The sequence below is a fragment of the Castanea sativa genome, chromosome 4 (assembly GCF_040712315.1).
Source record: "Castanea sativa cultivar Marrone di Chiusa Pesio chromosome 4, ASM4071231v1".
In the NCBI taxonomy this organism is placed as follows: Eukaryota; Viridiplantae; Streptophyta; class Magnoliopsida; order Fagales; family Fagaceae; genus Castanea; species Castanea sativa.
The window spans coordinates 3,156,231-3,228,319 of record NC_134016.1 but is presented as its reverse complement, the minus strand read 5'-3'; the positions used below and the strand labels follow the sequence as shown (position 1 = coordinate 3,228,319).

The following is a 72,089-nucleotide window of genomic DNA, read 5'->3' as shown; positions in this document are numbered from 1 at the left end:
AAATGCCCATGTTCTGAAACTATTTAGTCATGTGCCCTTGTTTTTCAATGAAAAACTCGATTTTTAGAAAATCGAGTTATAGGCAAAAACTTTTTAAAAGAATATTTACATCGAATTTAAGTTCCATGTAAATTTTTGCAAGTAACTCAATTTTTAAAAAATCGAATTTCAAAACAGGGACATATGGCTAAATAGTTTGAGAATAGGAGCATTTTATTACTTGTTCTTGCTGAAAGGGGCAAAAGCCCATTTTCTCCCACGTATTCTTATTGGAAGCCCTACAAGCTACTGAAAGACACTTTTGAAAGTAGAAGAAAGCAAGTCACTAGATAAGTGACCACACACTGCATTGAAATTTGAAATAAATTAGCAAGAGACGAGTTTCTTTGGGCTGAAAGAGTACGTTCAACTTCAAATTCCACAGTAGGCATGGATAGGAACTATTCTTTTCCTTCAGCAATTGATGCCGTGTGTGCATGGGCATAATCATTAAGATTTAAGGGTTTGTATAATAAAGGGTGTTGTTCATCAACAAATTCTTCTGGCACACATATTGTCTTATTATTGTTGTATGAAACCAACCCAAGTGAGTATCTCGTCTCAGAATTTTCACTCAACATAACTCGATAAATGCAAGCTTTTATCCTGTAATTGCTCCACACCTTGGTCAATCAAAACATGCATAAGTCAATTTCATTGGATACGATCTTCTAAAGCATAATAATACATATTTGGAAAAGTACAATATTGGAAAGCTAAATTAGCTGAAGCTTCTTTCTATTTTTGAGAAAAATAAATTAACTAATTTGTTTCAGAATCCTACAAATTTTGAAAATACTTCTAATTGATCACTCCACAAAGACCTAAGTTTTGTAAATGACAAAATTTAAGTACAATACCTTAGGTGTTGTTTCTTAGGTTCCTCTCTTAAGATTTAACCATGTGACTACTTAATTAAAAAATACACTTCCATCCTATGAAAAAAAATTCACATGGCAAAATTTTAAGAGGGAAACCTAAAGAATAACATCTAAGTATTGTACTTAAGCCTTGCCCGAAGATAAATATGGGTTTGTTTTTTTTGTTTTTTTGGTTGACACTACTGATTAATTTGAAATTGAAATTGTTTATACTTGGGAGGAATGACACTGACCCTATTTTTTTGTGTTATTATTAATTTTATTTTTTTGAATCCAATTCTCAAATTTATGGGATGACCGCAGAATAAATTTTAAGAGAATCACGATGGTTGTTGTTCATTCTCTTTTTCTTTTTCTTTTTTTGCTTCCAAATCGAGTAAGCAAATATTAGTAATGATTTATAATTTTGTAGATGACCTTAAAGGAAGTTTTAAGGGGCTATGCCTCTGCCTTTCCTTTGTACTAGAAGTCTATTAGTTTAGGGTTTAACTTACTATTTATAACTATGTTATAGTTCATTGTAATACTTGATTTGTATTACATTCTCATATATTAAAGTTGTAGCCTATAAGAATTTATTCTGTGGACCTAGGCCGTTAGAATGAACCATGTAAACTTCATGTTCTTGCGTATTATATTTTATACTTCCCTCATCCGTATATATTCTAGTATATTAACATGGTTATGTCAATGCTAATATTTAACATGTGATAATTAAATTCACGTAATCATCAAGTTCTTGATGTCAAAAGAATTTATTTATGAGCAATATCCCATGCATAAAATTTTATTCATACATTTATTCTTATTGAAAGCGCCCTTCAAAAGTTCAAATGAAAAATATCAACGGACACTTCTGATAGAAAAATATGAACAGACACTTCTGTGAGTAAGATTAGAATTTAAAGGAAAGACATGCAAAAATATGGTAAGGAAACAGATAATGTGATGATTAAAATCATCAAGTTCTTGATATCACAAATATTTATTTATGAGTAATATTGAGTGCGTAAATTTTTATGTAACCATATATTCTTATTGAAATCCCTTTAAAGGAAAATAACCATATGCCAAATTATAAATAAAGCCATAAATAGACACTTCTTCTAGACACTTTTGAAATGAGAAGAAACCAAAGTCATCATATAAGTGACCACACACTACATTGAAATAACAACTGAGAGATGCGTCTTTTTGGACTGAGAGTTTAAACACCACAAAAGACTTTGAGAGAAAGTTCTTTTTGATAAGGGATTAGTCTTTTTTGTTCTTGAGCATAATCACGAAGATTTAATGGCTTGTAGTGTAAGGGATGCTCTTCATCGACTAATTCTTCTGGCACACATATCGTCTTATTGTTGTGCGAAAACAACCCAAGTGAATATCTTGTCTCAAGATTTTCAGCCAACAAAACTCGATGGACGCAAGCTTTTATCCTATCATTGCTCCAAACCTTGGTCAAGCAAAACATGCATCCATCAATTCCATTGAATATAATCTTGTAAAGCATATCATAACATATTGGTACAACATTGGAAAGCTAAATTAACCGGAGTTGTTATAGATTGTGAAAATACTTAAATTGATCACACCATTAAGACAAAACAAGAAATTAACAATCTACTTCCAAATTTATGTAGTTTTGTAACAAAATAGAATGATAATTATTCTCTCTAATTTCCAAAAAAGTTCTATGTTCGGAGCTAACGAATCGAGTAACTGAACATTCACCTCGATCTTACTTCTCTATTTTGGTTAAGAGGAGTAAGAAAAAGTAAAGTTTTCAGTGAAGAAAATCTAAACCATGAAATATGGGTAGATTATAATAAGTAATTTGGAAAACTATGGTTAATCTTTATTTATTGTCCGCTTATGAATTCACAAGGCTATTTTCCAACAAGATAAGATAAATACCAACTTCTGATAATTTATCTAATAAAACTAATCAAAATCCTTCATAGCTTAAATTATAGGCTTATTTTCATATATCACAACAAATCCATAATTAAAAGATCTAACATATTTGAATTTATTTTATTTGTTTATAAATATGATAAATTTTGAACCTATAGCAACCTTGTGCTTTATTATCGGTTTAAAATGTCAATTTATTTTTGTTATGGTGAATATTTGATCTCAAGCCCTTATTGGATAATAATGGACTTTAACAATTAAACTATGGATAATTACAGATTACCCACCTGTAGTTTAACCTGAGTTTAACTTACCCACCAATAGTTTTATTTTTGACACTTTACCCACCTGAGGTTACTTCTGTTTATTCTCTATTATCCACCTTTGATAAAAAAGATAGGTAAATAAGTCTTTTTACACTCATTTTATGTCTCTTTCCTCCACACACACACAAAAAAAAAAACAAAAAACAAAACAAAACAAAACAAAACAAAAAACAAAAAAGAAAAACAAGATTAAAATATGGTATTATCTTCTCACAATTCACAAACATGAAGAACATACACAAACATAAAGAACATACACCCAAAAAACTAATACAAATCAAATCAAGCAATATCATCAAAGTACAAACCATGGATCTATCAAAATTCAACCCCAAAACCCAAGGCAAAATACAAACATCAACACACCCACGCACATCCAAACCCAAGTTCAATGTATTGAACTAATACATGAATTGTTAGTGACAGGATCAAAAATGCAACAAAACTCAGGTAGAAAAGAAAGAAATACACCAGAGGAAAATAATGGTCAACATATTTAATTAGAGAATGGAAAGTAGCGTTATGCCCTTCCACCTCTCTTTCTCAATCTTTGATCTTTACGGTGTCCCTACCAAAATACTGTTCATTTTTTTTTCCCTTCAACATTCTTGATTCAAACCCAATGGAGACCCATCATCAATTAGAAGAGTCACAAGGTGACAGGCTTTGGCTGCTTCCAAAAACGACAACAACATTCCCATCTCAAGTGAGTGTTTCTTTTTCTTTCAAACAATCATAGGCAGAAAGAATATGGGGTTATTCCATTTCTTGAATTGGTGGTTTTCCACACCCAAAAAAAAATCAAGTATTTGATATTTAGGAAAATGGGTTTTTTTTTTTTTTAATAATCATTTTCACTCAACACAAAACCCACTTTGATTATTATGCCCAAAAAATGAAACCACGGATGGATAAGTTAAATTCGAGCTAAATCACAGGTGGGTAATCTATAATTATCCCATTAAACTAACTGAAATTTAAATATATTACTCATCCAATTCAATACTATTTTTTTTAGAGAGTTTCAACTTATGGCGTCCGCTCCTGATAATAGCTCTTTATTATCAAATCAAGATATTAATCAATTTTTGGTGTAGGCGGGGGATTGAACTCCAGATCTCTTATACAACTATCAAAAATTTTACCAGCTAAGCTAACTGGAACTCACAATACTAAATATTCAATACTACATTCTATACATTATGCTACCTTATTTTTATTGATTTTCCATCAGTAGAATTAATATTTTTTTGTGACTCTCATATTCTTAAATATTCCTACATAGGATAGTAAAAAGAAATAAATAAATAAAGAGAGGAATATCTATAGCAATTTTGCAAGAGCAAGCAATTTAAACCATAATTTGCTTACAGTAGTTGCCCACCTGGAGTCCATCACCTGCCAAGAATATAAAGGACGAAGGGGAGGGATCAAAATCAATCCATTCATCATCCTTTGTTTTTATCTCCAAACCCTTTACACGATTTTGGTGAAGTATGGTGGTAAAGTGCTTGTCCGTGTGGTTGTCAAGGCCGTTGTTGCTCCCAGTTTTCTGAGGTTCATTATATTTTAAAATGCCGAAACTGTGAGTAGTTGATTCCATGTGAGAGTCATAGTAATTCCCCACGCCATAATTTTCAAATACCATTTTTGTCACCATTTTATCTAATTCCGCCATCAGCTTCACATATGAATCAGTACATTCGCTAACCAAGAGAAAACACATCAAAAAGTGTTACTGTTACGTTGTACATAGTTTTAAAAATTTTAAGTAAATAAATAAATAAAAGCAGAAGTTTAAAATAAAAAATAAAAAAGCTATTAGAGATCGAATACTGTGATTTTATTATTTTCTTATAGTTAAAAATAGAAGAAGATAAGATTTCGATTAGGTTATCACCGGACATGATGATTCCCATTGGGCCAGAAGATATTGGTAAACTTTTGAGTTACATCTGTGGAGGTTGCATTATCAATCACCAGGCGTTCGTACTTAGGAGAAGAGAAATAGCCATGGAAAGGCCTTTCAGAGGTGAATTTCATTTTGGTTTCTGTGGGGAACTCAAACAACTTTCCAAATGTGCCAAAGATTGTGTTGTGAAGCTCTGAAGGAATTTTATTGCTAAGCTCCACTACAAAACAACCGTATTCTTCAAGTGCATGGCAAACATCTTTGCGAGCTGAGAACCATGCTTTTGTACCAGGTTTCAGGTCCAAGTTGGAGAGATCAACAACTGGAATCTTGGTAGCCATGATTTTGACTTGTGTTTTGAGGGTTGCAAAGGCAAAACTGTGCAATGCATTGGTATGCAATGCAATGCAATGCTGTGTTATTTATAGATGTCAGTCGTCAAAGATTGAGAATTGGTAAAAATGATCACAGCTGTGACTAACTAATTTTTACAGAACCGGCGTTGATTGGCATAGTATACTTCTTACCATTCTTAAATCTAGTCAACAAATATACCGTATTTTCACATGGATAGGAAAAACTAGTAGCCAACAACATTTTCCAATGTCAAATCTTATCACTTATCAAGCACTTCGCATAACCACTTGACTCCTCCTGGAACAACGGCGACCTTTCAGCAAAGACTCATACTGCTTGCTTGCGAAAACTCCGTAGTCCTCTGTTACTTCTCGAAACCATATCAAATTAAATAATTTAACTGTACTCTTCCTTTCTTATATAATATTGTATAAGCAATGTAATCGTCAAAAAACAAAAAAGTTGAACCCAGTGGTAACTAATACCGGTATATTACGTCCCATGAACCCAGTGGAGCACTAATCCACAAGTTTTGTGTACTATTGCAGTTGTGCTTTTTTTTTAATAAAAAAAAATTATGAAACCGTGATATTGCAAGATTAATTATTATTATTGTAAAGTTGTGATTACTATGGCGTGGGCAATTACTATGACTCTCACATGGAATCAACTACTCACAGTTTCGGCATATATATATATATATAATGAACCTCAGAAAACTGGGAGCAACGATGGCCTTGACAACCACACGGACAAGGACTTAAACACCATACTTCACCAAAATCGTGTAAAGGGTTTGGAGATAAAAACAAAGGATGATGAATGGATTGATTTTGATCCCTCCCCTTCATATCCTTTATATTCTTGGCAGGTGATGGACTCCAGGTGGGCAATTACTATAAGCAAATTATGGTTTAAATTGCTTGCTCTTGCAAAATTGCTATAGATATTCCTCTCTTTACTTATTTATTTCTTTTTACTATCCTACTTAGAAATATTTAAGAATATGAGAGTCACACAAAAAAATATTAATTCTATTGATGGAAAATCAATAAAAATAAGGTAGCATAATGTATAGAATGTAGTGTTGAATATTTAGTATTGAATTGGATGAGTAATATTTGTAGTTAGTCACGTTTAATTCAAATATATTTGAGTTTCAGTTAGTTTAATTTTTAAAGTCCATTATTGGCCAATAAGGGCTTGAGATCAAATATTCACCATAACAAAAATAAATTGACATTTTAAACCGATAATAAAGCGCAAGGTTGCTATAGGTTCAAAATTTATCATATTTATAAACAAATAAAATAAATTCAAATATGTTAGATCTTTTAATTATGAATTTGTTGTGATATATGAAAATAAGCCTATAATTTAAACTATGAAGGATTTTGATTAGTTTTATTAGATAAATTATATTTATCTAATCTTGTTGGAAAATAACCTTGTGAATTCATAAGCGGACAATAAATAAAGATTAATCATAGTTTTCCTAATTACTTATTATAAGCTACCCAAATTTCATGGTTTAGATTTTCTTCACTGAAAACTTTACTTTTTCTTACTCCTCTTAACCAAAATAGAGAAGTAAGATCGAGGTGAATGTTCAGTTACTCGATTCGTTAGCTCCGAACATAGAACTTTTTTGGAAATTAGAGAAAATAATTATCATTCTACTTTGTTACAAAATTAACTACGTAAATATGGAAGTAGATTGTTAATTTCTTGTTTTGTCTTAATGGTGTGATCAATTTAAGTATTTTCGCAATCTATAACAACTCCGGTTAATTTAGCTTTCCAATATTGTACCAATATGTTATGATATGCTTTACAAGATCATATTCAATGGAATTGATGGATGCATGTTTTGCTTGACCAAGGTATGGAGCAATGATAGGATAAAAGCTTGCATCCATCGAGTTTTGTTGACTGAAAATCTTGAGACAAGATATTCACTTGGGTTGTTTTCGCACAACAATAAGAATATATGTGTGCCAGAAGAATTAGTCGATGAAGAGCATCCCTTACACTACAAGCCATTAAATCTTCGTGATTATGCTCAAGAACAAAAAAGACTGATCACTTATCAAAAAGAACTTTCTCTCAAAGTCTTTTGTGGTGTTTAAACTCTCAGTCCAAAAAGACGCATCTCTCGGTTGTTATTTCAATGTAGTGTGTGGTCTCTTATATGGTGACTTTGGCTTCTTCTAATTTCAAAAGTGTGTAGAAGAAGTGTCTATTTGTGGCTTTATTTATAATTTGGCATATGGCTATTTTCCTTTAAAGGGATTTCAATAAGAATATATGATTACATAAAAATTTATGTACTCAATATTACTCATAAATAAATATTTGTGATATCAAGAACTTGATGATTTTAATCATCACATTATTGGTTTCCTTACCATTTTTTTTTGCATGTCTTTTCTTTTAGTTCTAATCTTACTCATAGAAGTATCTGTTCATATTTTTCAATCAGAAGTGTTTGTTGATATTTTTCATTTGAACTTTTAAAGGGCTTTCAATAATAATATATGTATGAATAAAATTTTATGTACGGGATATTGCTCATAAATAAATGTCTTTACGTCAAGAACTTGATGATTACGTGGATTTAATGATCACATGTAAATATTACCATGTATATAACCATATTGAATATGCTAGAATATATACAAATGAGGGAAGCAGAAAATATAAAATACAAAAACATTAAGTTTACGTGGTTCAGCCTAACGGCCTACGTCTATGGAGGAAATTCTTAAGGGTTACAACTTTTATATATGAAAGTGTAATACAAACCAAGTGTTACAATGAACTATAACATGGGTATATATGGTAGGTTAAACCCTAAACATGGGTCTCCTTCCATTAGCTCTATGTTTTCTGCTTTCTCTATGGGCTTGGGTGGTTCCTCCTCTACCATCTAGGTGTGATTTTCTCTAGAAGCTAGATTGCTTGGTAACATTCCCTGGTTAAAAGTTGGTCGCCACATATTTCTCCAATCTCATGGGGGGTCGGGAATTTTACTTTCAAGCAGTATGTGGAAGTTGCAGCCTTAAGGCGGTTAATGGTTGGTCGTCCAAGAATCACATTGTAAGATGAAGGGCAATCGACAATCAAAAAATCTACCATCCTTGTCACCTGAACGGGGTATGCCCCTACTGTAATCTGCAATGAAATGATGCCCTTTGGGTAAACATGGTCTCCACTGAAACTAACCAATAGGGACCCGAAGGGTTTGAGGCATTTTGGATCCAACTTCATTTGTTGGAATGCCATCATGAACATTACATCTGTTGAGTTTCCGTTATCCACCAGCACTCTTCTGGTGTTGTACCCTTCAATGGTTAGCAAAATAATGAGTGGGTCGATGTGTGGCTGCTTAATCCCCTTCACATCTCACTCAAAAAAAACAATGTCGTCATTCCCGGTTTAATGATGTTTTGCCATTGGGTGTTTGATATGAACACTGTTTACTTTCCTTTGGACTACCTTTCACAGGGACTTGTACGATCCCCCAACAACCAGTCCTCCAGTGATCGTCCTTATTTCTCCCATTATCTACTTGGAATTGTCTCGATCTTCTTCCTTATGGTCGTAGGTAGACTTCTCTTCTGTTCGCTGGCAGGCCTATTAATCTTTCTACAAACTTTTGAAGTTTTCCCCTTTGGATCAACTCCTCTATCTGTTCTTTCAAATCTTGGCATTCGTTAGTATAATGACCATGGTCCTTATGGAAGTGGCAATAGTTTTTTGTATCTCTCCGTTTTGAGGACGAGCTCAAAGGTTTGGGCCATTTCAGAGTAGGGTCGTCCTTTATTTGCATGAAGATTTTGTCTACGGGCATCGACAAAGAAGTGAAATTTAGCTTTTTCTTTAATGACGTCTCTACACCACTTTTGCTGGCCTTGGCATCTGTGAGATTATCCTTGTGATCCCTCTTCTTGCCCTAGGACTCAGCGTTTTCTTCCTTCTTTTGCTTATCCGCCAATCCCTTTGCAGCCAGTGCATCTTCCCCATTCATGTATTTTTATGCTTTGAACAACAAGTCCTTCATTGAAGTTGGAGGAGTCTTCCCTAGAGAGAAGACGAGGTCAAGATTGTTCAACCCTGCTTGGAAGGTTGTCACTATCACCTGATCATCTGCTTCGTCAATCTCTAGTATTGCTTGTTGAAACGTTTTACATACTCTCTCAAGGTTTCCCCTTCCTGCTGCTTTACAATTAACAAATAAGAGGTGGGCCTCTTATGGCGTTAGCCTCCAATGAAGTGACGGACAAAGGAATCACTTAGCTTATCAAAATTTGCAATAAACGCTACGGGTAGCTTACTAAACCACACCCTTGCTGCTTCCCTAAGGGTTGCCGGAATGTCCTGCAAATGACTTCATCTAGGGTCTACTGGAGGCTTAGGATTGTTTTGAATGCCCCTATGTGATCCAAGGGATCCTTCTTGCCATCGTAAACTTCCAGCTGAGGGAGATGAAACTTGGGAGGCAAGGGGCACTCCAAAATGCTGACAGTGAAGGGTGAGTCTGTCCTTTTGATCATGCCATCAAGGTTTACTATTGTCTTACCCTTCATGGCAATTTTGACTTCGTCTAGCTCCTTCCTCATGTTTTTCATCATTTGATCATTGCCATGAGTTGACTAAGTGGTGTGTTATGAAGTTTCTCCTCTGCTATTCCTTGGGCTCTGGGCTTCATCGTCATTGTCATTGCAGTTACGTCGAGACTACGACATACTCATGCCCTCAGGACACACCTTTCGCTTCAAGTCTTCATTATGTTTCATCAATTCTTGCACATTAGCTGTCAGTGCTTGAATTTGTTGAGCCATTACCACCGAGTTCGGTGGTGCAATAGTGTTTGAGTCAATCAGTTTTGCGGAACTTAGTCAATTAAAGAATTCGATGGCTTATGGTCATTTTCTCACAGTCAGCGCCAAATTGATGAAGCACGATTTCGCCTCATTAGTATGTTCCTCGTCAATTCAATGGACGACTTGAGATCCTGTTTAAGAGAAAACACTAAATGAATAATGACACCGGTTTGTGGCCTACCAAGAACCCTGATATTTAAGTTAGCTCAAGCTATTCAAGAATCTTAATTTTGTAGAGTAATTTGTGTGTGTTTTTTCTATTTTTACCTGTCTTTCCTAGCTTTATATAGCCTTATGATAAGTTAATGCTTAGTATAACATTACACTATAATGATGACCATTTAATCCCAACCTTTGCTGTCTGTAACAGACCTTTAATTGCACATTATTGGATGACGATAACGTTTCTGTGCCTATTTATCATTCAATCTCTAAATGCTGTCTGAAAGTAATTCACTTATGCTCATCCATGCTCTTACTCATCATTATGATGGACGGTTTGCAAGTGATAGATGACCATTTATGTGCTACTTGTCAAATTCCATTTTAAGAGATGAAAAGGCACTATCTCGTTAAAGGTTCTATACATATGCCATTTCTCAAGGACATTTCTTTAGATAAATACACTATTTTTTCCTCTTTTCGAATGGTAAATATTTCTCAGAACATTTTGTACATGGAGTGGGAATCAAACCTAGCGAATTCACTTTGACTCTATCTTCTTTTCTTGCTTCTTTTTTTTCTTTTTCTTCGACTTTCTCTTTTATTTTGAATAGAAAAATTTTCACACGCATTCACCAAACTTAAATTCATCGTAGATTTTTAGTGCACAATAGTCAATGCATTATAAATTCTTAATACAAAACTTCGTTCCATTATGTTATGTAAATCTTAAGCATCTCACTTCTTATTTTTCATATTCAATAGAGAAAATCAAAACAGCTAGAACAAAATTTTCATAAATGCTATTGGGATTTTCAATACAGTGAGACTACTTTCATAGAACACCACATCACTCAAAAGGTATCTTTTATCAAATTGTTTTATATAGTATTGAAAGGCTCATTTTTCATTCTCTTAAATATTTGTTGGATAATGAAAAATAATAATTTGAAAGAATTTTCTTTACAAATTAACGCTTGCACTTGAAGAAATTTATTGGAAAGATCACGGAAAAATGTGACCAACGAAGAGCGAATAATTAAGTGTGATATACCACTGCATACCCTTGGTGCAATGGTCACTCCACAAGGGTCGGGGTTCAAGTCTCTAAGAGGGAGCTTCATACACATATACACTTAGGTTAGGTTAGAGTAGAATTCTATCTTGTATCACAAAAAAAAAAAAAAAAGTGTGATATCATTTAATGGGTGTTGCCCAAGGACAACCCTTTTTTTTTTTTTTTTCTTTCTTATATTTAATGTTATTTTTCATTTATTTCAATTTGAGGTATATGCATTTGTCTAATAATATTACATATTTAAGAAATACTTATAAATTCAAAAGTGTTATGAGATTAGCTCCAAATAATGAACACATCCACGCACGAACATATGATTTTAATGTTTATTTTTTGGAGCTAGCTAGCCTCATGACACCCTTACTGCATCAATAGTTAACAAATATATAATATTATTAGATAAATGAGTAAACTTTAAATTAGAATTAATAAAAAATTCTGAAATTAAACAAACAAACAAAAAGCTGATAGTTGATTATATATATGCTGAATAGTTGATTATATTTATATGTTATATGATAGAATAATTAATTTAATGACCAATAACAAAGGGAAGAAAAGTCATACTTCGGACCCCAAGCGTAGGACTTGCAGCGAACTGTAATCCCAAATTGAGGTATGGACTGGGCCGGAATATAACTTTGCTTTAGAAGACTGGAAGTAACCCGCCACGTGTAGGACTTGGAGCAATTGTAATCTCAAATTAGTAATAAAAAAAATAATAAAAATAAAAACTTTTGGGCTGCACTTTGGGAGGTGGTATACTGTGTGCCCGGCATATATGCCGGGTCACAATATCATTTTCGGCACTTTGGAGAGACCAATGAAAAAATTAAAGTCAAAATAGATTTGACATTAGTTTTTACTTTTAGTTTTTAGAGTTTTTATGTACAATTTTTTGAAATCGTACTTTTTTTTGTTTTTTTTTTAAAAAAATATAAGTATATTTTAACACATTTTCAGTAAAAAATTATCAACAAAAACCTAGATAAGGGATTTCTAAACGGACACTAAGGGGGTATTTGGTATATGCACTTAAAAACTGAAAACATGTGTTTGAAAATATGTGTGGAAATACATGTAGATAAAAAAAGTGTGTGAAAATACGTGTAATGTTGTTTAAAAATTGAAAACATGTGTTTGAGTGGGTGTATTAAATAGGGCCTAAGTGGTCTGGATTCTAGAGTTCTAGTTCCCTAATTTGCTAGACTCTAGAGTCTGGACGTTAGAGAGGGAGAGAGGATTCAAGTTTGGTGATGCTGTAATTTTTTGAGCATGAAGAAGAAGAGACCATCCCCTCGTCAACTCCAAAGTAAGCTAGAAAAAATTTTTAAATAAGGAAAGGAGCAAAAATTACAACTTTTTTTTTCTTATTCACTTTTATTTTCTTTGTAAAAATTGTTCAAATAAGAATGTGTTTATAAAAAATTATAAATGTCCAGTTATTTTAAGTTAGTGATACAGTTATCACTTATAGGATTAAAACCTTATTAAAAATGAACGTAAAATGTAATTTTAGAGTTTCTTAAAAAATAAAATTAATAGCAATTTTTTTTAGAAAAAAAAAGTAATAGTAATTAATAATTATAAATGGGTGCAAAATTTTTGCCGAGAATTTTGAGGGGGCCAGAACCCAGAAGCATAATTTTTCTTTAATGGTTGGATCTTTATTCTCACTACATCATATTACCAATGGTTGTCCAACAGAGCAGATTGATTTACCTACAAATAACAAATGATTATTAAATTCAATAACAACTTTAACTTCTATATCATATTCTTCTCAACAACAAAAAAAGAACAAAAAAAAAAAACCTTCTATGTCATATTCTTCACCTTCAAATAAGACCTTCAACTTCGGGTATGACTTGTGTCCAGTGGCCAGTAACCACTAGACACGTTAAGATACGGACACATATCTGCATCGCAACTTGTCCAGTAGCACTGGCCACTGGACACAAGCTCCACCCTTCAACTTCTGTCATATTCTTAAATTTCAAATAAGGCATTCTCTAAATTTAATTCAAATAATACCATCAACTTCTATATCATGTTCACTAATATCATATTATGTTGGAGTGTGTGTTTCAAACACTAAAACTTTGCTTGTGTCCCACGTTAGTTAGAAATGAGTCTTCATGTGTGTTTATAAACCATAGCACAACTTAAGTGATAATTTGAAAGATTATGGGCTAGGGGTTAGAGTTGGGTTTGAGTTGGTTTTAGGCTTGTCTCTATCTCTCTCTTGGGCATTTAATGTGCTGCCCATTGGGCATGCACTGTGACCATTGTAGCTCATAAGTCCTCTAATTAGTTGGCTTATAAAGCCCCTTTTTCCCCTATTGCTCTCTTCAGTTTTTTCAGCTACACACAGCCACCTTTCTTCCCCTGTTTTGCTCTATTTTCTGCTCATCTCCACTGAAAATTTCAACATCAATTTTGGTTTTTAGGAAAGGCAAATAAAGTTGTTTTTTGTTCTTCTTGCTTAACTGTGCGTTCAACTTGAAGAAATCACTATAGTCTAATCATGTGGGGTTATTCAACCAAGAGAGCCATTTGCATCGAGTTCTACTCCGGGTGGCACAAATCAAGCTTTAAGGACAACGTATTTTGCGTGATTCTATAGTTTGTGAGATCTTTCTAACTCTATCTATTTACTTTTTGTCATTGCTAATTTTTAGAATTTATATTGTTGAATCATAACTTGTTTTTTATCTCTATATTTTCCAACATATTCTTCATGGTTATCCAAATGGAGCAGATTGACCTACAAATAACACTCATGTATTAATACAAATCAGTTGTATTTGCAGCAAACTTGGCATTTAATTAACTATTAAAATTTAAAACTTATCATTCACTCATTACCCTAACCTATAGCATCACAATCCACCTATTTTCTTCTCTATACCAAACCTACAACTTGTTATTGGCCCAAAATAGCCAATTTGATGTAAGCCTAGCAAATTAAAATTCAGAAATCCAGCTGCACATTTATGTAATCATTAAACAATACCAAACTCCAAATTTTTCCTGAGAATGGCATTAACTAAACTCTTTCAATACTCTAAATCATAAGTTAATCAGCCACCAGAAACTATAAAGGTAGCCTAAAAAATTAAAGAAAAAAACATCAAATTTCAATACAATGACAACTATTATGTGCTATATGATAAAGATATAGGTACCCAACTACATGTATGATAAACGAAATGCACAATATTTATTTATTTTTTTCCATATAACCATATTTTGAAATACTATAATTTAAAACTTGTATAGATGCTTGCATGTCACACACTCCTATATATTTTAACTTAAAATAATGGGTCAATTTGGGTTACGTTTGTGGTACCTTTCAACCCAACCTGACTTCCTCAAGTTGAGAATTTCCCAAACCAACATTAGGTTAGGCCATTTTTAGGCATAATAAAAAATTGGACTTTTATTCAACTATTTAATTTTAGTATTCAATAAATTATTTGAATTTACAAAATTTGACCTAATGCTCTAACTATACAAAAACCAAGTCCTAAAAAACAAAAATATATTGTCAAGAGTCTTATATTTCAACTAGCACATTTTAATTTTTCTAATGGAGACATTCATGACTCAAATTCTCATACCCATTGTAACTATTTAAAATAAGTTTCAACATCAAACCTGAATCAACCTAATTTAACTTGATGCCTCGAAAATATTTGTATTTGTGTATTTTGTTAGTTAGTTCTTAAAAAAAATAATCATAAGATATCTGATAGTTCTTGATAATGACATGGTGGGAATCACCAAAAATTTTTAGTTGAACAGATCTTGTAAAGACAATTAACAAATGAAAATCCTAATCCAGTAAATGTCCGCTCTAGTTATTGTTTTTCTTTCTGTTGTTTCAAAAGTAGCTGCTTCAACTTCAGTCACTCGAATTTTTTATAGTTATTTTTATTTCTCATCAAACAAATAGACTAGGGATCATCACGAGATCAAGAAAATGTTTTGTAAGAGAGAGAGATGAGTTGCTTCCAACATTGGAGGTCAGGGGATTACGACAAGAGAGTTTTTTTTTACAAATTATCATGAGACACGACTTTTATTTGTGAAGTAGTTTTCAAATAAATGACCATGGTCTAGCACACCAACAATTAATCAGTGAATTACTTAAAGTAAATGGCCCAAGAGCTTGAAAATAAAATACATGTAACCATCAAGTTCCCTTAACATATTTAATGGCATGGTTTATTCCAGGTAAATAAAGGACTTTTATAACTTGGAAGAAAGCCAACCCATGAAATGAACATAATTTGTAATTCATTGTACAATAGATTAAGAATATCCATTTGTCAATTATTTCAAACTGTGCATATCAGACATGGAAAACAATAAAATTCTTTGGGGCAAAAGATGTCAAACACCGCAATAAACTTTGATAGGATTCTCATGTCCCTGACCTTCTTGTGATCTAACATAATCAATGTGATCAAATGGCTTATACTGTAAAGGGTGTTCATCATCAACCAGCTCTTCTGGTACATGTATTGTCCCTTCGTTGAATGTAAAGAGCCCAAGCAAATGTATTGTCTTGTTTCCATTCATCATTACTCTATGCTTGCAAGGCCGTAACCTGTCATTGCTCCATGCCTACACCATGCAAATTATATACAACCCTTAGAATGTTAATGATGATTATATATAGTACTTAAAATTAAACTAATTGCTGAGTCACTCGATGTGTGAAAATATATTTTGTAATAGGATATAATATATATAATTTTTTTCGGACACAACTTGTGTCTAGTGTCCAATTCCACTAAACATATTGGGATATAGAGACGTATCTAGTAGAACTAGATACTGGACACAAGCTCTTCCTTTTTTTTTCTTTTTTTGTTCTAAGCAATAATTTTAATTAATGTAGTCTATAAATGTTATTGTTTTGTATTAGGCAATCAGTCAAAGAGTTGGGTCTGATCCTAAATAAAAAGTCAAAGAGTTGGTACGGCACATTGAAATATATATCCAAATATTGTTTGTAACTCAAATACCTATATGTTAAAAAAAAAACTCAAATACCTATATATAGTATAAAATATAGATGGATATGATTTGATTTAAGAATATAGATAGATATGATTAAATATATTAAAAAAATATATTATTATCTTCTATTGAACTTTAACTTTTCAAATCCAAGCACAAGCCACAATAATTTCGGTTGTTTTTACACCTATTTGTTGCTAACTTTACAAATCTGCATAAGGCACAATAATGCTAGTTGTCATTTTAGTGGTTTTTGAGCATATTTGATGATTTTAGAGATATTAGAAGTATTTTAGTTCTTTTAGAGGTTATATGGGTATTTTGCTCATTTTAGAGATTTTGGGGGGTACTTTGATCATTTTAGTGGTTTTTTAGCATAATTAGTGATTTTAGGAATATCAGGGGTATTTTGGTTATTTTAGAGGTTTCTAAGGTATTTTGCTAATTTTAGAGAGTTTGGCGATATTTTGCTCATTTTAGTTTTAGAGATTTTGGGGATAATTTTGGATGTCCAAGAGTATATTGGTAATTTTGGAAGTTTAGGAGTATTTGGATCATTTTGGGTATTTAAGGATGTTTTGGTAATTTTGGAGGTCAATAGGATACTCAAGTAATTTTAAAGGTATTTTGGTCATATTGGGTTAAATGGGTGGGTTACTAAATGGGTTGGGTGGGTAAAAGGTAATTAATTTATATATAACGGGTCATAAATGGATAAATGAATAATTACACACTTAACCTATATATAACCCAACCCATTCATTTGCCACCCCTAGTTACAACCATCGGATTACTTTACAAATCCAAGCACGAATCACATCAGCCAATTGCTATACAAATCCAAGCACAAGCCACTTCTATAATATTAAAGACTTGCTGATCACTATGTATTTGTTCTCTTTGGTGCATTTTTTATTATTTCTACTTTTTTTTTCCTTTACAAATGATCCTTTTTGTTAATATTTATTTAATTGTCTCTGCAAATTTGCTATATAGACAATAAAGTATTACAAAAGTACTATCAATTTAGTATGGTAGCACTATATCATTAACATAGCAAATTTTATACAGCAATTAAATAAACATTAACAAAAGAACCATTAGTGGGGAAAAAAAAAAGTAGAAGTAATAATCTTAAAAATGCACCAGAGGAGAAACAAAACATAAGAAATAGAGAGAGACTATTGTAAGCAAATTGAAATACATAGCTAAGTATTGTGTCAAGCTCAAACATAATAGAGAACTTTTACAAGGGCAGTTTGTTAGATAACAATTCTAGAATAATTGTTCATTGCATATTGAAATACAATGATGTTTATTTATCACATGAAACAAAATATATATATATATATATATCTTAAATATTGTAGAATTAAACATACCAAGTATATAACGACAATTTCTTTTCAATCTTTTATCATAGGAAGCATGTCTCTATCTTATTAATAGTCCGTTTGGATTGAGAGATCAGTGAGGGGGAGTAGAGTAAAGTAGAATAGAATTTGTCCAAAATTAGACTATTTTCATCTAACTCTACTCTACTCCCCTCCACTCCCCCTTTTTTTCCTGTCAATCCAAACGGGCCCTAAAGGAAAGCTACATTTTCTTCTAAAAAAAAAAATAAATAAAAAAAAAGGAAAGCTACATTTTTGCAATGGTAAGTCTTTTCTATTTTTGTCAATAAGAATTATATTTCATGGAAAGTCTTAAATATTGTAGAAACGGTTATGTTAGTGTCTTATACATAAAAAGAGAGAGTTTAAGCTATATTATGTTGGTTGCTCCAAGATTTTTATAAGGGAATTTGAAAGGCATTTCGTTGAGATATTATATGAAATAACGGCATTATTGTTGTTTATGTGGCTTATGCCTGGATTTGTAAAGTTAGTAACCAAATTGTTAAAATATTATTAGCATTCTTGTGACTTTATACGGCTTATGCTTGGATTTGTAATACAAATGGCTTAAGTGATTTATTCTTGGTTTGTCAAGTTAATAACTGAATAGTTGTGATATCAATTGGTATTATTGTTACTTATGCTAACTTGTAAAGTGTTTTTTAGAAGAAAGAAAATCGTAAATGGTAATATCAATTGAAGATATTAATATTTTGTTATAGTTAATATTGCCACCAAAAAAAAAAAAAAAAGATAGAAAAGGGATTGATGAGGTGATTGCTGAAGTAGCACAACAAGAGTTTTGCAAAATTAAATTCAACAATACTATTTTTATGTTGATTATAGTTTATAGATTATAGAATATAGATAATTGATGGTGTTAACTAGCAATAGATGAAATGTAACAAAACTTGGGATGTTGTTGGTCTAGCCAATAACATATACAAGAGGTAGGAACTCATGTTGATCGTGAACGCATCTGTAGGAGCTGAGTATTTTTTGGTGTTTGCTTTAACAAACGCCTATAAATTATTAAATTTATACTTCATTCAAAAAATTAAAAAGGTTTCTATCGACAAATTGGAGGAGAAGTATTCAAGATTGATTTTTGAAATGTTTCAATTAAAGCCCAGCCCTATGAAACACCCCTCCAGCTTGGGCCTAGGATTCAGAGGGTTTAAGGAGAGAGAAACCACCATTACGTAGCCCAACCCCTGGGCTAAATATTTTTTTTTTTATTAATCTATATTTCAACCAAAAAAATAATGCAGAACTATGTTTATATATAAACTAACAGCCTTGTAATTCAATTGTCACCTTTTGGTGTTTCCAACAAAGACATCTAGGTTCAAATCCCCTTCTCCTATTGTAAACTATTGAATTATCCAAAATATATATACAAACCTTAAAACAAATGGATATTGGCCTCTTGGTTTCTAATCTATATAGTATATATCATCATCATCATCATCATCATATTATTAAGGTTCTCTAAAAAAATTGATATTGTTAAGGATTCATAAACTAATATCTTAAATAATCACTTCTATTTAAGAACCAAATAATCACACAGATCTTCTATAAAAAAAAATAAAGATAATAATTACGTAGTTTTGCTGAAAAACAAAGTATATAAGCTCAAACTTGGCCTGGTCAATATATTGAGTTCAAGTCCAACCTAAAATCTTACACTATCAACAAAATTGGCCCAGCCCAAATGTACAGGCAAAATCTAGGTCTATGCCCGAAATTTAATGCTAGGTTGGGCTGGACCGTTGGGCCATCCAGCCCATATACACCCTATTTGCTGTCCGTACAGTAATTTATATATATATATATATATATATATATATATATATATATATATATTTTTTTTTTTTTTTTTAATTGTGAAGAGTAATTACACTCATCACTTTAAAATAGAAGAAAAATTGTGAAGGGTAATTAAGAGAGATTTTCTAGAGTTCCAGCTCAGTACTTCAGATTTGTAGTTTATTCTTTTTAGTACAGCAAGAGTATTTTAGATTTTTTTTTTTTTCCTATTGGGTTTTAATTGACCCAGCTTAATGAAGGATTTTTTACAGGTTTTTTTTTTTTTGCAATTAATTGTGTTTGAGAAGTTAATAATTAGAACATATATTGAATAAAACACAAATTTGAACCAAAAACCCTATCAGTTCAACCCTTTTTTTTTAGATAGAGTTTTAACTTATGGCGTCTGCTCTTAATGATAACTCTTTATCATCAAATTAAGAGACACCAATCAGTTTTTAATATAGGCGGAAATTGAATCTCAGATCTATTATTCAACCATCAAATATTTTACCAACTGGTATTTAACCCTTAGATATGCTGAAATGATTTAGTGTACCTGATGTATTACACTCTCTAATACATAAAGGTGAGTCCCTTTCTTATGTAAGATAAATTAACAAAATGGATAAAAAAAATTGAATAAAACACAAATTTGAATAAAAACTCTAGCACTCTAACCATAGATCTCGTTAAATGACCTGTGCACTTAATACATTATACTTTCTTATCATATGAGGTTAAGTTTCACTCTTATCTTACATAAAGACTCAACGTGCATAATAACTTACTAATGACAATCTTTTTTCACCGTGAAAACTTTTACTTCTATTTCACAACTCGCATAATAACTTAATAGTGATCTTTTTTTACTATGAAAACTTTCACTTCTATTTTTAATCTCATCACTGTCTCACATTAAATTAAATAAAATAATTAAAACAGAAAACAAAAGCAAATATATATTTTTGTAAAATAGAAACAGTGACATACCTGAAATGCATCACCAGCCATGTACAAAAATGACGAAGGTGTAGGATCTAAGCCAATCCACTCACCATCCCTGGTCTGTACCTCAAAAGCATTAACATGGTGCTGCTGCACTATGCTGGTGAAGGACTTGTCCGTGTGAGTAGGAAAGCCCTTCTTAGGATCATAATTCTGATATTCTTTGTATTTTCCAAATCGGATAACATACCCAGTTGATGCAATGTTTGAGTCATAGTATTTCTCAACACCATAGTTTTCAAACACCATTCTTGTCACCGTTTGATCAATTTCTGCCATTAGCTTTGCGTACAAATTAGCTCCTTCACTATTTAAGAGAGAACAAAAAGATGGATCAAACAAGTAGTTGCACAATTAAATGATCCTATTAAGCATAGCTGTATTAATACATTTTCACCGATCCCGATTAATTTGTTAAGATTCATAGCTGATCCCAAAATTTTGAGATTAATGTTTAATTGTTAGTTGTTGCCTTGTTGGTATATAAAAAATTAAACTCAAAGTGTTTGGGTTTTTTAAGGGAGGGAAATATTTAATAGAGAACATGCTTCTTCTTTTTCATCCTTGACCTTTCTTCAATAAAATTTTATCATCTTCTTTTAATTTTTTTTACAATTTTTGTTTTGTTAATGAGATCTTCCTCATTTGAACTTTTTATTTTTGGAGAAGATTTCTCATCTGAACTTAGAATTTGTAATTTTGGATGCTTGAAAATATTCAAAGTAAAAAGGTCAAAATTTTAATGGAAATTTTTACTCAATTCTCTTGTTAACCCAAACAAGGGGAATTAACATTGAGAATTCCTCAATTATAAATTAAGATTCCACTTCAAAACTCTTCCTCCAAACAAAATATTGATACTATTTCCTCTCATAAAATATAAATTTAACTGCATTAGATAATTGATATATTTGTATATAATGGAAAAAAGAAGATCAAGCAATACCAGAAATGATCATTCCCATTAGGCCACATGAGATTTGTGAACTTCTGGCTTTCTTCTAGGCACGTTGCATTATCAATCCCCATGCTTTCATGGGCTGAACCAACACTGATGTAGCCACGGTAAGGTTTGTCATGTGTGTTTTGCATCTTGGTTTCTGTGGGGAGCTCAAACAACTCTCCTATTGTACCAAAGATTTTGTTATGGAGCTCCAAAGAAATCTTGTTGCCAATTTCTGCAATAAAACAACCTTGTTCTTCTAGTGCATGGCAAACAGCTTTGCGTGTTGAGAGCCAAGAATTTGTGCCAGGCTTCAAGTCCTCACTTGAGAAATCTATGACTGGAATTTTGGACAGTGCTTGTCTACCCATGATTTTGTTTCTCCTTTATTACTTTTTTTTTTTTTTTTCTTTTTTCTTTGTAAGAGAGTTTTAACCTATGACGTCCGCTCCTAATAATAGCTCTTTGTCATCAAATTTTTTTGTGAGAAAATAGTTCTACTTCTAAAACACTATATATTTCTTTTGAAGCTCATGCCTCTAGAAGGAGATGCCAGGAAAATTTAACAAGAGTGCTCGAAGAAAATGCATTTAATGATAAAAGATTTTCATGATTTGTTTCTCTTCTGTACCAAAATCATATCCTTTTATAGGATTTCTATAAAAGGCATCAAATTAGTTGCTTTACTAGCTAATTTTCAGCAAAGTTAATTTTATGCCAATATATTTCTAGGATTTGTTCAAATTTGAATTTTTAAATAGAGTAATGCTACAGTTACAAACTATTTTACAATACTTTTATAAAATGTTGATGTGGCCAACTTCTTATTGGTTTTCATCTAGGCCCTTTATTAATATCACTTTTTCATTTACCAATAATCACTCACCACATCAACAATTTGTAAAAAAAATTATAAAATAGTTTGTATCTTTAACGTTATTCTTTTCAATAATGTAAAGAAATGTGATCTTTAAATAAAGTAGCTTCTTAAACAAACGAATCCTTGCCTTAAATTATTCTTTGAATTTTCTTATATATATGAGTTAATTATTGAAAAAAGGCTTCTTCTTTTTTGAGAAGGAAAAAGAGGCTGATCATAGGAATTGAAATTTAATGATTCCATTTCTCTATATATTTTTGTGTTCACCGTTCATTATTTTCTTTTATAGTAAAATTGAAATAAAAGACTTAATTTGTATGAATCTAATGAAACGTATCCTTTCATCGAATTTGCTAACCCCTTCAACAGTACAAACTCTTAATTTTTGCAATCACATGATTTTATACTAGATTTTATAGATCAATGGAAATGAAACATAATAAAGCCTTATTAGAAAAGTGGCTTTGGCATTTTGGAATTGAGGAGAATAGGCTTTGGAGGAGAGTGGTAGCTTTGAAATTTGGGAAAGAATGGGGGGATGGACCTCTAAGTTGGGTAGGGGTGTTCATGGGTGTGGTTTGTGGAGAAGTATTCAGATGAGATGAGGAGTGTTTAGCAAAAATGTCTAGTTTAAGGTTGGGGTGAGGGATAGAGTGAAATTCTAAACAAACAGATGGTGTGGAGATTTTCCTCTCCATTTGGCTTTTCCGGTCTTATACAATTTTGCTGCAAACAAAGTAGCCTCTTTAGAATCATCTTTGATGTGTCAAGGAGCAGGGAATAGGAGAACTTGGGATGTTCGTTTCATTCGTGACCCTAATGATTGGGAGGCAGATGTGATGGATGATTTCTTTCAATACTTGGCATCCAATTTACCTCTAGTGGTTGATGGTGATCGTATGAAATGGAAGTTGACAAAGAACGGGAATTTTACTATCCGCTCATATTATCATAAGTTATATGGTTCTTCTTCCATTGCTTTTCATGGAAATTTATTTAGAAGGTTAAGGCATCACGGTGTGTCTCTTTCTTTGTTTGGACAGCGGCATGGGATAGGATTCTCACAGGAGATAATTTGAGGCTTAAGGGCTTTGACTTCGTTGATTGGTGTATTATGTGTCGTTGTTGTAGGGAGACTGTGGATCATTTGTTGTTACATTGTGTGGCTGGTGGAATTGGTTGGGGAAGCATTCATCTCACATTTAGAACTTAGTTTCATTGTGTTTGATGTGGTGTATTTGAAAGGAACACAATCGGAGGACATTTGAAGATTTGGATAGATCCGATAACCAACTACTTGCTCTCTTTTCTAGTTCCCTTTTTGGTTGGGCTAAGGCTTGGGGACTCACTTCTAGACTTCTAGTGATTCTCTTTCTTTATTCCTTAGCTCCCTTCTTTTTTGTAATTAGTGTTTTTTATGTTTTTGCATTTCCTTCTTTTTTTGTACTTTTGATTTGCTAGTGCTACTTTGCATTTAGCAGTTTTTTGAATATATATGTTTCTTACCCATAAAAAAAAAAACATAATAAATTAGTATTCATGAATGCCATTTATGGAGGGCACAATTGCACATTTTCAGCTTCCTTATTTATAGATGTGCATATGCATCCCGTCAGCGACTTTAACACGCGCTTTTTGCAGTATATTGGTAACAAAAAGAGTATAAATATTGAAGTTTTTTGAATTAGAACCAAAAAAAAAAATGTAAAATTGCAAGAAACACCACCCATAAAATGGATTAGAATTTTTTTTTTTTCTTTTCATAATCCAGAAAAGGGATATCAATATAATTACAAACATTTAACATTGTATATTTTAGAATATAATTGTATCCTCCAATTTTTCAAAGTCAAATTATGAAAATGCATATTTTAGAATAATCATTTCATCATTTTCTTTTTGATATTCAACAATATTGATAAAAAAATACAAAATTAGAAATTGCCCAAAACATATTATAATAATAATAATAATAATTCTAACATGAGCATGTGTTTTCTCTACCATTCAACTCTTGCATCATCTATTATCCCCGTAGTCTAATATTGCTAAACCCAACAAAATAAAACTTTGCATCACTTCTACTTGTACTTCAAACTATATATAATTTTCCTCATTTTAATTTTCAAAGTGATAGATTAAAGAAGTAAAGTGTTAGATTGTAGATCATAAATATCATAACATATGCACAAAATAAGAATAATACTCTACATGCAACTAATTTGTTAAGTCCGGGTCTAAGTTTGAAGATTCAAGTAAGAAGGAAAGAGTTTGGATGTGAAGAGCAAGTAGTATTTATGCTTTCCTTAGGTCAGTCCGAGGACAAATTCTTGCATAGGGATATGCACTCTTCTTTCTCTCACTCACCATTGTTCTTTTTCTAATCCTCTTTCTTGATTTTTTTCTAGCATCCCCCACATCTGGAAGTTCTCTTCCTTTATATACTCATTTCCTTCTTGCATCCTAGCCTTCCATCTGTGTCCTTCTAGGTTATCCTTAGGACACTTGTCCCATTAAACTTTTGTTGAAGGTAGTAGAAGGGGTTACTTAGTTGTGAATCTATTGTTCATGTGTCATTTCCTTATCAATGCAGTTGATAAGACTGTTGCCAATCATTTAATGCAGAGGCAGGAGATAAGCTTTTACCGGAAACTTCTTTCGGATGCCTTAGCCTTCTCCTAGAAGGCCACTTTCTCCACTCGGCCTTCCAGGAGATATTGTGTCCCTTCCCATCTTTTTATCAAGCAAAACAACTTCTTGGGTTTAAGGTGCTTTTGCCAATGAACAATTAAAGGTCATAGCATTTTTAGTCTTCCTTGGTCCTCAGGTCCCACATTATGTATATAGATTAATCTCTTGCTTTGATGATTGTTTGTCAATTAATAACTATGAACTAGATGTTTTACAATTGTTTATTTATATTACAATTGTTTAATTTTAATAGGCTTTGTATGATAATTATTGTTCGTTTATAATTTTATTGTTAATATAAATTAATAATTTTAGGTTATTTTTTTTATTATTGTCTTTTGATCTTGGCCCCCTAAACTAAAATCCTGACTCCACCACTGCTTGCAACACAAATCCATTTCTTTCTTAACCAAAAAAAAAACTATAATTCCATTAGCATGGGTGGGGCCATAAATTTTTGTTTTAGGAGGTCAAATTGCGACACTATTATATTTATCAGAACAATCCCCCCACACATATATATGCACACACATTTTTTTATTATATACAAGTTATATATATACACACACAAAAAGTTTAGTATTTTCATAAAATAAATTTCATTTTTACCATTTCATAGTAAAATTCTTAAAAAGTTTCATTTTCAATACAAATATTATCAAATTTTATACTAAAGTAAGTAAAATATATTTCAATTGAACTAATGAAATCTTTAAAAACATGAATGATCCAAAATTTGGAGGAATAAGTTAGGCTCTAAATATATTTGAAATTATCTTCCTCTAACCCATTATGTGGCAACTAAAGAGACATTTTATGTGTAGTTTTAGTGACATGATTTTTTCTAATGAGCCACTGACATATTAATCACCACGTAACGGGTTGGAAAAGATAGATTCAAACATATTTAATGTCAAACTTTATCAAATATAAAAACACATTTTACAATGAAAAATATAATTACCATAATTACTAGACCAATTATTTTTTTTAAAGTATTATTGGACTAATTTAAATATTTGGAAGGGGGGAACTCTTGTTTTTGTAGACTAAATTTTGAAAACATTAATATATATATATATATATATATATATATATATTTGGGGGTGGTCCTGTCATGGCCCCCCACCCTTGTACATAGCTCATCCCCTGACCATTAAAGAATCACACAGTTTTGCTTATTGCTTTCTTGTCATTTATATTTCTTATTAAAAAAAAATATATAAATATATAAGTGTATCATAGATCACTAAATTCAAAGTTAACCCCATGCTTTATTTGCCTTGAGGAGTACTTAACCTTAGAGGTAAGCATCCATGTGATTAGTGGTGGATGAAGTAGGAATGAGAACGTTGGCTTGACTTATATAAACACTTACGAGTTACGAGAATCCAATGCACCGAAACCTTAGGATTATTCGACAAGGATTGTCCATGGAGTGTGAGTTAAAGCCTATGATCTAGTTTAAAAATGCTGTCATGGACAACATGTAAATGTTTATGTATTCCCCTTTATCCAATTATTTATCCTAATCTAGGTATATTAAATTTAATTTGTTTTCAATACGGATTCTTATTTCTAATACGAAAGTCACCAAACTAATGTCTTTGATATTTAACTTAGATCTTAAGAATGAGGACGATGGGCGTTAGACTCATGTCTTAGATCCAACAATGATTTTTTTTTTTATATAAATTTTGATAAACACACACACATATATATAGAAAAAGAGGATGAGATAAAGTAACACACTCACACGCCAACACTAAAATTGTATGCAGCAGTAGTGTCGCGGAGCAAGTAATCCAACAATGACTTAATTGTATTATTTGTTTTCAACATATATATTCAATTCAATAATTGAGAGAAGAGATTTATTTTATTTGAACCTTGAATATCTCTCTTATAAATACCATGAAATGCTAATTAAACTATAAGGCTTTTGATATCTTTTAATCCTCTAAATTGTACCTTCCATATAAATTTTATTCCCTTATTCATCGCTAAGGAATGCCGTCTTGATTTCTAATTGATACAATTCTAACGCTCTATTTGTTTTACTAGAAAACTTTCTGTAAAAATAGTTTTCCACATTTTCCAGTATTTGATAGCACAAAAAAAATTGGTCAACGAAAAACTATCTTTAGTCAATGAAAAATTCTAATAAAAATAAAGTTTGTTTTTTATAGGTTGTTTTCCAAAAAATTTTTTTGGAAAACAATCTCTTTCTTACAGTATGCTTTCTCACTCTTTCTCTCTTCCCTTTTCTTTTTCTTTTCTCACACCCTCACTGTCACTAACTCTGCTCTCTCCTCTTCCATAGATCTCTCTCCCTCACTCTCTCTCCATATTTCTCTTCCCCTTTATAACATAGTTCTCTGAGTGAATTTTTTCCCCCATTGCTCAATTATTATTTCATTCCTCTCTACCAACTTCAAAAGAGAACATATTTGCAACAGTAATTATTTCATTTCTCTCAACTAAAATCCCAATTCTTTACTTTGAATATCAAATTTGATTTTATTTTTTCTCTAAGAAAATTTTGGTTTGATGGATTCCAAGTAGAAGTTTTTTTTGCACATAAAAGTGCTAAAAAAATAAAAATAAAAAAGAAGAAAGAATGAACGAAGTAAAAGGCAAAAATTTTAAACACAGTGCCTATATGGCTCTAAATTGCTAGCTTTTACAAGGGATAATCTTTTTCGTTGATAGATACATTATGTAGATACTATGTAGTGATGATATATTATGTAGATACATTATATGAATACATAATTTTGAGTAATATTAAAAACTTGTGGTTGACCATAGTAGACAATTAGTATACCAGCAAAAAGAGTAGACAATTAAAAGTTATTGTTATTTGTACTTATTAAAAATGTATTCCATTGTCAATTTTATATATATAGACAAATGGTTGATATATATATATATATGTATATCTGTATGTATGTATGTGTGTATGTGGATGTTTCTGTTCATATATATGAGCAATATGAGTGGTAGAGATCATGAAAATTTGACAACTAATTTTGATTGTATCTATTGTCAAATTTTTAATATGAAAACCAAATTCATTCTTGGTTTTATTTATTTATTTATATTGATTACATTAGTTGGTTTACATAATACACATGTTTTACATTACACAAGAAATATAAAAAATAATAATAAAAATAAAAATAAAAATTTGCATACCAAACACCAAAAAATATTCTTAAACTCATTTTCAAGGTCGTTACCAAATACTGAAAAATGATATAGTTTTCCAAAAAATGCTATTTAAAAAATGAACAATTTTTTACCTTAATGATATTATAAACTAGTAGTAAATCAGTGCAATATTAGTAAATTAGACTAACCTTGCTACCATAGTCATGATGACTATGATTGTGACTTTATTAATTCTCAAGTATCATTTATTTTATTATAAATTATAACTAAATATTATAATGAAAAAACAAAAATTATTTCAAGTTACACGAATCATCTTGTAAGAAAAATTTTATTCGAATAAAAATTATAATACTAAGAAATGAGTTAAAATACAAAAAGGAATTTAAACTTCTTGAAATTTTTTATAAATTTTTTAATTGAAAATAATATTTTAATTTGTTTTTAATTTATTATAATATTTGATTTTATTGTGAAAACTTGGAATATATGATGTTTATTTGTCATTAATTTTTTTAAAAATTTCTTTAATTTTGACTATCTATCATATTATTCAAATTTAGTAGTATTATTAAAATATTTCTTTAATTTCTGAAATTGTTTTAATTAAATTAAAAAATAGTATTAATTTCCTCAAAGTCACGTGAGCTCGACCACAGCAAATCACAAAACCCCTTCCACTCCACTCTTCAAAATGACCAAAATGCCACCGCGTCCATTAAAACCACAAAACCCTAGCTTCAAACAAATCTCCACCGTTAGTTCCATCAAAATTAATCTCAGCCGTTGATCCAAACTCTCTCTAGGGTTTATATTTCTCGCTCTTTTATAACACTCCGTCTCTCACAAACGCAGAGCCGTTTATCTCTCTCTCGCTCTGTCTCTCGTTCTCTTCTTCTGAGTCTCAGATCCAGCAATGGTGAGTTTCTCAAACTGTAAAAGGGTTTTCATTCATATAGTTATACATGTTTGTTTATGTTATGTTGGTTTGTTAGTGCAAATTGTGATATAGGTTTTGTTTGGTAGCTGGGAAAATGGTCTAGAATCTTACACTCTATGATCGAATCCCCTGTTTTTCTGATATGGGTTTTGTAAAAGGGTTTTGTTCCATGTTGTCTTTGGTTTTTTCTTTTCATTCTATGAATGTTGGGGTTAGTTTGTTAGTACAATTTATGATATGGGTTTTGTTTGGTTGCTGGGAAAATGGTCGGGAATTTTAGGCTCTACGTTATGATCTGTTGTTTTATGATATGGGTTTTGCTTGCTTTCTCGGAATATGGGGTTACTTCTAAATGGGTGTTTTTGAAATTTTGTTTGTTCATTTTAGGCCTTTGTGAAAGCTCAGAAAACCAAGGCCTACTTCAAGAGGTTTCAGGTTAAGTTCAAGAGAAGAAGAGGTATTGTAATTTATTGTATTGTATATGGTTTGATGATTCGGAGTTCATTCTCTTTTGGGGTATTGTGTTATGTTTCAATCTGAAAGTATGAGTCTTTGAATGTTTTACAGAGGGTAAGACCGACTACCGTGCCAGGGTTCGGTTGATTAACCAGGACAAGAACAAGTACAACACCCCGAAGTATCGTTTTGTTGTTCGTTTTGTATCCTTTTAAATAGTTAAATATTTATAATTTTATTGTTATGTCTATTTTTTTTTCTTGATTTGTTGATTTTTGTTTGGTTTACATTTTGTTGAAGCTTGTGTTTTTTTGGTTGTCTTCTTTTTATAAGGCTTGAATTAATTATAATGATAATTGCAATTATGGGTCACTTATTCTATGGTGAATTTATTGTTGAAACACCCATGATCATAACAGTTGGTATCGTAAATTAATTGGTTTACGATTTTTGTCAATGTTTAGAGCATTTAATAGGGGTTTTGCTGTATTGTATCTTTAATGTTAAGGGATTATGTAGTATGTATCTGTTGTATATTCTTAGTATTGGTATGTTTATAATATAGGCTAATATGTCTTTTCTTGTTGAGTTACATTTGAAAGGGGTTTTCTTGTATTGTATCTCGGGATTATGTTTGTATCTGTTGTATGGTTTGAACCTTAACCTTGGTATTAGACCAACAAAGACATAACTGCACAAATCATCTCTGCAAGCATTGCTGGTGATTTGGTTCTTGCTGCAGCTTATTCCCATGAGCTGCCACGATATGGCCTTGAAGTTGGCCTTACAAATTATGCTGCTGGTAATTCAGTCATGGCTCTTTGAAAGCTCTTTCTTTCTTCTTTTCAGCTTTTCTTGCGTGTGTTAATATGAGTTGTCACTGTGGTAATGCATTCAGCTTACTGTACTGGACTCCTCTTGGCTCGCCGTGTCTTGAAAACACTTGAGATGGATGAAGAGTACGAAGGCAATGTGGAGGTACTTTCACATATGCGTATCATTCTCTGCTCCTGTCTTACATATTACGTGTTATCCTTTTCACTGCTTTGTTGTGAAAGCCTTTATGTAAATATGTGTCCATATTTGTTTGCCTTTAGGCTACTGGGGAGGATTACTCAGTTGAGCCCGCAGACACCAGGAGGCCGTTCCGTGCTCTCCTAGATGTTGGTCTTATCAAGACAACAACTGGAAACCGTGTTTTTGGTGCCCTCAAGGTATATCACTAAATCAGAGCTTTGTATCTTTGTAACCTCCTTGGTTCACTATATGTCATAATGAATAATTAATTGTTGCATGATCTGGTTAATCCTAAATAATTACAGGGTGCTCTTGATGGTGGTCTGGATATCCCCCACAGTGAGAAGAGGTTTGCTGGTTTTGGAAAGGGTGATGGTAAGCATCTTGATGCTGAAGTTCACCGCAAATACATCTATGGGGGGCATGTTGCTGGATATATGAGGGTATGAATTCAGATTTTGTGATCTCTCATAGCTTGTTCAATTGTTTTGTTCATTGCCTTATAATATATTGTCATATGATTTAAATTTTTTTTGTTATGTTAAATTGGTTCCAGACTTTGATGGAAGATGAACCTGAGAAATACCAATCTCACTTCAGTGAATACATCAAGAAGGGAGTTGAGGCTGATAGCATTGAAGAGATGTACAAGAAGGTTCATGCTGCCATCCGTGCAGATCCCACAACTAAGAAGTCTGAGAAACAGCCTCCAAAGGAACACAAGAGGTGAGGATAATTGTTAATTTATTTATGATGTTCTTGTTGTGTTACTGTGTATATATTCATATATTATGGAACAAGTTTATTGTACTCTTCTGATCAATCTCAAATGAATACCCCAAATGATTGCTATTTTAATTGAATGTGTTTTGTTAAACCCCATCTTGATCAATACCAGGGAAAATGTTTTCTTATTATTTTTGTGTTGTCTTAATCAGAGACAAGTTTTGACAATTCCTATGTGTTCCTTAACAGGTTCAACTTGAAGAAGCTCTCATACGAGGAAAGGAAGGCCAAATTGATTGAGAGATTGAATGCTTTTAACTCCGTAGCTGATGATGATGATGAGGATGATGAGTGAAAGTAGTGTTGGATTCAGTGCTTTATATTTGTTGATTATCCATGATACATTTTGTTTTTTTTTTTTGTCAACGCAACTGAGAACCTAGCTGTGTTTTTCTTTTTGTTAAATTTGTCATTTTTGCAGGTTGTCTTTCATCATCTAGATGTTTAACTAGATATGAATGTTAGTTTTGCATCAATTATATCAAAGTTTTGACTTTGTCATACTATTTAATTCTGCTTAGCTTTTATGTTATGAATTTCCTGCGCTGTTGATCCTAGTTCCTGCTCTTTTCTCTTGAATTGAGTGCTATCGATGCCTTTGTAAAGAATTGGTTAGGAACAAAGTTTCTCTTTCCACTAGTTTGGAGAAAAAAGCTTGTCAAATATTTTTATATTGAGTGCAAATTTTGAAAATTAAACTTTTGGACTGTATTTTTATGTTCTTCTTAGCTTTTTGGATTGAATATTTTTATGTTTTTATCCTTGCAAAATTTTAAGAAGATAAGAGTTCTATGTCATTAACTAATGTTAAAATCTTAAATTTTGTGATCTAAAATTGTATATGAAAAATAAGTTTCTTCATTAAATAGGAATTAACATATATCCAATTTAAACGAAATAAGGGCACAAGTAAAATGAGAAGTTTGTAAAGTATTTTTTCAAATTAGTTTTTAAGACATTGGCTATTTGTTGCTTAATTTCTGACAACATTTCTCAGTATTAACTAAAATTTTGGGTATGTTAATTGATAATCGGCGAGGCCTTATTTTCAATCTTTGAATTGCCTGCTTTGGTGAGGCCTTTCGTTTATTTTCAGCGCGTTTTAATTAGGCCTATTGCAGAATGTTGTTGTGCGATATGTGAATGATTATGGAGACGGTTTAAGCAAAGCAGTATTCAGCCAAAAAAAAAAGAAAAGGAAGCAGTGTTTCCCGAAAACGCTTATGTAAAGTAATGGTGCAAAGTAAAAGCAGTAGAGGGTAATATTTGTAGAGAATGTTAATGCTACCCTGTTGTATGATTTTATGTAAAGCAACGATGCAAAGTGAAAGCAGTAGAAAGTAATATTTGTAGAAACGTTGTTAATGCTATCCTGGAGGACAATAAAAGTGATGTCAATGACTCGATAATAGTTTAATGTGTTTACCAAAAAAAAATTGATAGTTTAATGTGAAAGTTACTATCAACTAATTAGGGGAGGTTTAATGTTACCATCAACTAACTAAGGGTGGTTTAATGTAAAAATGATGATTAACTAATAAGAATATGTTTTGTGAATGGTTGTGAAATTTGTTATAAATTGTGTTGTGTTTGTAGTATTGTTTTCTGTATACAGTCAACTTTGCAAATTACAGAACTGTACGGAAAAGAACAACTCTTAATTATTTTATCTGTGGTAATAAAAGTAAATCCTTTTTAAATGGCAAGGTTGTAGAATAACCAAAATACTTTATTTTATTATTATAAATTGTGTTGTGTTTGTAGTATTGTTTTCTGTACAGTCAACTTTGCAAATTACAGAACTGTACGGAAAAGAACAACACTTAATTATTTTATATGTGGTAATAAAAATAAATAATTTTTCAAATGGCAAGGTTGTAGAATAACCAAAATATTTTATTTTATTATTCAGTTTATTTTTGCTATTATTCATGTGTCTTATTGTACTTTTTGGTATTATTTATGGGTTTCATTATACTATTTCAACTAACTTTTACTTTTATTTATAGTATTTTCAGCAAAAAGTTTTCAGTTTCAGCAAAACAAACAGATTTTAAACAGATCCTAACCCTATTGCTTCAGCTAGAGCCAAAGACCTATACATATAGCAGTAAACATTTTGAAACAATGAGATTAAAAGCTTTTGTCAATATTTTGGAGCTACATTTAAGAGATTCATTTATATATTAACCCAGCGTGTGTGGAATGGGACGTTTGCACATATTCAACGAAATAGTTAAATACTCGAAAAAAAAAAAACATTTTGAAACAATATGATGCAGTCAATTTGGTTGGCTAGTTAATTAGTGATCATACAAATAAAGAGAGACGAAAAAGATATGAAAGGGTCCACAGGTTTGGAACCTTATCTGCTACCAGCCAATGGACTTCCATTCTCGTTAACATCTTGCTCCAAACACTATCTACTTCCTAGAATTTTTCCCACATCAGCACAATTGACTTAAAAAGAAAGTGCCTTCTGGTTTTGAATTTAACTCAGAGAGGTGAGTCATGGGCCATTCAATATCCCCAGTACCATGTCCTCCAACGCCCATCTCAACAAGACTAGAAAGGAAGACTCATTCTTCATCTCTAGGGTTCCAAAGACTCTGGGCTCGCCATCAAGGTTGCAATGATGACCTACATGACAAACTTGTCCATAGAAGGTAGGTGGTGTTCATTCTACTAAATTTGCTTTTTACTGTACATGTTTATGTATATATGTTAAAATGTACATAGGACTATGTACGCAGTCTTTTTTTTTTCAAGGTCGGAACTTATTTGGTGGTGAGTTTACAAAATTCAAGAATTAAACATTGACAAAAAATAGTTTGCCATATTAAAATGCATGGTGTTTGATATTAGTTTAATCCATGAATTATGATCTTAATTGCCTTGTGAAATGAAAAAGAGAAAGAACCAATGAATTGAAAATAGTTTTACAAATAAACAAAGGCAATGTAGCTTAAATCAACCAAATTTTTATACTATTTTTATATTAGAAAGAGATACGGAATCATATAAGGCAATATACCATATAAAACATATATGTGATACGTTCGTGTTGTAGGACTGTGACCTTGGGTTTAGCTGGTGCAATGTTGAGCTTGAATGTTGGTGATAAGAGTGCAAATGCAGCAGCCAGAAGGGCTCCGCCGCCACCTCCGGAGGAGAAGAAAGACCCCAATGTGAGTGGTGTTCAGGCAAAAGTTCTAGCCAGCAGAAAAAGGAAGGAAGCTATGAAAGAAGCCACGGCCAAGCTAAGAGAGAGAGGGAAGCCAATTAAGGAACCAACTGAGTGATTCAGCTTAGTTAAGCTGTATCACTTTGAAAATTTTCAATGTATTTCTTCAGAACAATCTACAAGTTGTTGTTATATTCTCTTTTGAGGGAGGAGGGAATAATGTATTTAACAAGTATTATTAAAGAGAATCTCATTCATTTTGCAATGTGAGGTACAAAGTACAAAACACAGAACTCCCAGATTTTTCCTTTTGGGGAAAGCAATTAGTACCTTGCATAAATTTTTTTTTTTGATAAATATAATTAGAGCCTATTTGGTAGAGGAAATGTGTGTTTGACTTGAGGGTTATGTAAATATGATTTTTTTGTAATTTATTTATAGTTTTCTGTTCTAAGAAATGCATGGTGGCAAGATTATAGTAAAACAATGTAATCAGCTTTGAATCTTGACTCGAGTCTCATTTTCTTCTCAAAAAAGAAATAGGTAATGAAAACTGAAAAGTAATGTCAAAAGAAGGATTTTTTTACTATGAAGAAAGTGATTCATTTTCCATTACCACCATCGAAAAAAAAGGAGGGATTAGCTTGGTTCATGTGGACCATTGCCCATATAGCCCGAGAATTAAAAGAAAGGGCAAGGGTTGTTCCAATGTTACATACATTGTGTTGTGTTTGTGTGTGTGTTGTGTGTTACACATTGTGTGTAATAGAAATTACCCTAAAAATTGATGAATATGCTTGGACCAAGCAATGGATAAATACTAGCAGATTAGATTGGACCTATAGAGTAGTGGTGTGTTTGAATGGTAGGATTTAGGCACATGGATTTGGATTTTGGTGATTAAAATCCAAATACCTTGTTTGAATAGTTTACAAAGAGTCAAAGATTTGGATTTGACAATCCACCTTAAAATCCTTGAATTTAAAATAATTTTAACCCCATAGAATTTTAGAAATCCATTTGACATATTTAAATATTTATGGATTTGAAATTAAGGCATTTCAAATCCAAATTCAAATACAAGTATCCAAGCGCAACTAAAAGGAAGAAGTAGAAAAGACACTCTTGACAATAATGTCCTTATATTGTCCAACAAAAATGTCCATAGTCGAGATTTATTGCTCAATTGACATTGACATTTAGAATTCAAATTCCCCTTTCTTATTGTAATTTATAACCATCAAATTATATTTTAAACACAAGATAAAAGAATTTCCTTCTTAACTATAGTTATTCTGCTCAATCCTCAATTTTTGTTGCCTGGCCAGGATGGAACTAGCTTTTAAGCAGTGATGATAGCCCCTTGCATTGTTTGGAGTTATGAAGTTTACCATTTTATTATTAGGAAAAGGAGAAATGAACTTTCTGAGCTTGCTAGTTAGGATTGGCAGCTAAAAATTCAATCTTTGGGATACCATAATTGGGTATGGATTAGGTTTAGTGCTTTCAATGCACTAGACTAGGTAGGATGGTGACATGTGTCTAAAAATAGATACGTGTTACAATCTTAACGAGTCTAGTGCCACTGGACATTGAACCCAAACCTTCTCTACCATAAGTTTAGTCATGTATTCCCTCCCCACCCCCCCACCAAAAAATCGATTATTATTTAAATTTGATATAAATCCTAATGACACTAGGCTTAGTAGATTATACGTACTTATAAAAGATTAGTAGGTATGGTTTTGAAAGTGTTAAGTTTAAGGGAACATTGTTTAGTTTTGAAATTCATATGGACATTACAACTATTCCATAACTAAAAAAATTGAAGGAAAGTGCAATTACCCTACTTTTTATTAAGAAATGAATTATTTATATTACCAATAATTTGATAGCTTATATTTAAAAATAATTCAATTTTCAAACCAACACAATTATATTTAGAATAATGTTAAAGATATTATATATTTTATTACATATATCTTTTAAACCGAACCTTTAAAGAAAAGTCTTATAAACTAATGCATTACTTATAAAAAAACAAAATCAATATTTATTTATTATATTATATTATTAAAGTAGGATAAATCACATACAATATGTATTGTAAAGATGAATTTGCAAATATTTCAGTTTCTAAATATTATTTTCTTAAGAAAAAAAAATTCTAAAAATTAAAAAATTTTGTATAATATCTTTAGTATCTTTATTATCTTATTAAATTTGAGTTTAATCTCTGCTTACCCAATAACCCAATTTGTATCTTGGAGATATTATAGATAAAATCTCTTTTAAAACAAAAGAACTTAGATTCTCTCGATGTAATATAATATAGAATAGTGAACATTTTTATCAATGGCTTGCCTCTTATTTATAAGAATAGATAAACAGTAGATACAGAGACTGAGAAAAGAAGAAGAGGAAAGAATGATGGCAGCCAGATGCTCTGTTCCGTCCAAAGAGGTTCAGCTCTTTCAGACCTTCACCGGCCTTCAACACCTCGCCGAAACGCGTCGTTTCAAGGTAACCCCAACCAAACCCAATATTATTTGGAAACACAAATTACACAATTTTTGGCATGTTACAAATTTTACAATATACAAAGTTGTTAAGAAAATAAAAAAGCATTGACTGTGTATTGGGTTGAAGCCAAGCTTAGTTTATAAAAGCTATTAGGGGGAATCATTCCCAATCCATATGGTGCCAAAGTTGAGTCTTACTTCCAGCTGTTAAAAGAGAATAGGACTATGGGCAGATATACCAGGCATAGGGAGTTCTACTTTGCTTGATAATTGTTTTCAAACCAAGCAGTGTTGTCTAAATGACAAGATTTAGGCACAGCATTCAGTTGTTGCTCCTTAGAATACCTTTCTTAAGATTTTACTATGTGAATTTTTTTCATGAGATTGAAGAATATCTTTTAGATAATTAGCCACATGGCTCAATCTTAAGTGGAGAACTTAAGTAACAGTAGCTAAGGTATTGTACCTAAGTTTTGTCTTTGGCTAAAATTTTGTCCAATTTCTTGGAAATGAAAGCTTCACTCTTTTTTGAAATAATTTAGGCTTTCTCCTACTGATTTTTCCCATAGGGGCTCTTAACAACATTAAAATCCTTGATTAGAAGCCATGATCTGTCCCCTAGGAAGCACGGACACGGATATGGGTACAGGTACGACACCATGATATGGTATTTTTTGAAAAAAAAAGGACATCGGGATGGCGGGGCACGTTTATTAAGCAATTATTAAATATATTTTTATTTATATTTTCTATATATATTTTAAGCATTTTTTTGTCATATAATGTTAAATATATATCGTTTAAAGAGAAATAATGGATAATAAAGTGAGTTCATGACTATTAAAGGATTTTTACTTGTTTAGAAATTAGAATACAAACTATTACTAGGAATTAAGGGGGAGGGGAAGGGTTCGAGTAGTGAATAGGAGATTTCTAACCATTTCAAAAACTAAAAAAAAAAAAAAAAGAGAAAGAAAAAAGAATACAAACCAAGAATAAGAATATCTATTCATTTTCAAATGCACTATTACTGTTTGAGCATGAATGCTTTCTTTGTTTTGTGAAAAATGAAAGGCCATTCGATTCCTCTTGTTCCCATGTCCCGCAAATTTTTTTTTAAAAATTTTTTAAAGGACATGGTTGGGACACACATGCAAAAGTTTCCCAGGCATGCCTTGTGTCTAACATAGGAACAGCACCCTAAATGAAGTGTCCGTGCTTCATAGTCTATCCCCAACCAAGTTTTGATACCTTCATATCCTTCTAGATAATTCTTCTTTCCAAATCATGATTACTAGCCTAAACAAATGTGCCAAACCACCATTTGCAAGCCTAAACATAAACCTCTGAATGCAATAGTTTATCATTTTGATAGATGACCTTGACCTGTACCAAGTGAGTGCTCCAACACAACCAGATCCTATCCAAATCATGCAAGCCATAGCAGAAATGGAAAATTCAACCAAGAATAATAGCTTTCTTTGCGGACTTTGAAAGCACAATAGCCGACTTAAAACTTTTTTTCTTTAAAACACTATCGGATTGGATGTCTATCATAAGAAGTCATTCTATTTTTTTGGTTTATGATTTGATGGATGCTTGTAATTTATGTATTTGATTGTTTTGGTCCCCTGCTGTATACTTGGATGATTCCTTTTTTTGACTTTGAATAAAATTTTCATTACTTATCCAAAAAAGAAAAAAGAAAAAGATAGCTTTCTTTATTTTGAGGGTGTTAACTAGTTTTACCTTTGTTTCTAAAATTCAAAGTTAGACAGTACATTTCACCTTTAGAACCCTGATATTCCATACCAGTGTACTCATTTCAACTATGGGTCTAGAGCAAGAGGTAGTTCTCTTACTGAAGCCCCTTTTAGTGCCCTCGTTAGTAACCATTTGCCTTCTGATGTTAACTAGAAAATAAATTGATAGTGTAGTCAGTTTGAGATGACCAATCTTCCAAAGGTTGAGAGAAAGATAGACCTTTTTTGGGTTTAATTCTCCTTGATTTTATTATTCATATTACCTCTTAAATACAAGAGGAGTTACAAGCTGATGATAACAATTACATTTGAAAGCAAATTGATAATACCTATCACTACTCCTAAAGACTAGCATGCAGATAACTTAGCCCAAATTCAAATAATTCAATAAACACAACTCAAATAACAATTTATCCAACACATGATCCCAGGTCATAAGACCTTCCCCTACAATCACAACCAATCTTTCTACTTCTCAGAGCAACATCCACATAATCCTGCAATGTTACAATTGATAACCCTTCCCTCCTTTCCTGGGGAACTGACTTCTTTTGAGCATTGTCAGAGTTACTACTCTTAGCCGTTCCTCCTCCAATGGTCATTCATGTTGGTACGTACACATAAACAAGCATCTTTGTATGTGTGTATATTTAGGATTGTGTATTGTGATATATTCATATGTATGTGACTATGTGTTCATGTCAAATATACAAATATAAGATGCTTTTAGCATTTTGGTAATATGTGTGCAGGCATGGTTCTTAGATCAATTTGGAGTACTTCATGATGGCAAAAAACCTTATACTGATGCAATTTTAACATGTATGTTTTTATATCTCTCTCTCTTTATTTTTGTTCAATAGTTGGGGGTGGGGGGATTTGAACCTTAGATGACTTTGTTGGAAAACCATGAGATGCTAATCAGTTGAGCGACGAGGCTCTTGGCAATGTTTTCATCTCTTCTATTTGGATTTGGGTCAGTTGTTTGTAGTTGAGACCATAATTGTTTCCGATGTGATATTGTTTATGTTTGTTTTGTCTGATAGTAGAAAAGTTAGCAATGACTGGTAGCAAGATGGTGATTATAAGTAATTCCTCAAGACGTGCATCAACCACTATGGAAAAGATGAAGAGCCTTGGTTTTGATCCGTCTCTCTTTGTAGGAGCCATTACTAGTGGAGAATTAACACATCAATACTTGCAAAGGTTAACCACCATATCTTCTATGACTAGTGACCCTAATCACTGATGCTTTCAAGTTTCATTCCATTTTCATTGCTGTTTTCATGATGAACTGGTCAGTCCAATTAACTCTTTGCAGTTGCTCAAGTAATCTTGATAAACTCCATTTACTTGTATCCTTTTTTGAACTCAACAATATGTTATACTTGGTTCCTATTAAGATTGTGATGTTTGGTATCGGGACACATGGTAAAGAAGGGGATGAGATGCATCTGTTCCATTTGTAGAAACTTATTTATTTTATGATTTGGCTTGATTTTTGTTTCATCCATAGTTTATAAATATTTGCAAACATTCTTATGTAATTATGTTTTTCAAATATATTGTACAGGTTTTGTTATTTCTTCATTTTTCCATTAGCATTTATATTAACTGGAGGCTTTAGTCATGAATAGTTTATATTTAATTGTGATGCTTTCTTTAATAAGGTTAAACATGATACCTATATTAAATTGTTTCTATTTCAGAGCTGTCAAAGGTGAGCCAGGTGCTTGCATAGCCACTTTAGTGATGCAAGGAATCATGTAGAGCCTTACAACATTTTTGAAAATCTATGCAGCTTTTTTGGACAAATAACATTCTTTGTAAATGAATGAGTTTCCCTCAGCCAGTTGTTGATGACTGGGGATAAATAATTGATCCTAGTGAATATAAGATTGCTTAGTCTACATGGCACAGAAATTTCTCACTACTTTGTCTTTGAATTGAGCTTGTTTGTATTACATCATATGCAACTCTAATTTGAGTAACTGCAGTATGTCTATTTCTCTTGGCCTCAATCCTTTATTTTCTTGCAATATCTTCAACTTAAATCAAAACGCTCCTTGTTTGTACATTTGATGGTCTTCTATGTACATGATTGAATCTTCTTGGTCTACTTGTGTACTTATCCACGTTATGTTGTGGGTAATTATGTTGCATTATGCCTTTTTGTAACTAATGTATACTTGAGTTATTATGGCTTATTGTTTCATGGAATTTTCTTTAAATAGGAGAGATGATGCTTGGTTTGCAGCTCTTGGAAGGTCTTGCATCCATATGACATGGAGTGACCGGGGTGCTATATCTCTTGAGGTATGCTCTGTCTGCAGTTGTTTATATTTATATTTTTTTGTTCCTTTGCTTTTATTGGAACCCTTCTTCTCTCTTTCCGTCCTTTTGATATATGTTATTAACATGACCAACAGACTATCAAAACTCACTATTCCTGAATCACTGGTTTTATAGAGTGCACTCTTTGCAGAGAGGCAGTTTGTTGAGAATGATCTATAATTTATAAGGTCATAAATCTTATACTGCTTACATAAAAGAAATATGGTCTCTTGGAACTGGGTATTACTAGATTCTTGTTAAAAGTCTGAATAAAGCAGGCTGATTACTCAAGATGATCTCCTCTTTCATTCTCAGGCAGTGTCCAACTAAACTTAGGCATTAAGTAGAAGTTATGGAATTGGTAAACTCATCATAAAACCTTATTGTCACCTATTCTCTTCTTACTTTTGTCATTTCACTGAGCCAAGTTTTTTTATGGGGTTCATTTGGGTAATAAACAAAACCTGGGAAAGAGATTTGCATGAAGAATCACTGTGCTTAGCAATCATACTAATTATTCATGAGAATTTCTCTTGAAGTATGCTGAGGAACATTTGATAAAATGATCTGGCATCCAAAATCTTATTGTAGGGCCTAGACTTACAAGTTGTAGAGGATGTTGAAGAAGCTGAATTTGTTTTGGTGCATGGCACTGAAGCCATGGGGACTCCTTCTGGTACTGCAATTCCCATGAAACTTGAAGACCTTGAGAAAACATTGGAGCATTGTGCTGCTAAAAGAATTCCAATGGTGGTGGCTAATCCTGATTTTGTGACTGTTGAGGCGAGAGCTTTGCGTGTAATGCCAGGTAAAAATGTTTAATTTAGTCTTTTGACTCTTTTGGGTACAGTATCTACAATTTAATAATTAAATACATTACAGCCACAATAACAACAGGCAAAACTTAGTCCCAAATTTTATAGGGTTGATTATGGACTCTGGACAGTTTAGTCAGGGTTGGCCGCATGTATTATAGCCACAATCTTATGTAATTAGTTCAGTAGGGTCGGAGTAGGTCTTAGATTTAAATCTTGCAAATAGAAAAGGGGAAAGATCTACATCGTAGGTCCAAGTGATGCTCTCTTCTTTTATTGCGGTTGATGACTCATTTAGAGTTGCATACTAATTCTTTTGGGGGGAGTGAACTTTGGAAAGAATACAAGGGAAGTGTTGAGTTGAAGCATTAATAAAAGAAAGTGTAGCCCACATTATACTCCAAGCATACTAACCATTACCTTTTTATTGAAGCCTTTTGAATTAAATTGCTTAATGCCTTAAAATAATTGATTTAGTTTCTTTTACAGAGTCGTAATCAGGATAATTTTTATTGAAGCTTTCTTGTGTAAATTGTCCACAAGGGTCATTCTTCATTTTCTTGAACGCCCTACAATTTATTGCTCATTTATATAACTGTTCTCACCTCTAATGCATAGGCCACTTTCATCAAAATGACAAACTAATTCCTTTCAATTTACTCATTATCCACTTCAATTCTTCTTCCCAGATTTGAGCTTGCCTGTTGATCAAGCATTCCCCAAGTACTGCTAGCCACAATCTCCTACAAAAAGGAGCAATCTTGATATAGATTCTCTCTACATTCAATATTTATTTCTGCAAAACAAACATAACATATCTCCAGAGTAACCCCATTAGGCTAATCTGTCCCTTGTTTGTAACCTGTTCTTAACAGTGAAGCAGCTTTTAAAAGCAAACTTTAGAATAGCTTTTGGAAATCAAACAATGTTCCACTGGTCAACAAGAAGTACCTTTTGCCTAATAGTTTCCCAGGTTTCTGCAGTTGTGTATTTTCCTATCTTATATGCAGCCTAGAAACACAATCTTCATTAATGAACTGACTTTGTGTAGCTGACTCTTTTTTTTTTTTTTCCAACTAGCTCAACTGATCTAACTTGTGGCCATACCCAGGTTTTTTTTTTAAATTTTAAATTTTTGTTTGGTTAGTTATGCATGCAACCAAACCCAGTTTTTCATTTGATATCACACCAGCTACATTTGCATTTACGCTGCTTCCAGCATCATATGTGACCCTATGACTATATATTAGGCACAAAGGCCCAGATGGCAGTTAGCCAGCCAGTGGAAAATGGTCTTACCTTTACCTACACGATGCTTCAATAAGGGTCTGATGATAGGCCTCAGGCCATACTTTTCCTCCATCACACTTTCTGTTGGAACCATAGCCCCCCAAAACTCTTTGAAGCATTTTGTTCGCAAATGGAGTTTCTTTGAAGAATTCATGGCCTGCTTTGGTTTGCACTAGCTGATTTGGACTTTTATAAAATCAATTTTCTGTGAACTTTAATGTCTCTCAACAACTTATAGTGCTTATTGCTCTTAGTGCTTCTTAGAATTCCATATTTAGTCCAGCAGTTTACCTCTTTGTGAAATTTATTTAGTTGCATCAGAATCAAGTCTTTTGTGAATTTTTTGAATTACTATTAAAGGTTGACTTGGGGCATACCTATCACAAAATAAGGTTGACTTAGGTCACATGGTCTATTACTACTAAAGGCTAGTCAATTGAACCAAATATTGAATTTCTATGATATTTTATCTTCCTTTTTGGTAAATCAATTTTTTGTAATTTACTTGTCTTATACCTTTCGGATCTATTGGGTTTACCCTTTGGTGATTTAATATTAATAGGTACACTGGCGGCCAAATATGAAAAGCTTGGTGGTGAAGTGAAATGGATGGGGAAGCCTGATAAGGTGATCTCATCACACATTCTCTTTGTCATCATCATTTACCAATAAAAAGAAAGCATCATGTACTTTATCACGTTGTGTGCTCATGTGCATCCAGACAGTGACACCCTTGTTCTAGGTAGCATACAAGTATAAACAGGTGCCGTTGATAACTGAGCTTGCAATGCATAGTTCCTTGTCTCATCCTTTGCTTATGATATAATCTATACAATATACATAAAATGAAGTTTTTGACTTATTGCCATGGTTGACTCTTTCTTCTGTTGCCAAATAAGCTTTTAAATCTCTTATCTTTCCATGTCATAGTTGTAATTTATCTTGTTTAAATTCAATTTTTGTTGCATGATCGTTAAAACCAATTAGAATTCTTTCATTTGAATAAAACAACCAAACACTAAACAAATTTTGATTAAATTGTGTTAGGTCTATTCATTTAAAAAAAAAAAAAATAGTTAAGTTGCATATTTTCTACAAATTTTCTTGATTTGGATTTTTATTTATTGATATATCTCTAAATAGGTATTTTTAATATATTGTGTATTTGTATATATTAATTTGATTTTTTTTTCCTTGTCTAAATTGGATGCGCTCACTATGATTCAATAGGTCCCTTGGTTTATGTGTTTTTTTTTTTTTTTTGTGTGTGTGTGTGTGCAGAAGATATAGTTTTAGTGGATTAAATTAGGAGTGGAGTTAATGCCAAGTTAGAAATTTGGAGAGACACTCTAGAATCTAAAGGCTTTCAATTAGTAGGAATAAAATAGAGTACATGGAATGTAAGTGTAGTAAAGGTAGGCGAATGGATGGTAAAACTTGACGGCCCAGAAATACTAAAGAGTGAGAGCTTTTGATATCTTGGATCAATAATTTATAGAGGTGGAGAGATTGAAGAGGATGTGAATCATAAAATAAGAGCTTAATGGGAAAATTTTATAAGATTGCTATATGACTAGTCATGGTCTATGGTATTGAATGTTGGGTTGTTAAGAAACAACATATTCATAAAATGAGTATAGTTGAAATGAGAATGTTAAGATGGATAAATGAATATACACAAGATTCGAAATGAGGAAATCCGCTTAAAGATAGAGGTGGCTCATATTGATGAAAAGATGAAAGGGTTGCTTGAGATAGTTTGGTCATATTCAGATGAGGGTGATTAATGTACTAGTAAAAAAGAGTGAGTAATCCAAGATGAGGGAATTGAAAAAGGTAGAGGATGACCCAAAATAACATTAGTAAAAGTAATTAAAAAAGACTTATTAATTAAGGAAGTAACAGAAAATATGACTTTAGATAGAATGTAGAGAAAAAGAATACATGTACCTAACCCTAACTAATCTGTTGAGGATCTATAGCCGATCTCAAAAATTTGGGGTTAAGGCTTGTTGTTAGTTAAAACAACTAAAAGTCACTATTTAATTAGAATAAAACAACCTAACATTAAACAAATTCTAATTAAATTACATTTACTCTTATCTGTAGAGGATGACCCAAAATAACATTAGTAAAAGTAATTAAAAAAGACTTATTAATTAAGGAAGTAACAGAAAATATGACTTTAGATAGAATGTAGAGAAAAAGAATACATGTACCTAACCCTAACTAATCTGTTGAGGATCTATAGCCGATCTCAAAAATTTGGGGTTAAGGCTTGTTGTTGTTAGTTAAAACAACTAAAAGTCACTATTTAATTAGAATAAAACAACCTAACATTAAACAAATTCTAATTAAATTACATTTACTCTTATCTAAATAAATTTTAATTTAATTACATTGCATATTTTCACAAATTCTCTGATTTGGCATTTTATTGATTGATATATATATATTTAAATACATATGATTCATAATTATTTTCAATAAAATTTTCTGCGCATGCATGTTTTAGCAACTAGTTTAATACGTTAGCATTACGTACTCTTTCAAATGACTAAGCAAGAAATTTTCAAAATTTCAAAAATTTCAAGTTGGATCATATTGTTCATAGATATATATTTACCAAATTAATTATTATTTTGACATATATAAGTTGATTAATGAATTGCAACTATTATTACAAAAAATCAGCTGTGTCTCATAATATAAAAAGTCAATGGAACAGTTGAAAGTATATATAGTATTCACCTATATCTGAAGAAATTTTCACACACTTTCTTGAATCATTACCAAATCATCTTTTGAAACTTCTCATCAAAACTTTGGTTGAAAATCATATCCATATAAGCATTCTTACACAGCACGTATCAAATAATTCTTTGAAACTTGTTATTGGCCCTAAATTCATTACTATGGTACAGTGTCAGCCACAAGGTCAGCACTATGGTGCACCCAGGATCATGAAGGATTCTCTTATCAATAAGCTATTCTTACTTGTATATATAAGAATCTTGTTCTGCTATTTCTATTTCTTCTAATAATCCTACATGCTTTATCAATTGTTTGGTTGTGATTATATGTATAGATATTTGATCTTCAAGCAGAGCAATTGTCACTCTGAAAGATGGGACATGATCTCTCTGTCTTTCTCTTGACTATAGTGTTTGTGATATGACCCTTGTTCTCTTCATTGTATTTATTTCAACTAGATGTACATACTGCCTGTATGCTCCCCAGAGTCTAGTTTTATACCATTTGACAACTGTTTCAGATAATCTACGAAGCAGCTATGGCCCTGGCTGATGTGGATGTTTCTGATTCTATCGCTGTGGGTGACTCCCTCCATCATGACATCAAGGGTGCAAATGCTGCTGGAATCCAGTCAGCTTTTATCACTGGTGGGATCCATGCAAATGAACTTGGACTTGTTGGTTTTGGAGAAGCTGCAGACTTATCTTCTGTGCAAGCTCTTGCATCCAAATATGATGCATATCCTTCATGCGTGTTACCTGCATTTACATGGTAGAAGCTGATCTTGGTAAGCACTCTTGAGTTACAGGCAATTTTTTTTTGTCAATAATCTCATAACCTTTATTTGCTTAAACCCCTCAACTTGTTTGATGATATGGCCACATGTCTTTTTTAATAAAATATGGTTACATATGTAAGTTGTACTCATTAGTTCAAGAGTGGTTAACTTGAAATTATTTAATTGATAATTGTTTAATGCAGAAATTGAAGATGTGGAAGAAGCAACAAAAGTATACCTGTTATTGATAGCAAATGCTATTTATACATTCAAGTTTTACTATGGAACATTGTGGTGTTTGGAGTGGGATGGGCGATGCTGAGAACATTGTATCATACTGATATGCTTCAATGTTGAAGAAGAAAACTAAACTCATATTGGAATAAGGGGTGGAATGTGGCTCCTTCGTGCATTATGTGGAATATTTGGAGGAAAAGAACGCTTGAGAGGCAAGAACTTTCTCGGATGAGAGAATAAATTCTGGTTTTGTCAGTACTTTATTTTGTGGACTCTCTAGCTTGTGAATTTTTATATTCTTTGTATTGATTTTTTTCCCCTCATAATGGCGGGAGAGTGTATACCTGTATACTTAAACTGTGATCCAAAATCGTTGTACAATTATTTTTAATTAATTGCAATTACTATTATTAGAAAAAAATTGAGAAAATAATATTTTTATCAAATGCTGGGGTTAATGAATTATCAAGGGAGCTTCCGAAGGAACTTGGACATCTTGCTAATTTAACAACATTGTAATTTGTAAGTTTCCTCTATTCTTAATTTGGTAACCTTTTTTTTGTTTATTCAATTTATCTGTCATACTAAACCATAGAAAATATAGAAAACGTTTTTCCAAATAGAATTTTTTTTTTTCACCAAATGGAATATAAATTGAATGAATTCCAAAGAATATTTTACAGCGAAACTATAAATTGAATGAATTCCAAAAAATTGAATGAATTCCAAAAAATATTTTATAGCGAAACAAACATGTTGTAGTCTTGAGATGAGAGAGAAATGAAAGTGGATATGCAGTCATTTACTAAAATTTGGAACTCAAAGTTATGACAGCTCAAGGGTCCAGCCATAGAGTAATTATTAGTACCTGATAATATTCTTGAGCCATTCTCAATGGGAAAGCCAAAACTAGGAAAGGGTTGGAGGAGACTGAAGGATCAGTAAATTGATGGACGTGACAAAATGTTTTTAAAAATGAATCATCTTCTTAAAAACGTTTTGTTTTTTGAGTAAATTTTGGTTGGAAAATTAAATTGCATTGTTTGTGACCTTGAAATTATGCTAGAAAACATGTGGCCACAGAATACGATGTTTTCTGTTTATTTGCATTTTCTATCCAATTAAACACTAGAAATATTTTTTTCTTGATTTTTACATACAACAATTATCATCTACCCTTTTACTTTATCATCGTGATATCTAAAGAAATAATAAAAAAACATTTACACAATTATTGTAACAACTATATATTTTCATACATTTTTTACTTTACATCTTGATGCAAGTGAATTATAAATTCGATTAGTTAAAATGGTGTCCTTCTTCAACGTGGATACCGATGCTCACAAATAAGCAAAAATAGCCAAATTTCACTATTTTTTGAAATTATTAATGTTTTATCATTGTTTGAAAAATATTTAGCAATGTATCACATTTTTAAAACTCAAGTTTGACATGGACTCGAGTTTAAGAAAATTTATTAGTATTAGAAAAATGCCACACGGAATTGAGAACTCGATTATTGATTATGTGGGAGAAGAGGAGAGTGCAGTGTTACTCAAGTTTAAAACACTCGAGTACCATGCAAGAAGCAATTCCCTATTTCCACAGCACTCGCACAGCCACAATTGTTGACTTCCACAGCACGCCTTTCTATCTCTTTTAATTTTTAATTTTTTCAACTTCTATCTATTTTTTTTCCTCGTTGGATTCCAGTTTTGTTTTTTATTCTTCCAGTTTTCTCATTGGCTTCCAGCTGTGGGTTTCTCTTTTTTCTTTCTTTTGTCAGGATCACGTGGGATGGAAGATAGTCAACAATTGTAAAAAGTAGTGAAAAAGGTAGTGGAAGTGTTTGAAACAGAGGCAATAAGGGTGTTTGGCATGTGTTTTTAAACCACCATTTTTAGTTTTTAAATAATATTATACGTATTTTTATATATTTTTTCAATTACATATATTTTAACAAATGTTTTCAAACAATAATTTTTTATTTTTAAATACGTTTGGTAAACGAGCCTAAGTATTATATCACAAAAAACTTGAGTTTCATAAACTCGAGTTCCAAGCGAACTTTTTAAAGATACTTAGGGACTATTTGGCAGCAAAGTTCAAACACAAAACAACACATTTTAAACACATGTCACTCCATTTGTTTCAATAGAAAATCTTGTGTAAAGATAGTTTTTCATATTTTTCAATGTTGGGTAGCATAAAAAAATATGAGTCAACTAAAAACTATCTTTGGTCAACATAAAAAGTATAACTTATTTCTAGAGATTGTTTTCTATTAAATTTTTTTGAAAAACAACTATATTTCATAATAAGCTAATTAAGGGAAGTTAAGATGTTTTTCAACTCATTTAAAGTTGCTACCAAATATTGAAAAATGAGATAGTTTTATAAAAAATACTTCTTGAAAAATGACTCATTTTCTAAAAAATATCATTGCTGAAACAAACAGAGTGTTACGCATACATTTCAACACACCTTTTCACCCGTAAATATATCAAAAACACTCAAACAATATTATTCAAACTGTCTCATCAAACATGCCCTTAGTTTTTGTAAATTCGAGTTCTATATCAAAATACTCGAGTTAAAAAAAAAAAAGTAGTATCACTAAATATTTTTCAAACAGTAAAATACAAATAACTTCAAAAAAAAAAGTGATATTTGGCTATTTTTGTCCTAACAACTGTATAATACTTAATAAACTATTCAAATTCCGCTTCTTTTATTGTTACGATTGGAACTATTGAATTATATAATGTTTTGTTTAGTGCAGTGCTCTGCTCTGCTTTGTCCTACTGTCCATTGACTTGAATTGACTCAGAGTGAAGTGGTAGAGCTGGTTGGTAGAAACGGATCAGAAAAGTTTAGTCGCTGTTGTGATAGTGTGGTGATTGGGTGGTAAAGTGGGAGGTGATAAATAGGCGTATATATATTCCAATCCACGCCGCCGGAGAGATATTCAGAGCAGAGACCATCCTCACTCCTCGGTAATTTTTATTTATCTTTTTGAAAACAAATTGTGTTTGAAAAGTGAGAAGCTAAGTAGTACGGAATGTCTTATTTTCACGCTATTTTTTTTTTTTTTAAATTTATGAAATTACATGATAGAGTCGAAATCGTATGTTTCTTATCTAAAAGTCCTTTGTTTGTTTGTTTTGTTTTCCTTACATTCGTGGGGTTTTATTTTCATAGACCAAGACTGTGATGTATTTGCGGTTATATAGTTCATGTGTTGTTGAAATAAAAGAAACAAGGGTGGCGTTTCGCATTGCCGAAAAGGGGGGTTTTTTTTTTTTAGGCTTATTTTTGTTACTATTTATGAATTTTATTGTGATTTTTTGTACTATTTACGGGGCTCACGTTACTATTTCAGTTTTTTGCTTTATCTATAATTTGTTAGCAACAAATTTTCAGTTTCAGATAACTAAGCTGTTTCCAAAGGGACTCCTATTGTAGAGAGTAGCTAAAGCGAGAATATAAAGAGAATTACGTGGTTTGGCCGGCTGGACTACAAGGCTAGCATTTTGTCTAATTACAATGACCCTATTAGGGTGTAGGATCTATAGTGCCTCTTGACTTAAGGCTCCAACTTCACTTAATATTCTTTTATTGGACGTGGATTTTGACAAATTTACCATTAAATTACTTCTTTTTTTTTCCCCTTATATCATCTATGCTTGCAAAATTTTCAAAAGATCAAAGATCAATAGCTATGTAATCTATCAAATATTTAAATTTTAAGTTTTTGTAATTTAAAATTATGCATAAAAAAATAAGCTTATGAATCAAATAGTAAATAACATCCGATTGTCACGGAATTTGACATGTGTGTTAAGAATAAGAAAAACATGTAATTCAATGGTTTGATTTTTAAAATATATAGTCATTTAAATTTTTTAGTAGGAGCTGTAGTTTAGGTTATAACCAAGTTTGTAACTAAACTCTGTTCAGAAACTAATATAATCAACATGTGTTTGATCCGTGCTACTGCAATTGTGTATATCTATATGATGCTTATATTGACTCCTATGATTTTATTGTTTGTTTGTTGAATGTGCCAATATGTGCTGTGTCTAGGCTCTCTTCTCACTTGTTACATCTTTCCATTTCACTTTGTTCACTTAACCATGTCTTCATATGAGGAACTCTTTTCTCAAATCAATCCTGACGAAACCTCAGCCATTGAGAAAATTACCGATGCCTATGTCACCTTGCTTGGTCGTGTGTCTGAAGTCAAGCACTCTATCCCCAAGTGTGGTGGCAATAACAATGGAGCTAGCAGCAGTAGTGGCAGCAGCAATTTCAATAACAGAAACAGTCATGCCCATAACGATGACTATGCTTTTATGTGCAATCAATTTGATAAGTTAAACAAAGATCTCAATCAAATGAGAGACGATTTCCGCTGTCACCAAGACCTTGTTAAAAAACCAATCAAGAACTTTGAACAAGGCATCACTGAAATCGTCAAGAAACTTGAGCAAACTACTAGTGGTTCCTTCACAACCAAGCAAGTTCGAGACATGATTAGCTCACTGGAGAACCATGTCATGAAGTTGAGGTTCCACATTCCATCATTGCCAAGCGACATGGCCTCTACAAGTTCTGATGTTCGTCGATATACATGGAAGAAACTGTCCAATAGTGAGGTTGATGAAAAATTGCCTATCTTACACATTAATCATAAGTTTCTACGTAGCTCGGTTTTCACTGAATTGCAGGAAGCTTTTGAGGAGCTTAATACTAAGCTGAAGCACTGCTTGTTGTGCTTTGCTGTGGTTCCGGAGAATGAGGTTGTAAAGAGGAGGCTTTTGATAGATTGGTGGGTCGGAGAGCGTTTAGTGGATTCTCCTGCTACTGAAGATGTTGCTGATGAGATTATTATAGAACTCATGGCGAAGGGCTTTATTGAGCCTGTTAAGCAAAGGCGCAAACTGGTTGCAGACAGGTTTAAGATGCTGCCTCGAGTGCGCTGTGTGGTTATTATGCTTGCCCAGGATGCTGGGTTATTTGATTATGATTTTAATGGGAATCCAACCGCAAATTCTTCTCTATGTAGCAGGTTATTTTTATTAAAGGCTGAGGATGGATCTTCGGACCAGATTTTATCAAGTAGTCGTAAATTTGATCCAGAAAAGCTGCAAACTCTATTCAATTTTAATGAGCCTTTTCCTGATTGGAGACTTGAATCATTACTAAAGGAGAATAAAGACAACATTGTGGACTGGTTTTCAAAGATGAAAAATGTCAATGTTCTTTATTTGGGAAGGTGGCAAAGCTCAGGTGAGTATCACATTGAAGTAGAAAGTATTGACTTCTTAAAAGCGATGATGAATATGAAATGTTTAAGGCTTTTAAGCCTACAAGGAGTCTCTAGAATTAATGAGCTTCCCAAATCTGTATGCAAGCTAACAAATTTGACGATCTTAGATCTCAAAGCTTGTCACAATCTGGAGGCACTTCCAGATTGGATAGACTTACTCAAGCAGCTGACACGCTTGGATATTTCTGAATGTTACTTACTAGATGGCATACCCAAGAGGATAGCGCATCTCTCAAAACTTGAAGTCCTTAAGGGGTTTCTAATTGGTAATTTGAAAAGTGGAGGAAGATCATGTACTCTTGAAGATTTGATAGGATTGGAGAGGCTGAGCAATTTGAGCATCAATACAAGCAGCAGGGATTTCCCCACAGAAGAAGAGCTACGCTCTCTAAGCAAGTTGAAGGTGCTTCGGAAGCTAGGAATAGCATGGGGTATGAAGCAAGAAAATGCTGTGCCAAAACCAGAGCAAGAAAATGCTGCGCCAAAACCAGCGAGCACCGTGAACTCAGATAATAGAGGGCAAGACAGTGGAGCATCAAGACCAACTAGAAGACTAAGCAAACGCATCCCCAGTCTACTGAAAACAAGAGATCCTGAGACACTGGTGGAGCTTCCAACAACACTGGAGAAGCTCAAACTTCAGTGCTTGCCTCACAGAGAATCACCGAATTGGCTGATACCCGAAAAGCTTAAGAACCTAAAAACACTTTACATCAGAGGAGGAGAACTCAAAAATTTTGTTCAGAAGGGAAATGATAAGTGGGCGGTTGAGATTTTACATTTGAATTTTGAAGTACTTAGATGAATTTAATATGAATTGGGAAGCACTGCATGAATCATTCCCAAACTTGATTTTCTTGGAGAATGTTGCCTGCCGTAATCTTGATTATGACCAGTGCGATGATGGAGTGTGGCGGACGCTTTGAGCAATGTCAGCAATAAATTACGAATTCAACTGGTTTTTTTTCCTCTTTAAAATATTGACAATATAAAATGTTATTTGTGTCTGGTTAGTTCTCTTTCAATTTATTCCTGCGCTATAATTTCTATGTTTTAATGGATTTTATTGAACTGCATAATAGCCTTCTTTACTCCAAGAATAAGCTATTCAGTTTGGTTGCATTAGAACTTAGAAGAACTAGTAAGTTTTCCGTGCAATGCATGAATGCTGTTGTAATGTTTTATGTAAATTTGTTTTTGGATAATATTAGACATATATTATAGCATATTTATTATAAAACTTTGTTAGTAATGAGTTCATTATAAAAAGTAACAATTTTAAATTGCTCACATATATCTATTATAATTATTTTGTTCAAGTAATGAGCAATAATTAAAACAACTTGGAGTAATATTGTATAATAAAAAGTGATAAGAGCATATTAATTAATTCTATATTATTGATTTTTATTATATGATGTAATAAAAAGCTTCATTACGATTTGATTTTTTTTTTTTTTTTTTCTTCAATCTTTGTTATTAAGGTATGGTGATGCTTGTTATCATCATCAGTTTCTTTATTTTCAACGCTTGAAGTTTAATCCATCCATATTTGTTCAATTTTTGAGCTTTCATTATTTTTTTCCTTTTGTTGCATCATTTGTGTTAATCACTAATGAATTAGCATCGAGAAATTTTTAATTGGATCTTACAAAATTTGGACTTTGTCGCTAAGATTTTTCATAGTATTTGTATTTATATTAAATTTCAATGAAATTACAATTTTTTGTAAATATTTTTATTTTTTTTATTTTTGTTAATTTTGGAATAGTGCAGGAAAAAGAATTAATATAGCATATTAAATTGTGCATTTTTTTTAGCTTCTATACCTTTTTATCATTTGAAGGTGCATCAAAAATCTTAGCAACTATGTAATTTTCAAAACCATCTTTTAGATTGAATTCATTCAAATGAAGTAGAGAAATCCATTTTTTTCCTAATTTTTTTTTTCAAATAACGTGGAATCCGTTCTCTAGTATCAATATTTTTACAATATTTTAAATAAGTTGTACCTCAATTTATTTTTCAGCAAAATATCTTGTAGATTCAATTAGAATTTTTTCAGCATCTCAATCAAATATCACAAAATTTGTTTTGATAGTTGCATCAAAAACTTCAATTTGAATCATATATCTGAAGTAGTTTGCAATTGCATATATATAGTAGTTATAGTGAGATAAATATATTATAAATATTTAGAGAATATGTAGTTAATGTGAGTGCCTCTAACTTTGGGATAGAAAGATTTATTTTTGTTTCACATTTTGCATATCAAAATGATTTTGCTTGTGGTTTGACATTCCTTTCACAAAGTACGCATAAAATGTAATACTAACCTATTGTTGTATTAATATTACTTATTATTGCAATACCCTAGCAATTCACATCTTGCAATGAACTTTGAAATTAACATGTATTATTATTTTTAATGTAAATAATATGATGTATGATTATTTTTTTACGTAAATGATGAGTATAAATTGAAATGATTAACAAACCTATTTCGTAGGATCTCATTCAATGTATTTTATCTTTACTATTGTCTTCATGATATTTAAAGATAAATCCTCCTATGAAAATTTTTTTGCATGTATTTTTGGTATTTCTTGTATAGGATCATGTTTTTTACCATTCCTATCATTGAATTTTTTAAAAGAAAATATTAAGTTAATGGCATTTTGTGAGATAGTATATGATATTTATTAGATTTTTTTGTTATTATAAATTTTAGAAATATGCACTTGTCAATTATTTCAGCAACCTCATGGATCTTAAGATTTATATATATTTTTGTTGCACTGGTCTATGACAGAGAATTAGTCTGCATAAATTGCATAGAAAATTATTAATAGACAAAAGCATATTGAATTGAAATTTGGGAAAAATGAAGACATGATTTCATGAGGATGAGATTTTCTAGAAGTATCACCTATACGTGGGAAAGAAGAAGAGAGTTTGTAAGAGGGTAAGAGTTTTTGCTTTGATTTACACATGACAAGGGTCAAACTTGGGTCATAATATGTAGAGTAAGAACTGGCTTGAGTTTTTCATAAGGTTTAGTCTACTATGAAAATGTTTTTCATAGTGAATTAATTTTGGTCTAATCATCAAGAACAACTCATATTTTATATAATAGTAAAAATAAGTTACTATGATTTATTAGGTAATAGTTAAAAAAATTTAATGAAAAAAGGTTAAATGCAATATTAGAGTGCAACATGGTAAGACAATAAAAAGAAATTATTATGATCTATTGGGTAACAGTAAAAAAAACTTAATAAAAAGAGGTAAAAAATGCTAAATTTATATAATAGTAAAAATAAGTTACTATGATATATTAGGTAACGGTTAAAAAAACTTAATAAAAAAAGGTAAAAAAGGTTAAATGCAATATTAGATTGCCATGTGGCAGGACCTCATGCACTCTCACATGAAGTCTCTGTTTTTATATATATATATTGACGTGACAATTATGCCTTAGCATGGGTCTGGGTTGGGTTTCAAAAAACCTGGGACTTGACCCAATCTTGTCAGGTGTCCGCGATGTTGGGGGAGAAGCAACACTAATTTCCATTCATTTTGATTTTTGAGTGAGCTAAGAGCACTAGCATCAAGCTCAATGCAATTTGACTCAAATTTGGTCTTAAAAACATGCTTTGTTATTTTCCCTAACTCATTTATAAATACATTTATATCAAACTCGATACTCTATATCTAATTTCATTTAAGTTTTTATTCTATTCATTTTTTTATCGTTTTTCTCTCTCCTCCGTACCACTCTCCTTCATGGACCCCCTCTCTCACTCTCTCTCATACCCAGTTGCCGTACCACATCCCTCTCTTCCTTTTAATTTTTTTTTTTCTATCCTCACTGTCTCCCACCACAAGTGTAATCAAATCCATAAATATTGGAACTGAGTTTCCTGAAAATCTTTGCCTATAAATTGAGGCAAATTTGGTCTCATTCATGGCATGAGAAATACAAAGCTACAAACAAAACCAAGGGGAAAAGATGATAGCCACAAAAAGAAGGGAACAATATTGGTAGGGTTGTAAATGAGCCAAGTTGTTTTTGCATAGCTCGAGATTGGTTAGAGAAAAGATATGTTTTTGTTTAATTTTTTAGCAAACAAGCTGAACTCAAGCCAAATTTTAGGCTTGACTATTAAACGAACTAAACTTAAACATAATAATTTATTCATGAACAAGCTCATGAAGTATTAGGCTTAATTCAACTATATATAGTAGTATATTTTAAATGTTTACTTGTTTAAAAATATATATAAAATTGGATTGTGTGAGTTCATAAATAGACTCATATGATATCAAATTATTATTTGTAATTTATTGATAATACAAACAGTCCATTCATAGCAAAATTAATATATTTGTGAGGGGTAAACAATTTTTCTAACGGTTTCAGTATATATAGAAAAAAATTAACTTGATTTGAACATGCAGTTCGAGCTTGTTCAACAAGAAATTATGAACAAGTTCGAGCTTGTTCAACAAGAAAATGAACTTAATTTGAACATGTAATTTTGTTTGTTGGTGAGCTCAAGCTTAACTTGTATTTGAAATAAAATTAAATGAAAAAGCCTAAACATTTACCCGGCTCGTTTAGAACCTTATCACTGGTAATTATTGATAAGACAAGATTGACCAAAATTGTCTATAGCCTAGAATCCATTATTAGACTCGAGTTATCACGTCTTTCTCAGACTGTCATACACCTTATCTCTCCCCTCTGGGTACCATGATGATAATGCGACTAACTCCCCGAACTTAAGCACTTGGAGGAATCTTGGCTTTCAAAGCAAAGCGTCTCTCATCAGGTTCATAGGTGTTGGCACCTAGGGTGATTCCTTAGTGCCTAGTCCAAACTCCTAACTTTCTAATTTTATAAACTTTGGGGATAGTTGAATCTTCACTTGGATCATTGTAAGAATCATGACTGACGATGTCAAAATGAGTTCTAATGCTTACTACTTACTACAATTAACAATAGTTTGCCCTTTAGATTTAGGATTTTATACGTGAACTTGCAATTGGATTATTCAGTATTAAATCAAGAAAACCCAAGATATTTGTTTTATTTTTATTTTTTATTTTTGTGTGTTAATTATACTTCTATTTATAAATGGAGGAGCTCAAAGGCTTAAGAGTTCAATTAAAACTCATCCACTTCAAAGTTATCTATCCGGATTTTCTGGTTTCTTTTAAGGATAAATACAAGTTTGGAACAAATTTTTCAGCCACTAAATAATCAGATTAGCCTGAGGGATGATTGGGAATTCTAAAATTTCAATTAATCCATTCTTTTTGGAAGTTAATGAACTAATTATTCAAAAAGAGACATTATCCATTACATTTATCTGGAAAACTTGTTGTTAACCTTAAACTAATAGGACGCACATGATTAATTTTAATTAATTGTTCTTGAGAACCAATTATAATTTTTTTTTTGAGAAAAAGAACCAATTATAATTGATCATACATAATCACATGTATTTAGACCTAATTTGAAGAATGTCTCTCATCATTCAAACTTGGCGTGTCTTGATCTTTCAATTTGGTCAATTTTTGCATGCAATGCGTCTTTTTGATCATTAAGAATTCTAATGATGCAGAATTAAGTTCTTACTTATCTCATAGTTAAATGATTCGTTGCTTCTTTATATTTTAGAAAATAACCATTTTGACCTTAAAAATGAATTAACCTTCAATTGCAAAATGGGGGGTTTACCAACTTTCCTAACATGCTAATGCGACTAACTACCTGAACTCAAGTCTACCAATCTACTCACACTAGCTCTGGTCATTTACTTAATGGCCAATTTTGATGGAGAGGGAGAGAGAGTGAGTAGAGTAAAGTTCACCAAAAATTACAACCAATTTATGGCCAACTCTATTCTACTCCCCTCTATTCCTCTTCCCACCCCCTCCATCCCATCCAAGTTGGCTATAAATGATTAAAGGGGAAGTAGCATTTTCAAATCTGCTCATCCTAGTCCTGGTCATTTCAACTAAAGTATATAAGTTGAGTGTCATTCTTGAAATCTTTAATGGAATTGGTGTAAATTATTCTCTCTTTTTTTTCTTCTTCTCTTCTTTGCAGAACAATTGAGCATTACAGGAATAAGCCTTGACTTGTGGGAATTTTGCAACCAGCTTAGGTATTTTGAACATTAGAATTAACTGCAAATCCCTACATAACCCTTTTATCAGTTTATATCTAGTTGCATACAATACATTAACTCAGAAAACCCATTAAAGTTGCTGACTAATCATGTCAGTCAAAGAGTAGCCCTTTTATAAAGTATATCATGAATAAGAATGACAACGAAATAACACCAATCGTCCTGAAAATGGTTACTAGTACAAAGTAAAACATTCCTAAAAATGGCTAGAAGTACAAAGCAGATCATTTTTGATAAACTTTCTTTATCTACAATACTATGAAAGTTAATAGCATCTCGAAACAAATTTCTTAAAATCAAGAAAAGGGATACTGTAAACACATGCCTTTAATCACAGCCCATATGTTGGCACAAAATCATAAGAACCAAAGATAGGCTCTAGTCTTCAAAGCTACCGTTCAGTCTTGCCAGGGACAAACTCTAGTCGTGAGTAAAATTTCAACAATGGTTACTGATATCAAAGATGGAAGCGGAGAGACATAGCAAGACATGGTCGGACTAGCGTATGTGTTGGTTTAACATTGAGTAGAACCTGTGCAGTGGATTTTTTGTTAGCATTTTGCAAAATCAAGTAAACTAGTTGGTCCAACTCGTTCATAAATCATAATAAATTCAGCCAAAAAAAAAAAAAAAAAAACCTCATTCACAAGAATCAGAACTTACCCACTTGTCTGAAATTCAAAAAAGTTTTAAAAGGACAGCATGGCCATGCATATATGCAGCTACTCGAGTGGGCAAGTTTCCATGTGATTCTGCAGGGTCAAATCAAACAAGGATAAGCCTTCTAACAAAGGAATGCACATCTCACTTTTATCCAAAAGGTTGAGGAAATTTTCAACGTACAGGTAGTTCAAACTATTTTATATCAATTTTTGCCGTAGCGGACCTAAGTGACAGAAATTTCATGTCATATTTTTGAAATATAATTTTTTTTTTTTCTAAACCAAAGGTCAACTAACTGAGATATACACTCATAACCCATTACCTTATCAAATTGTAGGAAATTATCCTCTGAACTTTTGTGCGAACTCGGCACCCAAACAAGTTGGGCCCTTAATTAAGACAATAAAGCTGGCAAGAAAAAAAGACTGCCATAGATAACACATGGAAATCCATTAATTGAAGATAGAATTATTAAATACTCTGGTAAAGTCAAACATATAGAACAATGATTTCTACAATCAATCAGTGTGTAAGATAGCTAACTTTGAATGTAAACTGCAGTGTGCAGTAAGGTATCAAACTCACTGGAACAGAAATGGTAATATGGCTTATCAAAATCCATAACTTGATCTCAGTAAAAAAAATGCAACATATTTGAATTTTGAGTTGCTCTTTTTTATAGGATACAGTACACCTATATGTATGTATGCATGTATAATGATAATCAACGTAAAAAGGCTAATCACATGTGTACCTCATAGTCCAGAAAACTGTTGAAGCCACTGCAATAGTAGAGACCATAACAACAAAGGTTTTAAAAGAGGTAGAATTATCAAGAACCCTGCATATTCAGGAAATAAAAGTTATTGCTGATTATATATATTGGAAACGGAATAAACTACAGTGTAAGTGCAGGAAAAATCAAGGCTTACTTCTTGCATTGTCAGTAGTGATGCCGAGTACTGTATACTCATCAACACTTGCATATATTGTGTGTGTGTGTGTATATATGGTTCTAATTGACCTACAACCAGAAATTCTTTAGAAAAAATAAAAAGAAAAAAACTATAGAACAATTAGCATAGTTTGAGAATCAATGCAATCCTGAAGCAATCCAATCAAGAGAAATAAGACTTACCCAAAATTAAAATTTGATCTCAGGAAAAAATGCAATAACCCTCTCATTCAATTTGAAATGAATCTCAATTTATCCTTCCTCAGAGAGTAAAGTAAATCAGACTTTTAAGTTCATCTACAAGTCTAATTAGGATAGAATAAATAATTTATCTCACAAATTATTTCTCAACTCTAATTAGGATAGAATGAAAAAGATGAAAATTTTCCGAATGAAAAACATGGAACAGATCAAATTAATGATTAGATACATCATCTTAAAGAATCCAATCTAACACGTGCAAGGTCCTTAAAAGTCCCTATTGCTGTCAAGTTGCCACCAAAACTTAAACAACCAATGAATTTGAGGTAGAACAAAACATATGGTAAATAGTATACTAAATTGAAAGTAGAATAAAGGAAGAAATCAAATGAGTTTTCCTAGAATATGACCAGTTTTGTTTTTTTTACCTCTTAACAACTCTGGCTGCCTACTTCCATCTCTTTTTCCAAGTGAACATAAAATTAAAATCCAGCTGACTGTATTATAAGGCTTCACATTGCCGAACGTTAAAATTAATCCTCCTACACTCTAGCAAATCTTCCACTTAGCTTTCCATAGAAAGGGACTGTACCTCTTGCACAGATGGAAGGTAGTGGCATCCTTACACCTAAACTTCAGTTCTTGAAGAGATAAAGTTACCCCACCATTCTGGAAAGGCACCAACATCATCAACATTTAATTGCCTCCAAATGAGGATGTAATTAGGAGTCAAAGTTGGCAAAAAGCTCAAGTAACCAAAAGAAGGTAGGTTCCAAAATGGAGGCTTTGTAAAGTATCTTTAACATTGGAAGAGATAAACTATCTACTAATGCAATTGATAAATTACCAATTGTCCCAAAAACGTAAGCTATTAGGTAATTGTAAATTTAATAATTTAATTATAATTCTAAAACTCCCCCTCATGTGTGGGCCAAGACTCCCCCTTAATAAGTGGGGCCCAAAACATGAGATTTTTAACATTTTAAATAGGACATAGAGTAAAGTAGGGAACAAACTTAGGATTTCATGCTCTGATATCAAGATTAATTACCAATTGTCCCGAAAGCTTAAGTTATTAAAAAATTGTGAATTTAATAATTTAATTATAATTCTAACATAATCATATCAACAATTGAAAACCACAGATTTCAGAACATCAACATGAAATGGATGAAATGACATCTAAAGTTACAAACTCACACTAAAAGTTTGCAAGACTTGAGAAATTTTTTATAAGTAGGGGTGGGGGGAGGAAATGAAAATTGCACCTATCCTTATTGCCCTGTCTTGGATTTGGTCAAGGAAAGTATATTATGGATTACAAAAGCCACTAAAACTCATCTTGCAAACTGAGCTATTTCCCAATCGTGGGCCTTCTAAGGGCCTCCAACTGAATATAAGACGGCTTCAGCATCCCTCTCTATAAGGACTTTATCTAGCTCTTCTTGAAGAACAACCTCACCTGCATTTCTTAACATGGGATTTTTGTCGTCCAAGCCATTAGCATTCTGCCATTGTGGTCCCTAACAAACCTAGAAAGACAAACTTGACCACTATTCTCCGCTGCATTGAATTTTTCTGTTGACTGGGGAGTTTCCCATTTAACTTGCCTTCTCTCTCTCAATTCTAGCCACTTCACATTTGAAGCTCCATGGAAGCTTGAGAAATTTTGATTAATTCTTGATGGCAACACCTCGGGACAACCCTTCTCAACCTGAAACTGAACTGCATTTCTGAGTCTCCAAATCACATCCACAATCACTGCTGCCAACAAAGTAAATAGCCCAGTGTTCATTCCACTAATGACCAACTGATTTGGAGGATCAACCAAAAGTTTGACCAACTCCAAATCATGTCATTCAAGCAATAGGACACTTCGAAAAATGGGGTTCAATTTCAACCCCCTGACCACAGAACACAGCTTTCAACATTTAAACCAAATCTTGCTGCCAGTGCGTGAGCTTAAAAAACTTGTGATGGTGGTTAAACCAATAGGCTGAGTCAACAGAAAAATTGCCAGATTTTGTCAAGCTCCATGGAAGCTTGAGAAATTTTGATTAATTCTTAATGGCAACACCTCGGGACAACCCTTCTCAACCTGAAACTGAACTGCATTTCTGAGTCTCCAAATCACATCCACAATCACTGCAGCCAGCAAAGTAAATAGCCCAGTGTTCATTCCACTAATGACCAACTGATTTGGAGGCTCAACCAAAAGTTTGACCAACTCCAAACCATGTCATTCTAGCAATAGGACACTTTGAAAAATGGGGTTCAATTTCAACCCCCTGACCACAGAACACAGCTTTCAACATTTAAACCAAATCTTGCTGCCAGTGCGTGAGCTTAAAAAACTTGTGATGGTGGCTAAACCAATAGGCTGAGTCAACAGAAAAATTGCCAGATTTCTCCCCCAGCCACACAATCCTGTCAGATTCTGGACTTCTAGGGATTGGAATCTTCCTTGCAAGAAAAAGTAGGAAGTCAGTATATATATATATATATTTTTTTTTGATAACCAAGAGTAACTTCATGCAAAAAGGGCACTAAGTAGCCAAGTGAATTACAAAAAATGCAATCAGTATGTATAGACTCACAACCGGCTTTCTATGATATTATATAAAACATCCTCCTTTTAATGTAGACAATAAAACTTTGCAACTCCCATGTTTTGGGAGGCATCACTCCTAGGGGTAGCAGAATCAATTGGGGATCACACCTCATGAAGCAAAGGTAAGTGGTTCAAATCTTCAATTTCCTCTCCACGTAAGGCCAAAACTAGTCAAAAACAAAACAAAAAAATTATGTGGTCAGGCATTCTATGTTGGCACAGGCATCAGCTTTGCACCCTCCTAATTACTGTATTTAGTGCAAGACAAAACCCAAACATATTTCAACAAGAACAGGAAAAAAAAAATTTTTAATTTTTTTTTTTAAAAACCTCTGAGGAAACAGCACGTAGGGTTTACAGGATAATTGGCATGACCAATATATATAATAAAACTTACCAAATGTAATAAACTTCTATCAAACTCCATATAATAAAATAATTGTTCCTCCAACTGAACACAATAGATGTGTTGTCACTAGCAAGGAAGAAATTAGGCAATTATTTTTATATAAATTAGAGTATCAAAGAAAAGTATAAAGTTTAAGAAACCTTACCAATCATATGTAAGTACATCTTTGGACCACTCTATGATGATGCCCTTGGCACATCTTTCCTTTAACATGGGCCAGGTATGAATGGACAAGCATTGCAATTTCATCAGCTGAGGCATGGCAACCATTTTCAGCAAATAAACATGGTTCTTGCATCCAATAAGTACCAAATACCGAAGAGATAAAATTGCCAACCCACTGCAGCAAATTTCACATTCCATAATATCAATAAAATCAGAGTAGATAAAATAAATAAATCATGAAGGATAAATTTTATTAAAAAAGAGAAATCAGAAGATAAGAAGATGAGATTTGATGGAACTCACAAATTTTAATTAACTCCAATCAGATAGTAATCAAAATAACATTGCCCATACACTCTATGCAATTCTTAACCATTTTGGCAGAAACCAATAAGAAATATCCAGCTTTCGCTGTAAAGTGAGCATCACATGGCAGCAACTTCCAACAAATTCTCGACCACTAAAAAACCTTCCACTTAGCTAAACACCAAAGAGCATCTCCTTAAGACGGGATTGGACCTCTTCCTTTGCTTCTGGATGGTAGCATTCTTGTATCGCAAAATGCAGCTTTTATGGAGAGAAAAAGTTGCCCCAACGTTCTGCCAAAGTTCAAACATCCTCAAGTATGATGCCTCCATCTAAGAATGTGCTTAGGCGTCAAAGTTTGGCTGATAAAAAACTAGGGCTTAGTTGTTAGCTCACTACAAGAAGAGACCCAAAAATGTGGTTTTATATCAACTATCCTCAACAATGGGGAAGAAACCTGCGCAAATCAAAAGCTACCATTGACTCTTATAACAAAAGAAATGCTACATCAACCAATGATTAAAACTTTTGAAATACCATCCAAAGATGCAATGACATAAATAATATAAACTACCAATATCAGAAATTGAACATGAAAAAGATGCAAAAACCAAGACTTACAAACTCACCTTTTATATTTTACAAACTATGGAATTGATTAAAAATGACAGAAAAAAAGGGGTTCCTACAATTGCTGCCCTAATTAGTCCTAGGTACAACTATCTTATTTTGTTATCCCTATTACTGTTGTTGATTTATAAACATCTTTAACACAATGACATTTATTCACTAGCAAGATCGCCCATTTTCTTTACTGATCTTTTTCTTACAAAAATTTGTCTCCTGGGGAGATGTTCCGAATCTTGATTTTGAAGATTCCATATAATATATGCTGTTTCGGAAGCTCTCAAGTGTGATGAAGGAGTTCAAGATGCTCATCATATAATGCCAAGACTGTGACTACAACTTTAAAGCTAGACTAACAGAAAACTATGCAACTATCAGGTCAACCATTAAACGAACATGGAAAAAAACTTTGAATGTTCATTGAAGCACAGTTCTATGTTCAACATGAACAAGTGTATTATTATTTTTTTCACCGTGCATAAGTGTACATACTTTTATCTAAATTGAATTTAACTATTAGAAAAAATAATAATAAATCTAGCATTTGTTATGTTGAAAAAGGGGGGACAAGCCTTGAGCAAAAGGAGCAATTGAAATACCTGAACTTGTTTGCACATGAATGCATTTCAGCTCTTCCCCTAGTTGGACAGCAGCCATCAAATAACCCTACAATTACATCATCCACAAAATTTGTGAATTGCACAAGGAAGGTGAGTATATATTGGCGATCCATGTTATGCTACAAAGTCAGATAACAATAAAACTAAAACTTTCGAATATTATGCAATTCTTAGGTCAGCCTTAAAAAATTTATAAGAAAAAAGAGGAAAAGTTAAAACTCAAATATCAGTCATGCACAATTATTGTTTATTTTTTTTATTTTTTAAAACAAATAAATTCTCTTATATTGTGTTATGATGAAAGTGAAGAAAGACATTGGGAAAGATAGAAATTGAAATACCTGAGGTCGTGTGGACATGACTTGCATTTCAGTTCTTCACCCAGATGGATAACAAAAATCAAAGAAACCTACAGGCACATCTTATTAATTATACGAGGAATGCGAGTATATACTAGGGAAAGAAACACAAGGCATTTGGTATTTTGTTCTTAGAGGGAGAGAGGAATCTAAAAGAGAAGAGGAAGAGTAGAAGATCAGGTTCAGATGGACTTACCACATCGTTTTTGTGTTATTGGAATTCTGGGTCATTTTTGTTTGACAGGAGACATCAAAATATCTGCAGCTTCCCTTTGCATTTCTTTCCTTTAATCAATATATGCGGACACCTTCTCCAGTCTTCTTTGCATATCTTTCCTTTAATTTAGGACAATTAATAACTTTTAATTTGGTGAGGGGTTTGAATTCGGGCAGATACATCAGGTTGTTACATGTATTCAAACAAAGCTCTTCAAGAGTAGAAAGGCTGCCCAACCAGTCAGGCAAAGCTTCTATTCCGTGAAATTCAGCTATCCATAAACTTGTAAGGGCAGTGAAAATTTTAATTTCATCTGGGAGAGAGTTGAGTTTAGTCCACCCATACAAATATAGCTGTTTAAGTGAGATCATGGAACTGAGACTTGGGAAAGTTTCGAGCTCCTCACAAAAGCCACCAATCGCCAAAGTCTCCAACTTATAGAGGCCCTCTAACCCCTCTGGCAAACACGTCAACTTTTGGCAATTGAATATTTCTAAAGAGGAAAGAGAATCTAGTCCCCTTAAATCTGGAATGGATATCAAATTAGGACAATTATCTATTTTTAAAGAGGAAATAGAATTTAGTCCTAGTAGATTTGGAACAGATATTAGCTTAGGACAATTCTCTATTTCTAATTGGACAAGAGAATATAATTCTTGTAGATTCGGAATTGACGTCAGATTAGGACACTCTTTTATCATCAATATTGAAAGAGACACACATAATTGTGGCTCAATTGATAAAACTTCATCACCACATGATATCTCCAAGCAACGAAGAGAGGGCGCAATGCCTAGTATACTTGGGAGAGACCTTAGATTAGGACAACTTTCTGCTATGAATTCCTTCAGAACAAGGATGATTGGCAATGCATCTTGATAGATGGTCTCTAACTCATGACACCTCCGTAACTGTAGAGACATTAGACCTCTATTGTTTTGGAGAAGTTGCTCGGGCAGACTTGCAAGTTCTGACAAATTTTTAATATAGAGGGATGTGAGTGTCGTGAGCTTGCTGCTAATATTTTTGAATGCCATGCTCCTGATTTTAGAGATCCATAACTTTTGAAGGTATGGAAAATCACATGGAGCACTTATCAATTGGTGACACTCTTCAATGGTCAGCTCCTCAAGACAAGGAAACACCACACCTGCAGTTGCCAGCTCCGACGCATCTTTCCATTCAACTAGGTTGTACATCTGCTTCAATTCTAGTCTTCTCAACGCAGGGAAAAATATAGTTGTGGTACTCTCAGAATCAAAGCCATAAAACCTCGTTCCTATACACGTTACATTACACATTCCTATAATCTGAAGAACCTTGAGACAGGGTAGATGTCCGAGAGTGGGAACTTCTTTACATGAACTGCAATACCTTAAATTGATATCAATCAAATTTTCAAAAAGCAACAAATTAACTGCAGCATCACGAGTTGTCAACAACCAAGATGGGAATGCCTTTCCTTGGAAGCCTTCAATTGTTAAGCTTTTTAAAGATTGATGAGGTTGGAGGCCTTCCAACACCTCTTCATCGTTATTGTTGTTGTATTCTCTGTCCCGACTCCAAAAAAATCTCAACTTGTGTATTTTTGCCTTCCCTTCTAAATTTGAACTCTGGGCTTCTTTTTTATCTTTCACGTGCTGCAGATTGTAGATGTCTAATTCTCCTCTAAGTTGGTCTAAGTTTCCTAATTCTTTGATCTGAAGACCTGCATCTTGACACACAGAAAAAAATGGCAATGTTTGCAAACAAATCAACTTCCCCATATTTTTAGGTGTTTGCTTGATGTAATCACGATCAACACAAATATGTCTCAAGTTAATCAAATTTATTAGATCTTCTGGAAGCTCTTTGAGATGATGGCAATATTCAATTCTCAAAGTTTGCAGACTGTAGAGCTTGGTGATGGACTTCGGTAATGCTTCGATGGAAGTTTGTGAGATGTTGAGAAGCCTCAAATGTATTAACTGGCCAACAGAACTCGACAATTCTCGAACAGATTTCCCATATAATTTTAGAACACGTAAGCATTTAAAATCTGATAATGTGTCCCCAAGCGTAGCATTTTCTAAAACCAACGTATGCAATTTCCTAACTTTGTCTCTTGAAAATGGTATAGTTTCTCCGGTAGATTGGATGACTAATCGTCGTATGTTTATTATATCATCCACAAAATCTCCCTTCCATATTCGGGTCTCAAATCTTGAAACAGAGAGCACAAAATCATGCATCAAATTATTCATCTTGTAATTGATAATATGACCATACACATCCTTTTGTACAACTTCAAATAATGAATTCGCCAACAATATATCACAATACCTGTCACCAGTATCCTCCATCACCGAAGAACTTTGTTGAGGTGGTTGAAGGAACCCTTCAGCCATCCAGAGCTGAATTAATTCTTCCTTGTTAATCTCATAATCTTTAGGAAAAATTGAACAATATGCAAAGCATTGTTTAAGAGATGGTGATGGAAGATGATCGTAGCTCGATTTTAATATTGATAGCATTTCATTGCCACCATCTAGGGAATTCCAAATTTCATTGTCTCGAATTGCTAACCATTCACTTTCCTCCTTTTTATAACACATCGACCCTCCTAAGACATTTGCAGCAAATGGGACCCCTCCACATTTTTTTGGCAATATCCCTTCCAATATCCTCCAAATCTTGAGTTAGTGGAACTCCTTCACTATGAGATACTTTTTTTCTAATTATGGACCAACAATCAGCCTCACAAAGTCTTCCCAAATGTAATACGGGAAGTGTCCTCATGATCATTGCCACGGTGTTACTGCGGGTTGTTACAATAATACAGTTTCCAATATTTGAATTAATTCCTACCAAACAAATTTTTAAAGCAACCCATTTTACACAATCTTTATTCCATACATCATCAAGGACTAGAAGATATCTTCCTCCACCTAACTCTTTTTGAAGTTTTTCAAGTATTGCATTTTTTGTTCCTAACTGACTTGAGTTACCAGTAAGATGTTCTAGAATCCTTCCTAGAATCCTTCTATCATCAAAATCATCGGAGACACATACCCATATTTTCTTATCAAAATGTCCCGATACTAGATCATGATTGTACACTAGTTGTGCTAGAGCTGTCTTTCCCATACCTGCCATTCCTACTATAGGAATGACCGAGAGTCGATGACTGGTTGCATTGACCAGCAAGTCTACAATTCTTGAGACATCATCTTCCCTTCCTACAATTTCTGAATGATCAACAAAGGAGTCTGTCTCTCGGTTTGGGATAATCTCAGGATTTGCATCGATTGGTTCCATTCTAGCAAGTCCAAATTGATTTGCTTCATCATTAATTCTCTTTAGCAATTCACCAATAGTCTTAACTTTGTTGTCCATCTTGAAATAGAATACGATGGGATTTGAAAATGTAAAGAAGAAGAATACTTTTCTCTTCATTTGGTTTCGAATCTCCACCTTTCGCCGGAGAATCTCGTAAGCTAGCTCATCCAGCACGCTGTCCGCCTCATAAGCAATATTTGCAAGCCTCTGAAACCAAAGCCTCAACGACTCTTCTCTCACTTGCCTCCTCTTCGCATCATCCAGCACAGTTAGAATCGTTTCGAATGAGTCACGAAGCTGTGTGAGCTCCTCCTTGAAACCCCAAGCAAGGCAGATCTGCTCAGTAGTAACTGAAATCACCTTCTTCAGCATTGCCTCAGCAACAGCACCAGCGAGAATATCATCAGCCATCTTTCCTTCGGTGCTCTGATCAGTCAGCGATATGAAGGAAGTATTTGGGAACTAGGAAAGAAATGTGGTGTAAAAGGAGCAAAAGGCCAAACAAAACCTGGCTTTCTTCTGTTGCAAAACCTGTTCACCAAAACTCCCAAAAAAATAAAATTAAAAATCGAGTCATTATTTAGTTTTGAAAATATGTATTTATGAAAATTAATTTACAATTTTCTTCTCATTTTAGTTGCAATTTGTTGAAATACTGCTTAAATACGACTAATTAATCTTGTATAGTCCACCCCTACATTGGATATATACTTTTATTAGTTTTCATGTTACTAATTAGTTGATTAAATAATTTTTAATATTTCTCATCAAATTTTTTTATTTTTATATTTAGGTTAAAAAGATATGGGGCTCCTAGATTAATCCGAACTTATGTTGATTTTTTTATATAACTAAAAAAAATAAGGGCTTGTTTAAATTCAAATACTTTTGATTTGAACCCAATCCTAATTTTAATCTAATTTTAAGTCGAACTGTAACCTAATTTGACTCAAGATTGTCTAGTCTTATTAAGTTTTAGGGTCTAACAATGCAATTTTTAGTGGCTTATTTGAATCATTTTTAATAATTACTGGTCGCTAATCTGTGCGATGTACGGGCTAAAAGCATATTATAATTTTGTTTTAACCCATAATAGTGCAAAATGTTAAACCAAAAGCAAAATGGGGGAAAATATAAAGAGAATACAAATTGATTAAAAAAGGAATGAGAATCTTAACAAATTTAAGTTAAAAAAAAACAGTTGCCGATGTAAATCCTTCAATTTAAGAACTTTCATGGCTTTGCAATTAATGCCTGAAAACCAAGTCTTACCTGGTTGAAAATAGCTATGGAATAAATAAAAAAGGGGGCTCTCTCCTTTTCTTCCAACCTCAAAAGTGTCAAGCAAGGATCATAGAATGGATTATGGGCAATAATAGAAGTCCGCAACACAATTCTGGGTAAAAGAAACCACCTACAACATTTAACATTCTGTGAGGTAAAAGATATGACAATCCAACTACAAATTTGAGTTAAAAAATTAATTGCAAGTAATATAGCAAAGCATGATTCCAAGTCAAAATTTTGATTCTAAAACAAAAATAGGTTCAGGAACGAAATATGATCCAGATCAGATTTTCGCAAAAGAAGAAACTGCATTTTTTTCCCTATATTTTCATATTACTTTTGCTCCAAATGTGATGAATAAATTAAAGTTTAAAAAGACAACAAAGATGAAAAAATTGATGTGTAACCCCAAAGTCTTAGGGCATAGAATTCAACTTAAGCAATCTAGATGTTAAAACTCTAGGAGTTTATACTTACTTTTTCAGCTTTAGATGTCTTCGTGATTTTCATAAAAAAGAAATAGCTTTAAATGTAAATAAGCACCCTTTCATCAACGTGTTTAATATAAACACAGGCAAAGGAAAAAAACCATAACAAAAAGAAAAAAAAGAAGAAGAGAATCCCATAGAGTTGAGAACAATTACATCTTAGAGAAGAAGCAATTAAGAATAAAATTACTAAATTTCTACACTTTGTTCTATCAAAATAGTACAAATTTTTCATTAAAAAAAAATGGTACAACTTAAAACGATGAACCATAGAACAATGGAGACCATTGTTCCCTTTTTTTTTTTTAATAGTAGAAAAAGGAACAAAACAGAATAGTAGAAGAATTAAAACCTTCTGGGTTGTGTTCATTGCAATTCTCCAAAACCAAAGGAAACCCAAAAAAAAAAAAAACATGAAAAATAATCAAGCAATAGGTAACCAAACGAAATTAAAAAAAAAAAAAAAATCCATACGGAAAAAAGAGAGGAAAAAACAGGAATGTACGGAGATTCAATCGTGAAAAACCAAAGACAAAGGAAGTAAAATTCATAGAGGAGGAAAGGAAGCGTGACGTTTACCATGGACCAATGCAATCTGGTTTCACTGTGTGTTGAGTTTTCAAATATTTTTGTTATAAAATTTTAGTTGAAGTAGAATTCTCAAGCTCTTAAAACATATATTTAATAGAGTTTTACTTAAACTAAACTATTGTAATACTTGATAAGATAATTACAAGTTGAAGAGAAATAATAAATATATAATATATCAAACCTAAAATAAAAAGAATTTTTAAAAAAAAATAGCGGTGACGTGAAAATTGTGGGAGTTTCAGAGCTTCAGTTTTATATATTATAAAAAAGTTTAAAAGTTAGATTATTAAATTAGATAAAAGCCATAAACAAAAAAGTTTTTTTCCCTAATACATACAGGTTGAGATCAAGTGGGTATTACACTTGA

General features: G+C 32.4%; 6 protein-coding genes and 1 pseudogene across 7 annotated transcripts; 4 read left to right on the top strand and 3 right to left on the bottom strand.

Moving 5' to 3' along the window:
- Nucleotides 1-2,127: 2,127 nt before the first annotated feature.
- Nucleotides 2,128-13,540, bottom strand: LOC142631473 (putative 2-oxoglutarate-dependent dioxygenase AOP1). The gene is made up of 6 exons (XM_075805645.1): nt 13,405-13,540; nt 13,246-13,277; nt 12,565-12,597; nt 5,061-5,401; nt 4,545-4,866; nt 2,128-2,373 (listed from the first exon to the last, which is right to left on the bottom strand). The coding sequence occupies exons 1-6, from the start codon at nt 13,538-13,540 to the stop codon at nt 2,128-2,130; spliced, it is 1,110 nt and encodes a 369-aa protein (XP_075661760.1).
- Nucleotides 13,541-15,956: 2,416 nt separating this feature from the next.
- LOC142631472 (deoxypodophyllotoxin synthase-like) lies at nt 15,957-22,120 on the bottom strand. Its single transcript, XM_075805644.1, has 3 exons — nt 21,753-22,120; nt 20,792-21,113; nt 15,957-16,190 (listed from the first exon to the last, which is right to left on the bottom strand). Exons 1-3 carry the CDS (start codon nt 22,118-22,120, stop codon nt 15,957-15,959), a joined length of 924 nt encoding a protein of 307 aa, XP_075661759.1.
- Nucleotides 22,121-29,274: 7,154 nt separating this feature from the next.
- LOC142631199 (large ribosomal subunit protein uL18) lies at nt 29,275-32,204 on the top strand. The gene is made up of 9 exons (XM_075805301.1): nt 29,275-29,413; nt 29,822-29,891; nt 30,002-30,093; nt 30,566-30,692; nt 30,789-30,868; nt 30,988-31,104; nt 31,213-31,350; nt 31,464-31,633; nt 31,883-32,204. The coding sequence occupies exons 1-9, from the start codon at nt 29,411-29,413 to the stop codon at nt 31,986-31,988; spliced, it is 903 nt and encodes a 300-aa protein (XP_075661416.1). The 5' UTR covers nt 29,275-29,410; the 3' UTR covers nt 31,989-32,204.
- Nucleotides 32,205-34,130: 1,926 nt separating this feature from the next.
- Nucleotides 34,131-35,142, top strand: LOC142630551 (uncharacterized). The gene is made up of 2 exons (XM_075804552.1): nt 34,131-34,359; nt 34,764-35,142. Exons 1-2 carry the CDS (start codon nt 34,205-34,207, stop codon nt 34,993-34,995), a joined length of 387 nt encoding a protein of 128 aa, XP_075660667.1. The 5' UTR covers nt 34,131-34,204; the 3' UTR covers nt 34,996-35,142.
- A 2,083-nt stretch (nt 35,143-37,225) lies between these two features.
- On the top strand, nt 37,226-47,803 carry LOC142631198 (uncharacterized). Of its 2 annotated transcripts, none has more exons than XM_075805299.1 (8): nt 37,226-37,400; nt 39,915-39,984; nt 40,209-40,368; nt 41,397-41,478; nt 42,088-42,304; nt 44,164-44,228; nt 46,876-47,142; nt 47,337-47,803. In XM_075805299.1, exons 1-7 carry the CDS (start codon nt 37,305-37,307, stop codon nt 47,128-47,130), a joined length of 945 nt encoding a protein of 314 aa, XP_075661414.1. In that variant the 5' UTR covers nt 37,226-37,304; the 3' UTR covers nt 47,131-47,142; nt 47,337-47,803. The 2 variants fall into 2 exon arrangements, with proteins under 2 accessions (XP_075661414.1, XP_075661415.1); XM_075805300.1 differs by having other exon boundaries at nt 37,233-37,400; nt 40,212-40,368.
- A 3,475-nt stretch (nt 47,804-51,278) lies between these two features.
- On the top strand, nt 51,279-53,945 carry LOC142630944 (disease resistance RPP13-like protein 4). Its single transcript, XM_075805007.1, has one exon. The coding sequence runs from the start codon at nt 51,435-51,437 to the stop codon at nt 53,508-53,510; it is 2,076 nt and encodes a 691-aa protein (XP_075661122.1). The 5' UTR covers nt 51,279-51,434; the 3' UTR covers nt 53,511-53,945.
- A 10,273-nt stretch (nt 53,946-64,218) lies between these two features.
- LOC142631197 (putative disease resistance protein RGA3) lies at nt 64,219-69,857 on the bottom strand (annotated as a pseudogene).
- Nucleotides 69,858-72,089: the final 2,232 nt, after the last annotated feature.

What these genes read in the sequence shown, in the direction of transcription:
- LOC142631473 (XM_075805645.1), bottom strand. Translation starts at nt 13,540, where the DNA reads ATGACAGAAGTTGAAGGGTGGAGCTTGTGTCCAGTGGCCAGTGCTACT. An exon ending in AGTCATACCCGAAGTTGAAG is followed by an intron (nt 13,278 to 13,404) that starts GTCTTATTTGAA and finishes TGTTATTTGTAG; the next exon opens with GTAAATCAATCTGCTCTGTT. An exon ending in TGGCAGGTGATGGACTCCAG is followed by an intron (nt 2,374 to 4,544) that starts GTGGGCAACTAC and finishes TGCTTGACCAAG; the next exon opens with GTTTGGAGCAATGATAGGAT.
- LOC142631472 (XM_075805644.1), bottom strand. Translation starts at nt 22,120, where the DNA reads ATGGGTAGACAAGCACTGTCCAAAATTCCAGTCATAGATTTCTCAAGT. An exon ending in AATGGGAATGATCATTTCTG is followed by an intron (nt 21,114 to 21,752) that starts GTATTGCTTGAT and finishes TCTCTTAAATAG; the next exon opens with TGAAGGAGCTAATTTGTACG. An exon ending in TGGCTGGTGATGCATTTCAG is followed by an intron (nt 16,191 to 20,791) that starts GTATGTCACTGT and finishes TGCATGGTGTAG; the next exon opens with GCATGGAGCAATGACAGGTT.
- LOC142631199 (XM_075805301.1), top strand. An exon ending in ATCGTTTTGTTGTTCGTTTT is followed by an intron (nt 30,094 to 30,565) that starts GTATCCTTTTAA and finishes CCTTGGTATTAG; the next exon opens with ACCAACAAAGACATAACTGC. An exon ending in CCTCCAAAGGAACACAAGAG is followed by an intron (nt 31,634 to 31,882) that starts GTGAGGATAATT and finishes GTTCCTTAACAG; the next exon opens with GTTCAACTTGAAGAAGCTCT.
- LOC142630551 (XM_075804552.1), top strand. Translation starts at nt 34,205, where the DNA reads ATGGGCCATTCAATATCCCCAGTACCATGTCCTCCAACGCCCATCTCA. An exon ending in GACAAACTTGTCCATAGAAG is followed by an intron (nt 34,360 to 34,763) that starts GTAGGTGGTGTT and finishes TTCGTGTTGTAG; the next exon opens with GACTGTGACCTTGGGTTTAG.
- LOC142631198 (XM_075805299.1), top strand. Translation starts at nt 37,305, where the DNA reads ATGATGGCAGCCAGATGCTCTGTTCCGTCCAAAGAGGTTCAGCTCTTT. An exon ending in TACTGATGCAATTTTAACAT is followed by an intron (nt 39,985 to 40,208) that starts GTATGTTTTTAT and finishes TTTGTCTGATAG; the next exon opens with TAGAAAAGTTAGCAATGACT. An exon ending in ACACATCAATACTTGCAAAG is followed by an intron (nt 40,369 to 41,396) that starts GTTAACCACCAT and finishes TTCTTTAAATAG; the next exon opens with GAGAGATGATGCTTGGTTTG.
- LOC142630944 (XM_075805007.1), top strand. Translation starts at nt 51,435, where the DNA reads ATGTGCCAATATGTGCTGTGTCTAGGCTCTCTTCTCACTTGTTACATC.